The following is a 65245-nucleotide window of genomic DNA, read 5'->3' as shown; positions in this document are numbered from 1 at the left end:
ACTACGACTCCGAGGCACCCCACCCTGCGTTCCAGACTTCAAGTCGACAGCGCAAAGCGTCCACGGTCTCCAAAGCCGCTGCCTGCCAGGCTGCTGCTCCTCAAGCTGAGACAAAACGTCATTTCGCAATGGAAGAAGACAAACTGCGGATTTGGATCTCAATCCAAAGACTTGTCCTGAACTCTCTTCATTTTTTGGCTTCGCCAAATCTATTTGCCCATCAGACCCCAGCCCAAGCTAGGAGAGAGTATCCGAAATCTCTCTTACTCCCTCCCACGACTCTTCTGTTCCCACACTGGAGGAGGAACCCCCAGAGTTCCCACCATCCTTGGTCGGTCAGGACAGAAATGTTTACTGTTACTGTTTGTTTTTAGTTGCTGGTTTACAACTCGCTATGTAGACCAGGCTGGCTTCGAACTCACAGAGATCCTCCTGTCTCTGCTTCCTGAGTGCTGGGATTAAAAGCATGTGCCACATTTTATCCTCCCATTTACAACAACAATAGATGGGCGTGGTGGCGCACACCTTTAATCCCAGCACTCGCGAAGCAGAAGCAGGTGGATCCCTGTGAGCTCGAGGCCAGCCCGGTCTACAAAGTGAGTCCAGGACAGCAAAGGCTAACACAAAGAGACCCTGTCTCCCGAAAATTAAAATAATAATGATAATAGTAATAGTAGTAGTAGTAGTAGTAGTAGTAGTAGTAATAATAATAATAATAATAATAATAATGTCCAGAAGTTGCAGTAGCCCCTGCCCTACCTCAGTCTCTGTTCTCTGTTTTGTGTGTGTGTGTATGTGTACGTGTGTGTGTCTGTGTATGTGTGTGTGTCTGTGTGTGTGTCTGTGTGTGTGTGTGTTCTCAGCTACCAACTCCCAACCACTGTCTGGAAACATTAAATGATAACAGCAGAAACATTGTATAAGTTACAAATAACTTTGTATTTTGTTGTTCTTTTTTTTCCTTTTTCCATTGGGGGGGTAGTTTCGAGACAGGGTTTCTCTGTGTAACAGCTCTGGCTGTCCTGGAACTCACTTTTTAGTCCAGGCTGGCCTTGAACTCATGGAGATCCGCCTGCCTCTGCCTCCCAAGTGCTGGGACTAAAGGCATGGCCCACCACCACCTGGCAGTGTTTTGGTTTTTTGAGACAGGGTTTCTCTGTGTTATCTTAGCTGTCCTGAGCTCGCTTTGTAGACTTTGTACACCAGGCTGGCCTCAAACTCACCGTGATCTATCTATCTGCCTGTGTCTGCCTCTCAAATGCTGGGATTAAAGGCTTGCACCACCACACCCAGCTATAAATAACTTTCAATGCTGTATATTATTAGAATAATTTTACTTTACTGTTAAAAAAAATCTTACTTTTAGGGGCTGGAGAGATGGCTCAGAGGTTAAGAGCACTGGCTCCTCTTTCAAAGGTCCTGAGTTCAATTCCCAGCAACCACATGGTGGCCCACAGGCATCTGTAATGAGATCTGGTGCCCTCTTCTGGTACACAGGCATACTTGCAGACAGAACACTATATATAATTTTAAAAATCTTTTGTATTGTGCCTAATTTATAAATTAAAGCTTATCACACACACACACACACACACACACACACACACACACACACACACACACATATATATATATATAGAGAGAGAGAGAGAGAGAGAGAATCACAGTAGCTGTGTTTTTGTGTGACTTTTGAGGCTGCGGCCCTGGTTGGGACTGCACTGGGGGAGTGGCTGCATTCAGGGCTGTAGCACTGTGAGACTGCTGTGCTGGCTTCTGCTTCATGGAGGGGGAGCAGCAGCAGCACTGGGGGGATCTGTTGCAGGCAGGGTAGGTGGGGCAGGACTGCCGCTGCACTTACCTGTGGAATCTGCTGAATGTCAGCTCAGCACCAGGAAAGCTGTTTCAATCCCTGCTCTATGCACAATGTCCATTTTAGCTTATGCAATGTGTCGGTAAATCTTGGGGTCACTATGTCAGTCTAAAATTGTCTTTGTTTTGTTTCAATTTTGGAGAAAGGGTTTCTCTGTGTAGCCTTGGCTGTCCTGAACTCGCTTTTAGACCAGGCTGGCCTTGAACTCACATTGACTTGACTGCCTCTGGCTACCTGAGTGCTGGGATTATAGGCATTGACCACTGTGTCCAGCTTGCTTTTCTTTTCTTTCCTTCTTTTTTTTTTTTTTTTTTTTTTTGAGACAAGGTTTCTCTGTGTAGCCCTGGCTGTCCTGGACTCCCTTTGTAGATGTAGACCAGGCTGGCCTTGAACTCACAGCGATCTGCCTGCCTCTGCCTCCTGAGTGCTGGGATTATAGGCATGTGCCAGGACTCCCAGCTCCTCTTTTCTTTTCTTTTTTCTTTCTTTCTTTTTTTTTTTTTTCAGACAGGGTGTTTCTGTGTAACAGTCCTGGCTGTCCTGGACTTGCTTTTATAGTCCAGGCTGGCCTCAAACTCACAGTGATCTGCCTGCCTCTACCTCCTGAGTACTGGGATTAAAGGTGTGAGCCACCATGGCTGGCGCCCAGCTTGTTTTTCAAATTTAAAATAAATAGATGTTTTTAAAAAATTCTTAAATGTCACTGCATCGCCCGGGCAGTAGTCCCTCAGGGTTTTTGATGAGGAAGGTTTAAAGTGTATGAACAGGAGTGTAAACAGGAACAGTTACACAGGCCTGAGATTCCAGCACTGAGAAAGGCAGAGGTAGGCGTGTCACTGTAAGTTTGAGGTCAGCCTGGTCTACAAAGTGAGTCCAGGACAGCCAGAGCTACACAGAGAAACCATATCTCAGGAGGAAAAAAAAAGTGTGAAGTCCTCAGAAAGGCTCATTATTAATTTGTTTTTATATTTATTTTTTATACTCATCTCTATCAATGTAACCCATTTTTGTTAATTTCTTCAAAACTCTTTTATTTTGTGTGTATGGGTGGGTAAAAGTGAGTGCTTAAAGAGGTGAGGAGAGGGCATCAAACTCCTGGAACTGCCAGCCAGGCGTGGGTGGCGCACACCTGTAATCCCAGCACTCGGGAGGCAGAGGCAGGCAGATCGCTGTGAGTTCGAGGCCAGCCTGGTCTGCAAAGTGAGTCCAGGACAGCCAAGCCTCCACAGAGAAAGCCTGTCTCAAAAAAAACAAAAAACAAAAACAAACAAACTATATAAACCTTTTAAAATCATGGCCAGCAATCGGGTGAAAGGGAAGGAGGCTCCTAATTTTCAAGCCTTTTTTTTTTTCTCCTTTGCTCTCCTGAAAGTTCCAGATATACACCTAAAGTGAAATAAAAGGAAGTTTCCTTACATTCAAGCTTTTCCCTTCTTCACTCCAAATCTTCCGTCTCAGCTCGCTCTCACAAGAGTTTCTAATGTGCACCTAAAGGGAATTTTCTCCCTAGCCTGCTAACTTTGTCTTCTGCCCACATGTACGCTCTAGTCTCCTGCCAGACTTCCTACATCCGGGCAGATGCTCCAGTCCAACCTCAGATCGTGCCAGCTGGACCTGCATCGCCCCCCCTAGCCACAGACGATCGCAGACCCTGGACAGCAAACACCATACCCTGCTCTTCTCGGACTTGGCCAACATTTCAGCCTTTTAACCCCACTGTCAGCAGGAAGCAGTCAAAGACATTGATTTCTTCACCCTTCATCCATTTACAAAAGGCTGAAACGATGTCCTCCAGACCTGGGATGAAAGGCTCCAGGTTTTCCCAGCACTCCCCAGTCCCGGTCTGCTGCAGGACATGGCTGACATAGCCTGCCCTCTACTTTGAACTCTCCCGGACAGAACACTTCCTTTCCCTTCACCCTATGATCTGGACATTTTGTTGCTCTTGCTGTTCTCTCTCTCTTCTTCTTCTTCTTCTCTCTCTCTTTCTCTCCTTCTTCTTCTTCTTCTTCTTCTTCTTCTTCTTTTCTCTCTCTCTCTCTCTCTCTCTCTCTCTCTCTCTCTCTCTCCCTCCCTCCTTACATAGCAGTCAAGAGCTGCTTCCAATGAACCTACATTTATATAAAACCTATCTTACATGAAAAGCAATCCAATGTCCTCATTTAAAAGCTTTTATTTTATTTTATTTTATTCATTTTTTGATTATAGTGAAAGGGAGGAATGGTAGCATACTGCCCCAAGTCTGCCTAGCAACATATGACGCCATTACCTGCGTGCCACAAGGTAGACCAGCTGCCTAGGATATAAAAAGGGCAACTCGCCTCATCTCTCTCTTGCTCTTCTCTTTTCTCTTCCTCTCTTTCTGTCTCTGTCTCTCTATCTCTCTTATTCTCTTTGTCTGTCTGTCTCATTCTCTCTCTCCCCTTGGGGTGCCCTTCCCACTTCCCTGCTTTCTCATGCTCATAATAAACTCCTTATCATACCTGTTGTCTGGCGCCTTATCACCTTTTTTGTTTGTTTGTTTTTGTTGAGGCAAGTTCTCTCTGTGTAGCCTTGGCTGTCCTGGACTCACTTTGTAGACCAGGCTGGCCTCAAACTCACAGCGATCCACCTGCGTCTGCCTCCTGACTGCTGGGATTAAAGGCGTGCGACTATGGGGAAGAGCTACAGGCAGGTGACACACCACAGGGTCCCCTGCGAGCAGGCGAGGCAGAGGGGAGCAGCGATTCCGTGGATGGAGAAGTCACTGACTGCTTCCTGGAAACTCTGGCCACAGGGTCCTGAGAGCCTGAAGACACCGTGAAGGCGGCTGACAGCATGGCTGGTCCGCAGCACAGACAGCGCTCAGCCCACAGCAGCAGTGGCGCAGGAAGACCCGGCACAGGCTCGCGCTTAATCTGTTCACAGCCCCCTGTCCATTGCTGCAGCTACCCACCCTCTGTTCTCTCTCCTCCTCCTCCTTCCTGTGCCTCGCTCTTCTCCGTCTGCTACCTGCCGCCCCCTCCTCCTTTCTTTCCCCTCCCCCTTCTTATTATCCTCCTCCTCCTCCTCCTCTTCCTCCAGCTGGAAAAGCAGAAATTCCACCCAACCTGAACGCTGTGCTCTGGTGGCGGACAACCCGTTCCCAGGCTTTCCGTTGCTCTTCAGGGACTGTGGCCGGGAAGGGTCTGGTCTCAGCCTCCCTGTTCAGCTTCCTTCATCTCACTCAAGATCCAGTGTGGTCAGTTTCAGAACTGCCCACCTCAGAGCTTGACTCCCTGCTGAGGGCAGTGCCGAGGTTTGTAAAGCTGCTTCTGGAAAACTGGCCAGTCTAAACACTCACGTCCTTTGCAACCAAACAATTCAACTCTTAGGATCCGACTTCACAGGAGAGAACACCACCAGCAGCTTTACTCAAAATGGTGCAAATCTGGATTTTTTTTTTTTTTTTTTTGGTTTTTCGAGACAGGGTTTCTCTGTGTAGCCCTGACTATCCTAGACTCACTTTGTAGACCAGGCTGGCCTCGAACTCACAGCGATCCGCTTGCCTCTGCCTCCCGAGTGCTGGGATTAAAGGCGTGCGCCACAACGCCCGGCTCGCAAATCTGGAAATACGTGGTATTTCTATTGTCAGAAGAAAGGATTGATAAATTTATCCAATGAAATACTATGCAGCAGTGAAAAATAACATGACTCCAAAATACACTAGCATGGTGATGGCCCTAAGCATTGTGTGGAGAAATTCATTCACTAAATGCAAAGGAGAGGCTGAGCATGGTGGTGCAGGCCTTTAATCTGGCATGCAGGAGGCAGGGGCAAGCACACCTCTGTCAGCCTGATCTACATAGTGAGTTCCTGTTCAGCCAGGACTATACAGCAAGACTCGGCCTCAAAACTAAACCAAAGCAACCACCACCAGAAACTGAAAGCTGAGAGTGGTGGCGGCTTGTGCCAATAATTCTAGCCCTTGGGAAGCTGAAACAGGAGGATTGTCTCATGTCTGAAGCTGGCCTGGGCTGCCACATACCTCCTCCTCCTCCTCTTTTTCTTCTTCATCTTCTTCTTCTTCTTTGAGACAGGGTTTCTCTGTGTAACAAAGCCTGTCTGTCCTGAAACTAGCTCTGCAGACCCGGTTGGTTTTGAATTCACAGAGATCTGCCTGCCTCTGCCTTCCAAGTGCTGGGATTAAAGGTATGAGCCATCACTACCCGGCTGCTGCCTGAATCAAATTGTCTGATCTCTAAAGGCGTTTGGATTTGGAGCCCAGCCTTATATAAAAAGTCTCACAAACTACAGTTTGTTGTGTTTTCCCAAGGTGTTAAATTTTCCCATTTCAAATCCTGGATAACTGGAGATAGGATAGTATTTAATTGTCTCCCAAATTAAAAATTAATGTTGCATTTCTACATAAAAACAAAATTCATTCTTGAATGATTTTTTTTGTTGTTTTTCCTTTTTTCTTTTTTTGTAATTTTTAAAAAAAGATTTACTATGTATACAGTGCTCTGCCTGCATGTACACCTGCAAGGTAGATTAGGGCATCAGATCACATTATAGATGGATGTGAGCCACCATGTGGTTGTTGGGAATTGAACTCATGACTTTTGGAAGAGCAGGTGGAGCTCTTAGCCGCTGAGCCATCTCTCCAGCCCCCCTCTTTTTGTAACTTTTATTTAATTAATTTATTCAGATTACAGCTTTCTTTCTTTCTTTTCTTTTCTTTTTTTTATTTTTATTTTTCGAGACAGGGTTTCTCTGTGTAGCCTTGGCTGTCCTGGACTCACTTTGTAGACCAGGCTGGCCTTGCACTCACAGAGATCCGCCTGCCTCTGCCTCCCGTGTGCTGGGATTAAAGGCGTGCGCCACCACTGCCCGGCTCTCTTGAATGATTTTTTTTAACGAGCTGACCTGTGGAAAGAAAGGCTTGTGAGGGGCTGGAGCATGGAGAAGCATTGACCAAGGCTGGGAGACTTCACTGCTGGAAGACTTTGTCACTGCAGCTCTACCTCTCTCTTGTCACCTAAAGTGGAAAACTGCTGCCCCCTACTGCCTACTGCTCCCTCCCCCCCCCCCCGCCCCCCTCTGCCCGTCTCAGTCTCTCTTTTCTCTGCGAGGGTTGGGGGCTGGTGGTCCCTGAGATGTGCAAGGCAGGCTTGTGCTGTCCCGCTTTTACAGACCAGGAAACTGGGGCTAGTCACAGTCATAAGGGCTATGTGCAAAACGGAACTGCAAAGCCAGACTCTGACTCCCCAAGCTGGTCCAGTGAACTCATCAAACACGTGAGGAAGGAAAGTCTTTGGTTCTTAGGTGAGATGGCAGCATACACAAGGCTGGGCATTCTCAAGAAAACCAGCAAGCAGCTGCACTTTCAGTGAGAAGAAATGTGCACTTCAAACACGGAAGCGCTGGCGCCCAAACAATATCCAGTAACGAGGAGGTGACACTTGAATTGAGTTTTGAGGGTTCAATAGAGGCTGTCAGCAGGCAATGTGATAATCCCTAGTCCCGGTTAGGGCTGGCATCAATTCTGTGACAATAGTTTGGGGGAATCCGAACAAGGTGAAAATTTGCCATACCATGTGCATAGATCTTCTTTATTTCTTTTTTTTGGAACTAGACTATAGACGGTTGCGAGCCACCATGTGAGCTCTAAGACTCGAACTCGGGTCCTCTGGAAAAGCACACAGCGTTTCGAGCCTTTCCGCCAGCCCTCGTCCACGTGATCCTTAATTTGAACGACGAAAGGCAGGAGCCAAAGAGTTTTTGGCTCTTCGGGGCCGCCGTCCAGCCTCAGGCTCGGCCTTGTCCCTCCGCGGCCGCCGTGAGCCCGTTACGTGGCAGCTGTCGACGCCCGCCAATCAGCGGCGCCCGCATCAGCCCCCCACGGGAGGCGCAGCCGGAAGGGGCGGAGCTTGAAGCGGCGGCGGCTGAGGCGGCAGCGGTGGCGGCGGCGGCTCCGGAGGCCGCAGTCCGCGCGTCCCGGCTTCGGCCCCGTGCCGCACCATGGTGACGCTCGCAGAGCTGCTGGTGCTGCTGGCCGCGCTGCTGGCCACGGCCTCGGGCTACTTTGTCAGCATCGACGCGCACGCCGAGGAGTGCTTCTTCGAGCGGGTCACCTCGGGCACCAAGATGGGCCTCATCTTCGAGGTGGCGGAGGGCGGCTTCCTGGACATCGACGTGGAGGTGCGGGCACGGTGCCCGCCGTCGGGGGCGGCGTCCGCGATCCGCGAGGCCCCGCGGGGGTTGGCGGGGCCCCGGGTCGGACGCGGGGCCCGCGCGGGACAGCGCTCGCCAGGGCGTGGGGACCGGGGAGGGGCCTCCCTCGCCGCCGCCCGTCGCGCAGCCCCCCGACGGGCCCTGCCCTCGCCGCTCGGAAAGCGCTCGTCTTTCCGAGCGGCTTCGGGCTCCGCTCGGAACTTGGGCGCGGACTCGGCCTCTCTCTCTCTCTCTCTCTTTCTCCCTTGGCTTTGTCCCGCCGCGGCCGCGTGTCGGCTCTGGCGGGAGCGGCTCCGGAGTCGTTTCCTCCTCGGTCCTCAAGGGCTCGCGCGGGCGGCGTGTGGCGCGGAAACAAAACTTTGGAAAAAGTAGATCGGAAGCTGCGGAGCGGCGCCGAGGCAGAAGGAGGGTTGGCTCTGGCGCTGGCAGAAACCAGATTTAACTTCCTACCCGCTGCCTTACGCAAGCGGCCAGATGTGCCCCGCGAGAGATGCACTGGGAGGCGGGGGTGTCACTCATCTTAGCGGGGCTTTCAGCGACGTGTTTAGAAAACAGTTACTTATCTGGAGAATTAAAAATGGCATGCCGAGGTTTTTGAGACAGAGTTGCGTTATGTAGATCGCTGGCATCGAACTCACCTGCCACTGCCTTCTAAAGGATAGGATGAAGGCTGTGGACCGTCGAGTCCTGACAGTTTGCTGCATTAAAAAAAAAAAAAAGAGGCCGAATACAATAATAGTCTTAGTTTGATTGCTAGTGTTTCTGACTGGTGTGAAAAGCTGAGCAAAACTTGGGTATAAGTGAGACCCTGAAGTTTGGAGGCGGCTTGGATTAGCCAAGACCCTAGAAAAAGATGAGCTCTTCCTGTTTCTCAAGTTTTGCAGGTGAGTGGAGATGGCTCAACAGTTATGAGTACTTGGCGCTTCCAGAGGCCTGGAGTTCAGTGTAGGGGTTCAACACAAGGTGTGGCTGCAGCCCCAGGATGGTGGATACCCACTTTTGGCACCTACGTGATTGTACACATACAACCTTCAAGGGGGAGCTTTGACCGCTTGGCTGCTGGTTTGTAGTCCCTGCTTGGCAATTTGGCCTCCTAATTTCCAACCTGGTGCAGTTCTCTCAGCCTTAACAGACGTGTCAGATAAATTACATCCCTCTGTGGTTTGACAGTGGTCACAAAAACTTCTAAACGTGTTTTATAAGAATACTCATTTGGACTAGGTTGTGGTGGCGCAGGCCTTTAATCCCAGCACTGGGGAGGAAGAGGCAGGTGGATCTCTGTGAGTTTGAAGCCAGCCTGGTCTACAAAAGGGAGTCCAGGACAGCCAAGGCTATTAACACAGAGAAACCCTGTCTCTCAAAAAAAAAAAAAAAAAATTGCTCATTTTGGTGGGGTGATATGGGGCACACCTTTATTTTTTGAATAGTTGATAAATTATATTTATATAGTAAATATTAACAGTCAACACAAATCGAAAACCAGTTCCCAGCCTTGGGAACAAGAAACAGCTGGTGATTTCCTCCAGGGTGTTCGTAAGGAAGGACATGTCGCAGGCAGCATGTGTGCAACACACATGGCAGTGGCCAGTGGCTTCATGTTTGCAGGGGTAACGTGTGGGAGATGGCCTGTGGCAGGAGGAAGCCCAGTGGTCTTGGGCTCGGGCCTCAGAAGGGCTCTGGTCTTCTGAAGGAGAGTCACTGGCTTGGCGCACACCTTTAATCCCAGCATTCAAGCCAAGCAGCTGGACCAGTAATGAGACCCTATCAGAAGGAAGATAAATAAAATTAATCATTTTTGAAAGATTTCTTCCTGGGTTGTGGATTTGGCCTTGTCAGTTTTTGTTGAAGACATGAAGATATTTGGAGACCATGCATACAGTTGTCTGGTTTCTGTTTCTGAGAGGGTTACATTTCCCTTGGACAGATACTACCTAAAGGTATTAGGTGCTTTAGGGAAGGAACCATTGAGTCTACTCTTGTTTAAATAGCAGAATTAGTGCCCAAGGTGTTTGCTATGGCTCCCTACAGAGGACCTAGCTAAGTTTCAGTTGTGTGGATTGTTTTCTTGCTGAAGGATGCTGCTTAGGATCCTAAGTATTGGTTCTCTCTCTCCTGCCTCCAGATCACAGGACCAGATAATAAAGGAATCTACAAAGGAGACCGAGAGTCCAGCGGGAAGTACACGTTCGCAGCCCACATGGATGGGACATACAAGTTCTGCTTTAGTAATAGGATGTCCACCATGACTCCAAAGATAGTAATGTTCACCATTGACATTGGGGAGGCTCCCAAAGGACAAGACATGGAGACAGAAGGTGAGATGTCACTTTCAACAGAACTCAGTTCACTTCATGTCGCCCACCCATCTGAGTACAGTGGGTGCGGTATTTTAAATTTCCCTTTCCAGATTCATTCCCTTTCCTTAAAAACAAAATTCCTGTTAAAGTGGATATAACCTGTAATTAGCTAGTTTTTGGAAGTTACTGTTTGTTTTCAGTGATCTTGGTTGTCCCTTCTTAAAGCTATGGAGTCACTGTGCTCCTATAAACCTCTAGGCTCTGTGCATCTGGGTTCTGTTAACTTACTAATCCTGGGTCCACATACACCTGTTTCCAAATGCAGATGCGCTAGCTTAGCTAAAATTGTCCTTCTGTTTGCACCTTACACTTCTCTCTAGGTGGTGGAGACTCCTGGGACGGTATGTGGTGGTTTTGTTTCTGTTTGACAGTATCTTTTTCTGGTTTAGCATCCTTTTGTTTCTTGATATCTAATTTCTCTAACTTCAGTTTGCTGGCATGAGAGTGGTTTTTTTCCCCCTTCTTAAACCTCCCTTCAAGTAATTAGATTATTTTTGGTAAATTTGAAGGTTTGGTTACAGTAGGTATTGGAACACCATGACTGACATTTTTATTTGAGTTTGCTTAAAATGAATGCTCTACTAACTGCACAAGAAAGTGTTGTTAGACACTAGGCCTCCTTACTGCTAATGTTTCTAGTGGGAAGTTTGGTTAGGTTTAAAATACTGTGTGAGAGTTTTGCAAAGCTCCTGGTGAGACGTTTGCTGTGTCCTAGTGTTCACACACACTATTTGTTACCTCTATTATTATTACTATTACTACTACTACTACTATTATTATTATTATTATTTTGTGGTAGTGCTGTGGATTGGACATACAACTTTGTGTATGGGAGGCAAGCACAGAAACACTGAGCTGCATCCCCATGATTTTAATGTGTTTTTCAAATTTTTGAGATAGGACCTCACAAAGTTGCCTGTACTGGGCTTTCCTTGTGATCTTTGTTGCCTCAGGTCTCCCAAGTAACTGGGGCTGCAGGTCTGTACCAGGTCTGCCCTCTGGCTGGTTCTGGAAAATCTGCTTTATTGGACCAGCAGCCAGCAGTCCTCTTTTTTTTTTTTTTAAATAAAAAAAAAAAAAAGCTCCTTTGCCAAGCTGGGCGCGGTGGCCTTTAATCCCAGCACTTGGAAGAGACTGGTGGATTGCTTTAAGTAGGAAGCCAGCCTGGTCTACAAAAGCCTAGGACAGCCAAGGCTACACAGAGAAACCCTGTCTTGAAAAAGCAAAAAACCAAAAACTCTTTTGCCACAGCACACATTAGCATTTGTGCTGGCAGCTGTTGACCACATTCCACAGTATTTGCTTATGGCACTTATGAGTACCCACACAGGGAAGTGGAGGTGTTTTTTTTTTTTTTTTCTGTTTTGTTTTTGTTTTTTTTTTCAAGACAGGGTTTCTCTGCGTAGCTTTGGCTACTCATTTTGTAGACTAGGCTGGCCTCAAACTCACAGTCATCCACCTGCCTCTGCCTCCCAAGTGCTGTGATTAAAGGCGTGCGCCACCATGCCTGGTTGAGGCGGAGGTTTTATGTGGTTTTGAAGTCTTTAAATTTCAGATTTTTTTATTTTTTAAAGACATACTTATTATATATACAGTGTTCTGCCTGCATGTACACCTGCAGGCCAGAAGAGGACATCAGATCACATTACAGATGGTTGTGAGCCACCATGTGGTTGCTGGGAATTGAACTCAGGACCTCTGGAAGAGCAGACGGTGCTCTTAACCACTGAGCCATCTCTCCAGCCCTAAATTTAAGATTTTTATTAAATTCCTGTGCTTGTTTTTCAGGGCTGTTTACAATGCTGAGCTTGCCTAATCCTTAGTGAGGAAAAATTCAGAGTTTTGAAGGACTTGGTATTTGTTCCCTCTAAAAACTGGTCCTATTGACATGGCAGAAGGTGATGGTTGATAAGTTGGGTAGTGAGCTTCTGCTTAGGCCTTTAGCCGCCCAGGTTCTCCCTTCGCTCAGTGGTGGCACCTGTTAGGTTGTGCCTGGTCTAAAGCAACAATTTCCAAGTGGGTCAGTTTTTGCCTTTTGAGACATTTTTTTCTGTGGTGGAGGTGCCATTCCTAAGAAGCCCTGCATGGAAACTTGGACGCAGTGCATGGCTTCCAGAGTGAGGCGGCTGACGGCTGACTCCTCCTTCTGGTTCAGCCCAGTCAGCATAGAGCATTGAGAACTGAGGATTACTGGGAGTCTCATCTGAGGCTGCATCCTGGGCACGGGGGAGGCAGCTGCCGCCTCCTGGGATTCCTCCATGCTCTGTGTGCCTGTTCCTGAGCTGCACTGAATGCAGTACTGTCTGGGCGCATATTCTGCAGAACAGCTCCCTGCCCACTGCTTAATGAGGCTGGCCTCAGACTTACAGACATCCACCTGCCTCCTGTGTGCTGGCATTAAATGTGCTGCCACAGCTGGGCGTGGTCTACAGATGAGTGCTGGACAGTAGGGCTCTATAGAGAAACCCTGTCATGGCAGACCCCGGTTTGAGAGGAATCTTGGGGTGAGTGAGATGTTTCTGTGGGTCAAGGCGCTTGTTGCCTGGTCTGAGGCCCTGAGTCAGGTCCCTGCAACTCACATGGTGGAGAGACCTGCTGAAGGCTTTCTCTGACCTCCGTGTGCCCCTACTCTGGAGTAAAAGGAGGCCCTCGGGCATGTCTGCTTGTGTGTGCTGCCGAGCTTGGGGTTTACACACTGGAGCAGTGGGTGGCTGGCTTATTTTTTCCTGAATTAAGTTTTCTGCTTGGCTTTGTACATTTAAAAGCCTGTTTTTGTGCTAAGTTAACATCTGAGTTACATGATTCTTTTTATTTTTTATTTTTTGGTTTTTTGAGACAGGGTCTCTCTGTGTAGCCTTGGCCGTCCTGGACTCACTTTGTAGACCAGGCTGGTCTCGAACTCAACAGCGATCTGCCTACCTCTGCCTCCCGAGTGCTGGGATTAAAGGCATGCGCCACCACGCCCGGCTTTTGAGTTACATGATTCTTAAAGTAGGTTTTCAGTTTAGTTTAAAACTTGTAGTCTGGACAGATGGCTCAGTGGTTAAGAGCACTGGATGCTCTTCCAAAGGTCCTGAGCTCAATTCCCAGCAACCACATGGTGGCTCACAACATCTATAATGTGATCTCATGCCCTCTTCTGGACTGCAGGGGTACAAGCAGGTAGACCACTGTAGATATAATAAATAAATAAATCTTAAAAAAGAAGAAAAACTTACTTGTATATTAGTGGTTGTGTAGTTTGTTTGCTTTTGAGATAGGATCTGAGGAAGCACAGACTGTAGCAGAGGATGACCTTGAAATTCTGGTACTCCTGGCCTCAGCAGGGAAGCCCTGGCAGGTGGCTCTGCTTAGTGAGTTCTAGGAAACTAGAAGAGAGAGAGAGAAAATAGCCAAACCCTGTCTCACCAACAACAAAAAGAAATGTTGGTCCTTTTTCCTCCCTGAATGTTTTGATTCTATTGTGTGCCACCATACCCAGTCTATATGGGAGAAGAGAAACCAGGGCTGCCTTTGAGCTGGGCAAGCTCTGCCCGCTGAACCACACTCCTAGTCTGCTTTTTAAATCCCCCCCCACCCCCCCAGACAGGGTTTCTCTGTAGCCTTGGCCATCCTGGACTCACTTTATAGACCAGGCTGGCCTCGAACTCACAGCGATCTGCCTGCCTCTGCCTCCCGAGTGCTGGGATTAAAGGCGTGCGCCACCACGCCCAGCTTGCTTTAAAAATTTTTTAATTTAATTTTTAAAAAAGATTTATTTATTTGTTGTTATGTATACAGTGTTCCGCCCGCATATACACCTGTGTGCCAGAAGAGGGCATAAGATCACATTACAGATGGCTGTGAGCCACCATGTGGTTGCTGGGAATTGAACTCAGGACCTCTGGAAGAGCAGCCAGTGCTCTTAACCTCTGAGCCATCTCTCCAGCCCTTGTTTGGCTTTTATGTATATTTGCTCTGTGCTGCTTTTTAAATATTTTTTAATTTTTTGTCATTAGTAGTCATTGAAATGGAGGAACTCCTTGGGGTACTTGTTCTCCAGTTAGTAAGCATTGTATAGTCTGTTCCCTACTCTTAGAGTAGGTCCTCTGCTGGGAATGGACTTTTAAAGATGCTCTGATAAGTGTAGCCCCAGCACTCAGGAGGGAGAGGCAGAGGCAGGCAGATCTTTGTGAGTTCAATGCTAACCAGGACAGCATAGGCCTTGCCTAAAAAAAAAAAGAAAAGCTCTGAAAGCCAGGTCTGGTGGTCTATGTGATGGTCCCTTGGGGATGGAGGGTCAGGAGTTGAAGTCTGGCCTTGGCTCTCTTGTGAGCTTGAAGCCAGGCTGGGCTACATGAGAAGGTGTCTCAACATCAGCAGAGCCAACAGAACAGCTCTTGAGGATTGAAATGTCATTAGTGGTTCACATTGTTGCTGAGCTCTCTCTAAAACTAGCTGTTTTTGTGTGTCTGAGGGATTCTCTGAGGAACATTTTATTTAACAAGTATTTATCAAAAAGAGGTGACTCAGTGTGTGCTGATGTATCTCCCAATCCTCCACAGCTCATCAGAACAAGCTAGAAGAAATGATTAATGAGCTGGCCGTGGCAATGACAGCCGTGAAGCACGAGCAGGAATACATGGAAGTCCGGGAGAGAATACACAGAGCCAGTAAGTTACTGAGGCAGCGTGGGAGTCACAGGGTCTCCTCATGCTGGTAGCTCCTTGTGTGGAAGTTTGCAACTGTACCATAGCAAGACTCTGACTTCAGAGACTTGTCATAAGCTTGTTTAGTGTGAAACATCATGTCTGCGCATGGTGTTTTTGTTTGTTGGCTTGTTTTTTTGGAACAAGTTGTCTATGGCCGTGGCTGTGCTGGAACTCACTCTTTAGACTAAGCTGGCCTCAAACTCAAGAGAGCTACCTCCTCTGCCTCCTGGGGGTTAGAGGTAAGGTGTGTGCCACCATGCCCTGCGAGCACAAGCCGTTTAAGAGTTTCCAGGCTTTTTAGACTTACTTGTTCTTATTGTATGAGTGTTTGCTGTATCTGTGTCAGTGCGCCATGTGTGTTGAGTGCCCACACAGACTAGAGGAGAGTCCCCTGGAACTCGAGTGACCCATGCTTGGGAGCAGCCATGTGCTGCTGGGAACTGAACCCAGTCCTCTGCAGCAAATGCTACCAACTGCTCATTCATTCTCTAGCTCAAGAGTGTTTACATCTGTTGTTGTTTTTAAGTTTGTGATTAGGGCTGGCAAAAAAGGGGAAGTGGGTGAAGCTCCTGCCACCAAGTATGACTTGAGTTGGAACCGACATGGTGGAAGAAGAGAATGGATTCCGCATTGTTGTTGTAGTTGTTTTCTTTTATTATTATACAGTATTCTGCCCAAATGTGTGCCTACACACCAGAAGAGGGCACCAGATCTCATTATAGTGAGCTACCATGTGGTTGCTGGGAATTGAATTCAGGACCTTTGGAAGATCAGACAGTGCTCTTAATCACTGAGCCATCTTGCCAGCCTTTGTTGTTCTCTTTTGAGACAGGATTCCTGCAATTTGTCCTTTGACTTCTACATATTGCACATACAATAAATCAGTATTTTAAACTTTTTCCTTTATGATCAACTAAAGAATAAGCTATTTTTTTAAACCAGAAAATGCTGTAAGATGCAAGTTAAATTACTTTTAAGTCACATATCAGAAATCTTTCTATCAGCACTCAGTGTCATGGGCAGATGTGTGGCCTTGTTTTTAACAGGAAAGCCTACCCAAGAGAGTGGAACGCTGTCGAGTTGCTCAGTCAGTGAATAAGGTGCTTGCCACCAACAGTGATCACACATGCATGCACGTGCGCACACACAAAGAGTGAAGGAGAGACAGACAGACAGATGCTACTTACCTACAAAGATATAAATGTGCCATGTGTGGTGGCATACGCCTTTAATCCCATCACTCGGGAGACAGGCAGGGGGATCGCTGTGAGTTTGATGCCAGCCTAGTCTACAAAGCGAGTCCACGACAGCCAAGGCTACACAGAGACCCTGTCTCAAAAAATAAACAGACAAACAAAACAACAAAAAATATATATAAATGTTTGTTTCCCCTGCATGTATGCATGCCACATGTGTGCCTGGTGCTTATGAAGGTCAGAAGTCCTTATATCCCCTGGAAACAGAGATATGGCTGTTAACTACTGTGTGGGGCTGGGAACACAACCCAGATCCTCTGGAAGAGCAGCAAGTGCCTCTTAGTCACTGAGTCATTCTTCAGCTCCCACCTTTATTTTTATGTACTTAATTTATTTTTGTGGCGAAGTCCCTCTATAACCCTGGCTGTCCTAGAAGTCACTCCCTACACAGCACTGGCTTCAAACTCAGAGAACCACCTTCTTTGCCTCCAGAGTGCTGCTCCACCACCAGACTCCCTCCTCAACTTATTTATTTATTTATTTATAGTTTTTCGAGACAGGGTTTCTCTGTGTAGCCTTGGCTGTCCTGGACTCACTTTGTAGACCAGGCTGGCCTCGAACTCACAGCGATCCACCTGGCTTCTGCTGGGATTAAAGGCGTGTGCCACCATGCCGAGTTCCCTCCTCTCTTTAAAACAGAAGCTTTATTTATGTGTCTGTGTGCTTGATTATACACCTCCTATGTGCCATTGTCCTTTGAGGCCAGAAGGCCTCAGATCACTTAGAGCCAGTTATAGGTGGTTGTGACCTGCCCAGGTTCTCTGGAAGAGCGGTGAGCATTCTGAACCACTGTGTCATCTTTCCAGCCCCCTTTCCAGGCCTTTGAAACTTAGTTTTGTTTTTTTGTTTTGTTTTGTTTTTGTTTTTTTGAGATAGGGTTTCTCTGTGTAACAGCTCTAGCTGTCCTGGAACTTGCTCTGTAGACCAGGCTGGCCTCGAACTCACAGAGACCCACCTGCCTCTGTCTTCCAAGTGCTGGGATTAAAAGTGTACATCACCATACTCTGCTGAAACTTAGTTTTATAGTTGATACTTTGAATATCCACCCAATCATTCCCTTTGCTGACACAATCCTAAAGTGATAGTCATTTGCAGCCTTGGGAGAGAATTCCATTGCTAGGCCTGCAGCGGAAGTCAGCTGCTTTTGGTTTACGTAGCTATTATTTTAGAAGAATGCTAATAATTTTTTTACTCATTGAGTGATTGGTGGCCCAGTAATTATTATAAATCTAGTTTGGTTTTTGCTTTTGTTTTGTTTGAGACGGGGTTTCTCTGTGTAGCCTTGGCTGTCTTGGACCAGCCTGAGGTTAGTCTCAAATTCGGAGAAACCTACCTGCCTCTGCCTCTTGAGTGCAGAGATGAACAGCGTGTGCCCCTACTGCCAGTCTGCCCTGCAACCTATGGATCCTCTACTGTAGCTTCCTGAGTGTAGGAATTACAGGATGGGCCAGCATGCCCGGTTTTCAAGGTCAGTTTTAAGGTTATGAATCTGTGGGTCTGGGACTGAGTGTCTATCAGCTCCGGGTGCTGTTACAGACGTGATGAGAACTCCTGTACCCCAACTGTGGGATTGATGTTCAACTTTGTCTGTTTGCCTCCACAGTCAACGACAACACAAACAGCAGAGTGGTCCTTTGGTCCTTCTTCGAAGCTCTTGTTCTAGTTGCCATGACATTGGGACAGATCTACTACCTGAAGAGATTTTTTGAAGTCCGGAGGGTTGTTTAAAAGGCCTTTTCCTGTTGATCCCAAACATGATTTACTTGTTTACCAAACACCTTGGTCATAATAATGTCATTAGTTTATACATTTTTATTTTCTGAATGTTCATGACTTACGTTTCTTTGTGATTAGTAGGTGTTGGGGAAAGCCTGTTTAGGAAAATTAGAGTGAAAATTTGACATTTGATTGGCCTATAATTCTTACTTGAATGCTGCCCCATTATACAGGTCCTTCCAAGAGTTCAGAGGCTGCAGTGATGTCTAGGGTTATAGTCTTTATTATGTTTTCACCTGCGGTTTTTATAATAAAATGCAGTCTGTCCAGGGAATAGCTCATAGCCTCGAAATACCTTGTTAACTGGCTGCATTCTAGGAGGCCCTCAGCTGTGGTCCATCATCAGAGGTTCCTTGTGTTGAGCCATTACAGTAACAGTGATCTGAATCTTGACCCTTCTGGCCCTGCCTGAGGGCAGAGCAACCTGACCGGGCACGTTACCAGGGTGGGCACTCAGACTTTCCCTTGAGTTTGCTTTAAGCTAAAGATCCATCCCAACACCTCCCTCTAAATTTTTATATTGAATTTTAGATCTGAATCACCTTTATTTGAATTGACAAAAACAGTTTCCACAGATGTCTGTGGAAGCCAGTTTCCCAGGTGTTGGAGCAGACTGTGGCCCTTCTGTGCTGAATAGTTTGTCAATTGTCGGCACTTACGAAGAGCAAATTCGCTCACGTGCAAGCCTGTACTTCTCACGCCAAAGGCTTAAGCCTTTTGGATTGCTTGCAGTGATAGGCAGCCAATGTTGTCTTTCTAGTCAGTGGCCTTTGGGCTCTGGTCTTTGGTGTCAGCACTAGGGTTTTGTTTGTCCTCTGGGATCTTTCTTTTTTTGGCACATGTCAGTTTTGTTTATATAAAATGAAGAGACTCTGATGATGGGTTTAATGAAAGGCGCTCTGCTTTTGGTGTGGGCGGTCCAGGTTTATGTGGTGACTGATGTCTGTTAGTGACCTGGATATTTTATTTTCCTTTTTGGATCTTGCAAGGGGAAAACTCCAAGTAACAAGTTTTATAAATTTAATTTAAATTTGTTACAGGTTTTCATGTTCAGGACAAATAATTTTTCAACCTTGGATGATACCTTTGCAACAGTTTGTTGGTAAGGTGATTTTTCACCATAGGGCAGCTGTTGCATGCCAATATTTTTTTTGTGTGTGTGTAAAACCACTTCAGAATTGAATTAAAAGATGTAAATTTAAAATTGGTTGTGTATCTAATATGCCCCAGGTTCAGTAAATAAACAATTCTTTTTAAAAACAGTAAGCATTCTGTGGTTTATATTAATGCTGGTTTACTTATAAAGCTTTAAGCACAGACTTTCTGTTTCTTCAAATGAGATATGCCATGTTTGTGAACAGGTATGCTATGTCATTTTAATTTCTGAAAACAAGAGTAGTGAACAAGAATAGCATTTTAAGCGAGGTGTGGCTTAATACCTGCACTTGGGAGGCTGAGACAGATTTATCTCTTCGTTTGAGGCCAGCCTCGTCTACAAAGTGAGTTCGAGGACATTCAGGGCTACATAGGGAGATCTGTCTAAAAAGACAAAAACAAATCTCACCAAAACCATAAAAAGTAGCCTCTGTGTGTGTGTGTGTGTGTGTGTTTTAAACATTTTAAGGCCTTTGGGGTGGACGAAATCACATTTGAATTATTTGTACTTTACCAGGTAGTTTGTGGATGTGGGGAAAAGGCTCGAGGGAGATGAATTGAGTCACAGAGCTGCTAATAAGCCAGGGATACCAATAATCAACTACTGTGTCCTGTAAGGCCCTGTCTGCTGCCCAACTCTGTACATGGCCTGCCCTATCAATGCCTCAAAGCTGTCATTAGCCTTCGAACAATTGTTAAATAAACAGAAAAGATTTCAAATTAAGCAAAGTAGTAAATAGGTGCCTTTCTCGGGCTGACCCGAGACTGCACTTTATCGTACTTGCTGAACCTTTTTGAGGATGCAGTGAGGACTTTCTGCTTATTCGTGCCACGAGTTTGGCATCTTTATGCACGCGGGAAACAGAAAACAAAAGCCCCCATCTAGTTGTGAACCTACTGGATGCACACGCTAAAAAGTTTGTTGGGGGAACGTAAGCAGGCGGTCTGCTGTTTAGATTGTGGTCACTGAGAAGAGAACTCCATTGGCTGAAGGGCCCTTGGAGAAAGCCTTTAACAGCTGCTAGCACGCCGGCAGGTGAGCAGTCTCAACTTGCTCAAAGAAAACTAGGCTGGCCAAGTGACTTGCGCTTGGCCCCGACTTCCAGATAGTCACGCACCCTTCGTGCGCACCAGCGGTGGGACCCCAGCCTCTTTTGCTGGTGTTTGGGACCCAGGTGTGACTTCCTTCGCCCCACGGTCCTCCGCCGGAATTGGGCACTTTGGGCCCGCCCTCCGGAACGTCGTCGCTGGGGCGCGGTTTTCCGCGGTGTGATGGACCAGCCGGAACCGGAAGTGCTCTCTGGTGCTCCTCCCGTGGCTTTCCTGGCGGCCGCAACTCTGGAGACCCGAAAACGCGGCATGGAGCACGTGACGGAGGGTGCGTGGGAGTCGCTGCAGGTTCCGCTGCATCCTCGGGTGCTGGGAGCACTGCACGAGTTGGGTTTCCCGCACATGACGCCAGTGCAGGTATCAGGCCAGCGGGGACGCGACGCTGAGCGGTCAGTGCCCGAGTGCAGCCTCGGGCACCAGGGAGAGCCGCATGGGGCCGTGCTACGCCTTCAGAACCTCAGACTTGGTAGTGCCGGGCGGGTTCACGGTACCCTCGCCGGAGTCTCACAGCTTCTTCGTGCTTGCTCTAGCTGGGACTTGGGACACTGTCCTTTCCGCCTGCGAAACGATGACAGTCACTTTTTTTTTCTTAGCATTGTGGGGATTAAGTAAATTCAGGTTGGTACCCAGTGACTGTTACCTGTTGTTGTTACGCGGGGAAAGAGAGTCTCCGCGGCTCAGTTTATCAAAAAGCAAGCAAGCATAAACCTGAAACCAGTTGTTAAGGACCTGGTATGTACCGGCTGTCATCTAGGCTCTGGGAACTTGCCGCTTGTGGTGCCTACTCACGGGCCCCGTTCTCTAGAGCAGGTGTTAGAATACGAACCCTAGGAACGAGGGAATTTAGCTCTTGTTGAGTCTTACGGTGGACAGTGAAGGAGCAGGCAGGCCTCTGGGGAGTTGTCATTATTCTGAGACCTGAATTCAGGAAGAGGGCGGGGGGGGGGGGGGGAAAGCTAATTCCCACAGAGAGAAATCCCAGTGGGAATGGCCTTGGGGCTTCTGGTAAATCCAGTGCTTCCAGGGACTGGAGAGATTTGAGGTTGAGAGCACTTGCTGCTCTTGTAGAAAACCAGGGCTGAGTTCCCAGCACCCACATTGGATACATCATCACTGCTTAAAACTCCCAAATCTAAGCCGGGCAGTGGTGGTGCACGCTTTTAATCCCAGCATTTGGGAGGCATTGTCAGACGGATTGCTGTGAGTTCAAGGCCAGCCTCGTCTGCAGGGTGAGCCCAGGACAGAGAAACCTTGTCTCGAAAAACCAAAACCAAAGAAAAAAAGATAAAAAAGGGCCGGGTGGTGATGGTGCATGCCTTTAATCCCAGCACTCGGGAGGCAGAGGCAGGCGGATCGCTGTGAGTTCGAGGCCAGCCTGGTCTACAAAGTGAGTCCAGGACGGCCAAGGCTACCCAGAGAAACCTTTTCTTGAAAAACCAAAAAAAGAAAAAAAAAAAAAAAAGAAAGAAAGAAAAAGAAAAATCAAAATCAAAACCAAAAGAAAACAAACAAACAAAAAACCCCAAATAAACCAAAAAACACCTAAATCTGGGAGATCCAACACTCTTCTTGTCTCTTGCATACCTCCATGCATGTAGGAAACGTGCAGACAAGGAGGCACATACACATAAACAAAAATAAGTTAAAAAAACAAAAACAAAACAAAACAAAAACCTCAGTGCTTCCAGGTCTTCAGTTCAGAAAAGAGCAATGGGAGTGCCAGGACTTGAATCCAGGACCCCTGACATACTTGTCTTTATAGACAGCTCATGATGTTTTTCTTTGTTGGTTGGTTTTTAGACAAGAGTTTCACTAAGTTACCCTGGCTAACCTACATGTGCCACCACACCTGGCTGTAACTTGTCACGTTTAACGCAACCCTTTGTGGAGACTGGTATACTCAGGCTCCCCTTGGGGTGGGGTCCATGGGGAGTTGAGTCACCCATGGTGTTCCTAGGACCTGGATCTGTGCCATTTGGTTGTAGGATTATTTAACCATCCTTTGTGATCTCTCTCTGCAGTCTGCCACCATCCCTCTGTTTATGAAAAACAAGGATGTCGCTGCGGAAGCTGTGAGTATCCCATGCAGTACAGCCTGTCCCACGTTCTCTTAGCCACATGGGAAGTGAGTCAAAAGCTCTGTCCTTCTGCAGGTCACAGGCAGTGGGAAAACCCTGGCTTTCGTCATCCCCATTTTGGAGATTCTTCTGCGAAGGGAGGAGAAGCTAAAGAAAAGTCAGGTGAGGTGGGCTGCCTGGCTGTCCCTGGGGACAGGAGGATCGGGGCTGAGGAGGAGGCTGGGTAAGCTTCAGTCCAGCCTCGTGTGGTATCTGATGAGACCCCCCCTTTTTTTTTGTGGCTTTTGTTGGTGATTTTATTTTTGTTTTGGTTGTGATTTTTCGAGACAGAGCTTCTCTGTGTAGCCTTGGCTGTCCTGGAACTCACTCTGTAGACCAGGCTGGCCTTGAACTCACAGAGATCCTCTTGCCTCTGCCTCTTGAGTGCTGGGATTAAAGGTGTGCGCCACCACGCCCAGCAGTGATTTTGGAATAAAGATGCCTTCAGGTGGGGGCCAGCACATAGGGCAGGGGTCTGAAGAGATGGCTCATTGAATACGCGCACTTGTTCGTACAGACGGCCTGGAGGTGGCTCCCAGGACCTACATGGGGGCCTAGAACCTTCTATACCTAATCGTAGGGAATCTGGGGTCCTCTTCTGGCCTGTAGTACACAGGATGTGTATCCATTTGGAGACAAAACACACACACATAAATTTTAAAAAAAGAAAGGAAGGCCTCCAGCATTGCTGGGCGTAGTGTTGGATGCCGTTAGGTCCAGTCCTGGGAGGCAGAGGCAGGTGAATTTGAAGCCAGTTCTAAGAAATGTGGGAAATACGCAGGCGGAGGGACTAGAACCAGCCGCGCTAGGGTCACACAGTGAGGGCTGTGGAAAAACCCCATGACCAGGGCAAGCCAGAGAAGGGAGGGTTGATTTGGGCTTTTGTTCTGTGTGGATGAGTTCCTGATCATCACAGTTGGCAGCAGGCTGGCATGGGGACTGGAGGGGCAAGCTATCACCTCACGTCTCATTCTTAAACAGGAAACAGAGCAACCTGGGAATGGTGAGAGTCTAACTCTCAAAGCCTGCTCCTGCAGGCTTCCTCAGCAAGGCCACACCCCCTGACCCTACCCAAACAGCGCCACCAACTGGGGAAAGTGTGCAAATGCCTGAGACTATTTAGGGCATCTCATTCAAACTACTGTACCCTGTCTCAATTCTGTTAATAAATAAATGCCCCTGGCCCAGTGCTGATGTGCTGTTTCTGGTGTCCCTAAACACACACCATGACATGCAGGGGAAATACAGGACAGGTGACACGTCCTTCAGGCCTGAGCTGCAGCAGTGCTGGTGGTAATGGGCTCACAGTGAGCTGTGACAATGACATCAGGCTTTCACTTGTCACTTGTTGATTGTTTTCAAATATTTTATCTTATTTAATTTATTATGTGTATGGATGTTTTGCCTGCATGTATGTCTGCACCACATGTGTGCCTGGTGCCCATAGAGGCCGGGAGAGGCCGTCAGATTCTCTGAAGCTGAGTCGCAGGTGGCGTGACAGCCATGTGGGTGGTGGGGACTGAACCCTCAGAGAAGTGGCTAGAGCCGCTGCTGAGCCGCCCCTGCGGCCATATTGATTATTTTTTTTTTTATTTTGTCATGTTCATAGTAGACAAGTGCTCAACCACTGAGCTGCCCATAATAGCTCTTGATTTGGTAACTGTGCCCTGAGACTCCCGTGAGGAGGGAGGGCGCCGGGCCAATGTGATCCACCCTGGGGCCCGCGTGCTGCTGACCCTGCGGTTCCCCGTGTGGACAGGTAGGAGCCATCGTCATCACCCCCACTCGGGAGCTGGCCATTCAGATTGATGAGGTCCTGGCGCACTTCACAAAGCACTTCCCGCAGTTCAGGTGACTGGATGGAGGGCCCTTGAGGTGGCGCTTGCGGCGGTGGGTGCCGGGGATCCCTGTCGGCCTGGCTTATTTTTCCTGACTTGCTCCAAGTCCCATTTCTTGTTTCAGCCAGATTTTGTGGATTGGAGGCCGGAACCCTGGAGAAGATGTGGAGAGGTTCAAGCAGCACGGGTGAGTCGTTGACTACCGGCTCCTGTCCTGTGCTCATAGGCAGTGCGCTCGGGGACACCAGAGGGCATTTTCTCCCTGCCCACCTCTCGGTTCCCTTGGCCCTGTGGACACTTGATGGGCTCGGGTTACCTTGGGGGGCAGGGCAGGCGTGCAGACACCTGGCTGTAAACACCTGCTGCCCCTGGTGCTCATCTTTTGCTGAGTCTTGTCTGGCAGGACTGGCTCCTGCCGCTCGGTCGGGAACATTTCAGAGGGTGATCTGCCTATGCAGATACATGTTAGAGGCAGCCACTTTGCAGGGACATCTCCCCTCAGCCTGCTGATCTAGCTCCCTCCTCTCCCGCCTGTCCCCCTCCTCCCTTCCTTCCCACCCCCCTCTCTTCTCTTCTCTCTCCTCCCCTTCTTTTCTTCCCTCTTCCCTCTGTCTCCCCCTCCCTCCTTTCCTGTTTCTTGTATCTGGGACTTGAACCCTGGCCCTCATGTGTACTAGCCAAGTGCTCTGCGGCTGAGCTCCCCTTGCCCCTGGCTACTTCCCTCCTACAGATGTGTTCCCTGATGTGGTGTGCAGCTTCCGGTCGGAGGTTGGCCTGAGTTAGTTGGGTGGCCCAGGTGGTGTCTGTTGCGTGTCTCTGCTGTTGTAGACACATGCAGAGATAGTACACAGTAGGAATCCAGGGTGTGGCTGTGTGCCGACGGCGTGCTTACTGACACAGGTGGCCAGCGAGGCCTGTGGGCTGGAGCTCGCCCACTCTGCACCCCATTCTCTCTCCTGCCCTTGCTGCTCCCACCCTGCAGCCGTCATTCTCTCTCCCTGGGATTTAGGTGGGTTTGCAGGCTGGTGGCTTGGTATTTCGGTACTAGTCATCCATGTTTCTGAGATCCAGAGCACACTGGCAAATGGGAACTTTCTTTCCAAAGCGGGAACATCATTGTGGCAACCCCAGGCCGTCTGGAGGACATGTTTCGGAGGAAGGCTGAGGGTCTGGACCTGGCCAGCTGTGTGAAGAGCTTGGATGTCCTGGTGCTGGATGAGGCCGACAGACTTCTCGATATGGGCTTTGAGGCCAGGTACTAGAATGTGGACTTGGCGGAGGTGGCAGAGCCTGGTGGGGTGCACTGCGACTTCCGCATTGCCTCACACCTGAGGGTGGTTGTTATCGTTTGCATTAGCATGTCAAACCGTAGGCGGCTTGACCCTTCACGGTCTGTCACAGTTTAATTCCAGTTCTTTTTCCGCCCGCCTCTGCCCCCTAGTGCTGGGACTAAAGGCATGCATCACCACACGCGGCCAGGTCTTTTATTTGTATGAAGTTTGAGTTAAAGTGTCATTCTGTCCCCTGGGCTAGCTTTGACCTCAGGAGTACAGATACAGGCCTCCATGCCTGGCTAGGTCAGGTGTTTCTGTTTTTGGTTTTCTGAAAGTATGTTTTTCTTCATGGTTTCTCTGATCTGGGCAAGTTGTTCAATAAACAGTCTTTTGGGTATTATTCATGTATGTAGCTTGTCGTGTAGTTCATGTGGATTATTATAGGCTTATGTTAGTCGGAAAGTCTCTCCCAAAGGTGTGAAAAAGGAACAGGAGTTATAATGTTTTTATCTGTCAGTGGTGTGACCCTTAAATATCTTTTTTTAAAAAAAGATTTATTTATTTATTATTATGTATACAGTGCTCTACTTTTGTATACACCTGCAGGCCAGAAGAGGGCAGCAGATCACACTGTAGATGGTTGTGAGCCACCATGTGGTTGCTAGGAATTGAACTCAGGACCTCTGGGAGAGCAGACAGTGCTCTTAACCTCTGAGCCATCTCTCCAGCCTGACCCTTAAATATCTTGATGGCTTCTCCCAGGGCCTTTTTCTCATGGAGCTGGTTTTTCCAGCGCTACAAGCCCAGGGCCCTCCCACACGTGTGGCCATTACTGAATGCTATCCCTAGCCATCTGGTCTTTTAATATTTGATTTGTTTCGTGCACAGGCTATTCTAGAAGTTAACTACAAAGCCTAGGTTGGCTTTGGACTCAGCAGTTATCTTGCCTTGGCCTCCCTCCCTCTGCACCCAGCTCCTGCTCTTTTTAATGCATGTGCATATGTGTGTGTGCACTCGTTTGCAGCATAAACACAATCCTGGACTTTCTGCCAAAGCAGAGGAGAACAGGCCTTTTCTCAGCCACACAGACACAGGAAGTGGAGAACCTGGTGCGAGCAGGCCTCCGGAACCCTGTCCGAATCTCTGTAAAGGAAAAGGGTGTGGCAGCCAGTAGCACCCAGAAGACCCCATCCCGCCTGGAGAACCACTACATGGTGAGCACAGGGCTTTCGAGCACCTGTTCTCAGGCTGCTGGGCCTGATGGCGCACCTGTACCTGCTCAGCTGTCCCACTGGAGCACACATAAATGCATGTTACACAGGATGCCCTCAAGTTCCTGTCCTGAGTGGGCTCGGCTTTGTCCCTCATAGACTGTTTATGGTGGGCCATGATAGCACCTCGGGCCCTGGGATAGTAAACTAACCCACACCTGTTCGGGGTGTGAAGAGCCAGTAAACTTTGTCCATACTGAGATGGCCGCTGTGTCAGTCACCTAGAGGACTATTAGAAATGTCTGAGCACAAGAACCTCTGGGTTTGTTGGTTGGTTGGTTTGGTTTGGTTTTTTGAGACAGGGTTTCTCTGTGTAGCCTTGACTGTCCTAGACTTGCTTTGTAGACCAGGCTGCCCTTGAACTTACAGAGATCTACCTGGCTCTGCCTCCCAAGTGCTGGGATTAAAGATGTGTGCCACCACGCCCAGCAAGAACTTCTTTTAAATTTAAAAATATTCTATCTATCTTTGCCTATATTGTGTGTGTGTGTGTGTGTGTGTGTGTGTGTGTGTGTGTGTGTGTGTGTATGCATATATGTATCTGTGTACCATGTGCATACCTGGTGCCTACAAAGACCAGCCAAGTGTATCTGATGATCCCCTGGATCCTGCAGTTACAGATGGTTGTAAGCTACAATGTGACTGCGGGGAATTGAACTGGATCCTCTGGAAGAGCAGCAAGTGCTCTTAACCACTGAGCCATATCTCCAGCCCATAATAATCTTTAAAAAGTTAATTTTTGACTGGGCATGGTGGTTCACACCTTTATTCACTGAAACCAGAAGGCTCTTCTCTGTGAGTCGGAGGCCATCCTGGTCTATGTAGCAAGTTCCAGGCCAATCAGGGCTTCATAGAGAGTCCAAGTCTCAAAGAGTTTTACTTTGTCTTATTATTTTGTTTGTTTTGAGATAGGCTGGCATCTAAACCCCACTATGTATCTGAGGTGGCCTTGAGCTCCTTATCCTCTGTCTCATACATCCTGGGTTATAGACCTGACTACCATGCCCACAAAACAGACTTCTAACCTTCAGTGTTAGTTTTGTTAAAATCCAGGGAAAGTGTCACACGACTGAATGTTTCTGGGTAGGGCCTGAACAGAGCACTTCACTGTTAGGGGGATGAAGCCTGTGTCCCCGAACCCGTTGGGATCAGCACATACTCATTTCTCTGCTTGCCTTGGGTGGCGCTTCCGAATCTGGCTCCAGATTCCAGCTTGGAGGTAATGATGTTGTCGGTTTCTCTCTGGCCCACTGACAGCTGGGACAGAGTTGCTGCTCCCGCAGCTGGCCTTGGCCTGGCTGGCTGCAGGGTCTTGGGAGCAGTTGCCTTAGACAGTAGTGCTCCCCAGTTACATAACTTAAACTGAACACTGGCGGCGGCATGTGATCAAGCTTCTTTGAGCCAGGCTGGCTGACGGATGTCTGTCCTGTTCCCTGAGCCGGGCAGACTGATGGATAACATGTCCAAAGTCTGTCTTGCTCTGGAGGAATGAGATGCCTCAGACTTTCAGGGCGGGGCCAGTGGAATGGCTCAGTGGGTGAACAACTTGATTTCAAGGTGGGGTACAACATGGCAGACTCAGAGCTGACCCCTGCAAGCTACCCACCAACCTCTGTGCATGTGTACCCTCCAAACAAGTCAGCATAATGAAACAAATAGACAAAGGCTGTGCTGGGTGTGCTATTGCACACTTGTAATCCTAGTCCTTGGGGAGGAGGCACGAGGACCTGGAGTCCAGGCCAGTGTTTGCTACAAGAGTTTGAGACCGCCGGGCAGTGGTGGCGCACGCCTTTAATTCCAGCACTCAGGAGGCAGAGGCAGGTGGATCTCTGTAATAAGGTCAAGGCCAGCCTGATCTACAAAGTGAGTCCAGGAAAGCCAAGGCTACATAGAGAAACCCTGTCTTGAAAAACAAAAAACAAAAAAAATTTAAAAAAGGAAAGAAAAAAAGAGTTTGAGACCAGTTTGGGCTGTGTGAGAACTTGTCTCCAGATAGGAGTCAGGGGATTGAAAGTGAACAGGTATGAGGATTACTTCATTTTTCAAATCTCTGATTTTTTCCCCCATGTAGATATGTAAGGCAGATGAGAAATTCAACCAGCTGGTCCATTTTCTTCGGAGCCATCAGCAGGAAAAGCACCTGGTCTTCTTCAGGTAGTCCCCAGGCTGCGGCTGGGAGGGCGGGCACAGGGCGCAGGGGAGGCGCTCGGCTGTGTGAGGCTGAGGCCTGGAGGCTCCTCTGCTCACCCTGCGTTCTGCGGCTCACACCGCTGCCATCCCAAGCAGCAGTCCCGCCTTCGCTGTATGGCTCAGCGATGTCAAGGGGGATGTTTCTGCACCTGTCTCTATCGTGCCTTTCTTCTTGAGCCCTCTTGGAGCTTCCAGGTGACCACTCTCTGTACGGCCTGTCACATCTACACTGAGGTGGAGAGGGCAAGAGCCGCTCCTGTCATTCAGACTGCTCTTCCAGGCTGATGGCTGCTCTGAGAAGCAGGTCACACCCATGTTGGAAGCAGGTTGCTCACTTAGCGTGCTTGTCCTGTTGTCACAGGCAAGATAGGAACATTGGCCTTTTTTGGTGAGCTTGAGTTTGTTTGTTTGTTCTATTTTAGGCAGGGATTCACTGTAGCCCAGGCTAGCCTGGAACCTGCTATGTAGACCAGGATGGTCTCGAACTTGGAGACCCACATGTTTCTGCTGGGAGGAAGGCTGTATGCCAGCACTTCCAGGTGCCTTGGCTTTTTCCTCTCTCCCTCCAGCTAATTTGTTTTGACTTTTTTGTTCATTTGTTTATTTGGTTTTTGAAGACAGGGTCTCTCTGTGTAGCCTTGGCTGTCCTGAACTTGCTTTGTAGACCAGGCTGGCCTTGAACTCACAGTGATCCGCCTGTCTCTGCCTCCCAAGTGCTGGGATTAAAGGCGTGCGCCACCACACCACACCTGGCCTATTTTGACTTTTGTACAAAAGGGTTTGTGTACAAAGAAATGAATCCAAGTGGGTGCCAGGCTTGACTACTGCTGTAATCTCATCGCTCAGGAGGCTGAGCAGAAAGATAGGAGGTTTGGAGGCCGACTGGCTCTATAGCAAGGCTCTCTCACAGAAGATAGCAGGTGCACATGACACAACAGCGAAGGCTTTGCACGGTGTCATCCTTGTAAGACAGATGGACATGTGCTCATGTCTTCTGTCACACTCACTAGTTTGCTCAGATGCTGCCTGAGACCACTGACATCCAAGCCTGTCAGATTGCTTTAGGAGCTGGTTGTGACTCAGTGGTGTATAAAACACCAACCACTTCGCTGTAACCTCTTGTGATGTGTGGTGGCAGTGAAGAACCTGCTAGTGGCCTCAGCTGAGGTGGAGGTGCTCAGAGAGCCCCAAGCTCAACAGGCACTGTGCAGCGGGTGTCCTGGAGGAGGCTGGGTGGCCGCTGGTGTGTGTGTCAGGCCTCTTTCTGCGTGTGCCACTTGCTTGTGCTGCAGAAGGATGCCAGTCATCTCAGGGCCAAAGGGCAAAGCTGAGTGTGGAGGCTCAAGAGGCTGAGGCAGGAGGCTGAGCCCTTTAATCCCAGCACTTGGGAGGCAGAGGCAGGCGGATTGCTGTGTCCTGGCTGTGGCTCATGAGCTGTCTCCATGGGTCATGTCTTATTTTGGATCACCCTACTGTTCCCTGCTTTTGTCTGTGGTTAACTCGGTCCTGAGTCGCAGATTCCTGGGAGAGAGAACTTGCTCGGTCAAGTGGTACGATTGGCTGAGCCTTTGGGGATGGGGCTGATGTGAGATGGTGGAGTGTGAAGTCCTCCACAGGAAGAGTGCGGGGAAGTCTGCAGACTGTTTTCTGTCTAAGCCACTGTCACGTTTGTTCTGATGGCATCATTGCAGAAGTAGATCCTGCTTGCTCAGCACCCCCGCTTTTCTTTTAAATTTATTTTTTGCCTGTATGAGGGTGCCAGCCCCCTGGAACTGGAGTTATCAGCAGCTGGGAGCTGCCATGTGTGTGCTGGGAGTTGAGCCCAGGTCCTCGGGAAGAGCAGCCAGTGCCATCTCTCCAGCCCCTGCTGGCCAGTTCTAGACAGCAGACTCTCCTGTTAGCAAGTCTGCACTCACTGTCCCGAGAGGGCCTGACTGCATCCACCCGTCTGCATCCTTCCCCAGCCTCAGGACCAGGCGGCCAGTGACTGAGTGCGTTCTCTCCCCTGCACAGCACGTGTGCGTGTGTGGAGTACTACGGAAAGGCGCTGGAGTCTCTGCTGAAGAAAGTGAAGATCTTGTGCATCCACGGCAAGATGAAGTACAGACGCAATAAGATCTTCATGGAGTTTCGCAAGCTGCAGAGGTGAGTCAGGTGGCCGTCCTTGGCGGCGGCGGCTGTCTGGTTTTCCTAAGCATTGCACGGCTGCAAGGGCACAGCGACACCATGCTGTTGTCCCCAAGTCACTGAGTGAAGATGATTCTTGTTTTCTAGTGGCTGCTGAGGCTGGCTCTCTACAGTTTCATTGCTTGAGTAGAAATACATGAATTAAAAAAATTAAGCTGGGCGTGGTGGTGCACGCCTTTAATCCCAGCACTCAGGAGGCAGAGGCAGGCGGATCACTGTGAGTTCAAGGCCAGTCTGGTCTACACAGTGAGTCCAGCACAGCCAGGACTACACAGAGACCCCCCCGTCTTGAAAAAAAAATTAAAGCCAGATGTGGCAGTGTATGAGTGTAACTCCAGCACTTGGAAAGTTGAGACGGAAATGCAAGTTCAAGGCTGCCCTCCGACTAGAGAGGGTGCCAGAGGACTTCGTCTCAAAATCAGGAGAAGGTCTAAATGTGGGCCTGGGCTGCAGCGCTGGTACAAGCTAGACAGAGGCCTTGTGTTATCTCCCCCACTTCCCTGTGCGTGTGTGTTACATACACTGCGCGTGTGTGTTATATACACTGTGCGTGTGTGTTACATACACTGCGAAGCAGGGCCACCTGCGTGTGTAGGTGTATGCCTGTGAGTGCAGGTGCCCAGCAGAAATAAAAATATTACACTAGAAAATATAGCTCTCTCTGTCAGGAACTGCAGAGCCCTGTGCTGCTGTCACTGGGGTAGGTGCACTGCAGGTGACGGAGAAGGGCTGGCCTTGCTCACAGTGCTGCTTTCTCATTCCTAGTGGGATCCTGGTGTGCACTGACGTGATGGCCCGGGGCATCGATATTCCCGAAGTCAACTGGGTTTTGCAGTACGACCCTCCCAGCAATGCCAGGTGTGCAGGGTGTTTGTTGGTTCCTGTGTCCTGGGATTGGGCTGAGCGCAATGAACACTCAGTGACATTTCAGATATTTTAATATAACTGGGTTTTTGTTTGCTTTGAGACAAGAGTCTCACGTAGCCAGAGATGATCCTGAACTTGTGATGGACCTGCCTTCACCTCTTGGGGGTGGTGGTGGTGGTGGGGTGGTTACAGGCATGCACTGCACATCAGGCGTGAAGTTTTGAAATCCAGCCCTCTACCAGCTGGATTAGACTGCAGAAGGCGGCAAATGGCCGGAAGCTTTTGATATGTTAACTGTGGTGTGTTGTAGCAGTCCCCTTCACACAGATGTGGTGCCTCCCTCTTGTAATCTGGTATATTCATGAGGCTGAGTTTAGGATGGTATTCATGAGTTTAGTAACCTGGGCTGCTGAGGTGAGTCACTGTCTACAAAGGGTGTGTGGAGAGGGAGAAATGAGAAGAAAACTCCACTACTCAAAGTTCATGCAGAACTGCAAATTACAGAATTTTTTTAAACTTTTTTTTTTAAGAAAGCTTTATTATTTATACACTATTCTGCCTGTGTGTGTGTGTGCCTGCCTGCCAGAAGAGGGCACCAGATCTCATTATACATGGCTATGAACCACCATGTGGCTGCTGGGAATTGAACTTAGGACCTTTGGTAGAACAGCCACTGCTCTTAACCTCTAAGCCATCTCTCCAGCACCCCAGAATTTTTTTCCTCCTGAAATAGGGTTTCTCTGTAGATCAGGTTGGCCCCCGACTCATTAAGATCCGCCTGCCTCTGCCTCCGGAGTGCTGGGATCAAAGGTGTATACCACCACCACCTGGCTAAATACCAGAATATAGAAAAAAGCAACAGAGTACACTTAAGAAAACTATGTATCTCCATCAAAGTGAGTGGACACTCCTCACATTCTTATTTATTTTTGGCCTTTTTATTTCTTTAAATTTATGTATCAGATCTTGGAGTAATAGACAGTTGTGAGTGGGTACTGAGATCTGAACCAAGGTCCTCCGGAAGAGCCGTCAGTGCTTTAACCACTGAACCATATTTCTAGCCCCTTATTTTTAGTTTTTCAAGACAGAGTTTCTCTGTGTAGCCCTGGCTGTCCTGGAACTCCCTATATAGACCTCTGCCTCATAAGCGCTGGGACTAAAGGTATGCGCCACCACACCTGGTTTTCCTCACACACTTCTGAGTGCCAGAGTTCCACTCAACTTCCCAGGGCTGCCTTTTCTGACATCTGCCATTCCAGGGCATCTTTTCTTGATGTCTTTCATTGTTTCTCCCTTTTCTGTCATCCTGCTGTGTGACCTGAGGAAGCCCAACTTTGGTCGGTGTCCTCAGAACCACTAGCCTGTCCCTCACAGTCATGTCTAGGATGCTTCTTTGCATCTCTTCTGTGCTCATCCGCTGGTGATCCAGTGAGCCCTGAGCTGTGTGGCCTGTGCCTCTGTGCAGTGCTGTGTAGTGCAGCAGCTGCTGGCTGAAGCCCGCCGATGCCCACTGTCACCCCTGGGGTACCGCCCCACCCTGTTCCCCCAGCGCTTTCGTGCATCGCTGTGGACGCACAGCCCGCATCGGCCACGGTGGCAGTGCTCTGGTGTTCCTGCTACCCATGGAGGAGGCATACATCAACTTCCTGGCCATCAACCAGAAAGTACGTAGCACACTGGCCTGGTAGCTGCTGGTCAGAAACTGAGGGAGGGAGGGGCTGCAGACTCACCTAGGCTGGCTGGGGTGGCATCAGCCTGCAGCATAACTTGGGAACACCACCTATTGCTGCCCTTACTCAGTAGGACTGTTATGTCCTTGGGCTGGATTTGGGCCCTGGCTCTTGGTGCACTGTGCTTTCTATCCTTGGTTTATTATATCTGGGGGACACCGAGGTGGAGGGACTGCAGGGATGGTAAGGTGGTGGTCTCGTTTAGTGTCCCCTGCAGGAGATGAGCCTCCAGAGAAACACAGCAGATCTTTTGCCAAAGCTCCGGGCCATGGCCCTGGCTGACAGAGCAGTGTTCGAGAAGGGCATGAAAGCCTTTGTGTCCTTTGTGCAAGCCTACGCAAAGCACGAGTGCAGCCTCATCTTCAGGCTGAAGGGTGAGCCAGCCAGCACTCCGTCTTCTCTAACGGGTTCCTTTCTTTTTTCTTTCCTTTTTTTTGTTTTTTTGGAGACAGGGTGTTTTCTGTAGCCCTGGCTAGTCCCTGCTGTGTAGACCAGGCTAGCCTCAAACTCAGAGAGCTCCTTACCTCTGCATACGAAGAGCTGGGATTAAAGCTGGGTACCACTGTGCCTGGCATAATCATGTTCCTTCTGAATTGAGGCTTTGGTGTCAGGGTTGTGTTGTCTCAGTGAAACATGTGGCATGCTAGTAGTGTACTAAACCTTCCAAGAAATACTTTAAAAAGGAAAAAAAGTCCTGAGTAGGTGCAAAATAAACTGCCATTTCCACCTTTGAAAATAATGTTGCTTAAAAAAATTATAATTAAAGTGAATTTAGTACTTTTTTTAAAAATCTTCCCAAGCCAGGGCTTCTCTGTGTAGCCTTGGCTGTCCTGGATTTTTATATCAGGCTGGCCTTGAACTCACAGATCTACCTGCCTCTGCCTGAGGCCTGCACCACCACTGCCTGGCTTAGTATATCATTTAGTTAGGAGACACAGTTGAGAACTCCTGCACCCTGACTGGTGTCTTTCAGTGCTGACTGAGTCCTTATCTACTAGATCTTGACTTTGCTGGGCTTGCTCGAGGCTTTGCCTTGCTAAGGATGCCCAGGATGCCAGAACTGCGGGGGAAGCAGTTTCCAGACTTTGTGCCTGTGGACATCGACACCGACATGATTCCATTTAAAGATAAAATTAGAGAAAAACAGAGGCAGAAACTTTTGGAGCAGAAAAGAAAAGAGAGAACAGAAAATGAAGGGAGAAGGAAATTCATCAAAAATAAAGCTTGGTCAAAGCAGAAAGCGAAAAAGGAAAGGAAGAAGAAGATGAATGCGAAAAGGAAAAGGGACGAGGTAAAGTGTGACCATTACTCCCTGAGCTCCCCCTCCTGGCCATGCACTGGGAAAGCACCTAATGTGCATGAGAACAGCAAGGTGGGCTGAGCTGTGTAGACACCCGTATTAGCATTCTCCCACTCACTCCTGCGGCCCATGGGTGGGGCTGTGAGCTGACCCTGCCGCTCTCTAGAGCCACGGCTGACGGGCATGTGTTGTTTCTTTTGCACTCAGGGCTCTGATGTTGATGACGAGGACATGGAGGAACTCCTCAATGATACGAGGCTCTTGAAAAAATTTAAAAAAGGTAAAATCACAGAGGAAGAATTTGAGAAGGGGTTGTTGACAAGTGCCAAGAAAACAGTTCAGCTGACAGACTCAGGGGTCTCAGACTCGGAAGAAGACAGTTGACCTCAGAACCTCGGGTGGAGGCCACCTTACAGCTGGCCCCACACTCCTCTTCCTGGAAGACTTGTCTGTCCAGACTGGGAGAAACCAAAGGATGGCACACTCATGAGCACCACATCCCTACAGTCTCACAGAAGTGTGTTTAGGTTTTTGAGTGTAAATAACATGCCAGTATTAATTTTGATTAATTGTGCTTTTTCTGGGGTGGTTTTTGTGCTTTATTACAGACTTAAAAATGTGTGTGTAATATATATACTTTTTAAAAAAAATTCTTACTTTCTTAAAAAAGATAATGAAGTACACTTGATTTTGGGCTGTGTATAATTTAAGTCTTATTCTGTCACTTGACCTTCCCTTGCTTCCTCCCACCCAACATGTAGCACTTTTTGCAGCCCTGCCAAGCAGAGCACCCATGGAGGCAAAGGGAGTAAACTATACAGTCCAGGAGGTCTCATCCTGATCCTCCTGCTGGAGTCACAGGCTGGTGCCACCACACCAAGACTGGGGCTGAGAACATTTTAGAGTGGATTGTGGTGGTGTTTTATTGGCAAATATCTGAAAGCCATGGCAGGATTCCTATCCCGAGAACATGCTATTTCTGGTGTCCTGGCCAGTCTCTCCTTGTACTGAAGCAATACCATATCCAAATTGTTCATAGAATTTATTTGAAAAGATCCTGATTTCTTCCCACATGGGACCTGAACATGTTCAAAGTAAACAGGGTTTCTTCTCTTTGTAGCCCCTGGCTGGCCTGCAACTCACTCTGCACACCAGGCTGGCCTCGAGCTCAGAGAGCTCCACCTGCATCTGCCTCCCAAGCGCTGGGACTGAAGGTGTGTGCCTCAAGTTTAGATTTTTTTGTAAGCAGTGCCATGTGAATGGCTCCTGCATTGGTATGCTTCCTGTCTGGCTTGATCCTGCTGAGGGGCTGGAGCCCTGAGGGCCAGATGCACTCCTGTCTTGTGCGTGTCCAGTCTTGTGAGGTGCCCGCACTGTGTGAAGGTTGTTTGTATTATTCAACTGTTAATTCTCCAAGAGCTGGGTACTGGTTGGAGTTTCCTATTGTCCTTTTTATGGCTCATAGTTGAAGTACCAATGGAGGCTAGAACTTCTGGGCAGAAGACAGGGACTCTGGGAGAAGAATTGAGGGGCTAGTGGGATTTGCCAACAAGACAGGGAAAGTGCCCGGACAGAGAGAGAGGTAACGAGCTAGCTGGTAGGTAGCCTAGGCTATACAAAGAATGAGTCAGTCTCTGTGTCACTATTCATCTGCTGGCAGGTCCAAGAAAGTCCGGCAATATGTGTCCTCAGCAGCTGCCACTGCATCCCGTTCACCGATGCGGAGCAGCCTGGAGAGCAGGAGAGGAGAGGTCCCTGCTTGTGTGCCGTCTTTCCTCAGCTTTGCAGCCAGTTGTCTAACTTGTACTTCTGGGACAGTGAGTTTCTGAAAACCATAAGGATGCTTCCACTTGGCTCTAGAACTGGGAACAGGCTTCAGGTGTGACAGATAAAAGGATCCTTGAGGACTTCGGATGCAAACCCTTAGCATACAGATCGGAAGGCCTGATGCCGTTTGGCCTCTGGCTGGCTGGAGTGCAGAGCTGCTCACCTTGCACAGCCACACATACACACACACACCTGCAGGCAGGACGGGGCTGCTCACAGGTACAGCTTGATGAGCTCATCGCTTACAGCAGATGGCGTCAGCACACCGAGGTCTGTAAACAGCAGGGTGATCAAGGATGGGGAGGTGTAGTCGACCCACGGGTGTTCCTCTTTGAGGTCTTGCCCAGTCTGCAAAGACTTGAGAGTGTCTGCCTTGTACTGAGGAGACAAGAACTTGTATTAGTTGGCTTGGCCTCCTACCCAGGTTCTGCACTGCTGAGGTCCTGGCTTGAGCTCTCAGGTCAGGAAACTGCTGTGCAGCAGGCTGGCAGGGACAACATCCCAGCCCACAGACAGCGAGCGAGCAAGGGAGCAAGAGCCCACAATGAAGTGCCTGGCTAAGGTCACATGGTTTGTAAAAGCAGAGGCAGGAGTGAAGACAACAGTTGATTCCAAGGCTGGGTTGCCACCAGCTGCTTCTCCCAGCAGAGATCTTGCTCACAAGTGTGCCCAGGTCCGACCACCAGTGTCTTTGTACCCTGACACTGGAGGAAACGGCAATTTTCTGGAACGTTACTGTTTGAGGGTAGCGTCACAGACCTTACTAAATGTGTAAAGCTTACCTTGAACTTATCCGGGACGTCTTGCTGGTTGAGCGGGAACATCCGCACAAACTTGAAGCTTTCTGCTACCACGTAGAAGGGCTTGTTCTGGGCTTTGGCACACACAGCCATCTGGTTGGTCCCGATCTGAGAAGTCAGGGAAAATGGAAGATGAGCTCGCAGGGCTCACAGAAGCAGAAGCAGCGTGCCTGCGTTTCAGCACGGCAATCCAGGGCCTGCTCGCTCTCTTAGCTAGATGTTTACTTTATGTATATGAGTGCTCTGTCCATGTACACCTGCAGGCCAGAAGAGGGCATCAGGTCCCATTATAGATGGTTGTGTCTCAAACCACAGATCCAAACAAAAGCATCTACTGTATATACATATAAATGACAAAATGCACAAAGGTCAGCCTCCAAAGAGGAAATCTGCCAGTCTAGCTTATGCTGCAGGGGCTTCTGGGAACAGTGCGACACAACCTACCTTGTTAATAATCCCTCCATTCTCAACCACTCCTTCAGCACCAACTATGACAAGATCCACCTTCTCCATGATATAGCTGAGGAAATGGAAAAAGGAAAAGCTTTCTGTCCGGGCTTTTCTTGTCTCCAGTTAATATCTGATGATGGCAAGTGACTCCACCAATGCCTTTCTCAGAAGAGCTTTTGCGATACACAGTTGCCCTGGCACTGTTACCAGTTACCTTGTCACGGGCATTCAAACTTGAGACAGTCTTAGTACGTAGCCTTGGTTGGCCTGGTATTCACTGTGTAAATCAGGTTGGCCTGGAATTCAGAGATTTGCCTGCCTTTGCCTCCCAGTACAGGTATAATAGGTGTCACAGTTTGTTTTATTTTATTTTATGTGCATTGTATGTCTACAGGTGTCAGATTTTGGAGTTACAGACAGTATGAGCTGCCATGTGGGTGCTGGGAATTGAACCCGGGTCCTCTGGAAGAACAGTCAGTGATCCCAACTGCTGAGCCATCTCTGCAGCCCAACCCAGTTTAATTTTTTGTTTGTTGTTTTGAGACAGGGTCTCTGTGTAGCTTGGCTGTCCTGGACTCACTTTGTAGCCCAGGCTGGCCTTGTACTCACAGCAATTCGCATGCCTCTGCCTCCCGAGTGCTAGGATTAAATGCGTGCGCCACCACGCCTGGCTCACAGTTTACTTTTTAATAAAGTAAGACCTGCTGAAGAGGCTTGTGGCACATGCCTTTAATCCTAGCACTCGGGAAGCAGAGGCAGGTGAATTGATGTGAGATCGAGGCCAGCCTGATCTATAAAGCAAATCCAGGACAGCCAGAATTGCACCAAACCACCCCCCCCCCCAAAAAAAAAAAGAACTGCTGAAGATGCTTATCTTAGAAACCTCTAACCACCTACTTTTTTTTAAAGATTTATTTTTTATTATATATAGTGTTTTGCCTGCATGTACACCTGCACACCAGAAGACGGTACCAGATCTCATTATAGATGATTGTGAGCATCATGTGGTTGCTGGGAATTGAACTCAGGACCTTTGGAAGTGGAGGCAGTGCTCTTAACCTCTGAGCCATCTCTCCAGGTACCCCCAACCACCTTCTTTATAATGAGCTTTCGTTCCAAGGGTTCTTTAGCGATAAATAGCGATGACCCATCTGGGACAAAGCTCCCAGCATGTCATGGAACAGCCATGTCTGAGGACAGAGTACGCTGACTACGTAACTGCTGACCGTAGCTTGACCTTTGCCTTTTACTCTGAAAACATGAGCAGCTCATGCCAGCAACCCATGGCACTCTGAGGTAGGACAGTGAGTTCCAGCCAGTCTGGGCTACAAGGACCTGTCTCAGAAACAAGACCCTGTAAACTAATGTACAGGAACACAGGCCCACCGCCAACCTTGCAGTCTGTGTCCTGCACTCTCAAGACCTTTGTGATAACCCTGCTGCTGCAGGGCAGGTGACTACTCTAAGGGAGAGATGCTACCCAGGCAGATTAAAAAAAAAAAAAGATTTATTTATTATGTATACAGTAATCTGCCTGTGTGTACGCCTGCAGGCCAGAAGAGGACACCAGATCACATTATAGATGGCTGTGAGCCACCATGTGGTTGCTGGGAATTAACTCAGGACCTTTGGAATAGCCGCCAGTGCTCTTAACCTCTGCGCCGTCTCTCCAGCCCTCTACCCAAGCAGATTTTATGGACAGGATTCAAACTCTGATTAGGAAACCCAGTGTGGAGCCAGCAATTGAGGTGCAGAGGGAGAGCCATACTCACCCAACAGCAGCATCCAGTACCACAGTGACAGGGACGTTGAGGTGGCAGAGGGCTTTGGCCATTTTCTTACTGGAGGTGACATGAAAACATTAGATAAAGCCCAAGGAGGCCCCACAGTGACACATGATGAACTTGACTTAGACAGAGATGTCCTGTCACCTCAGCGGCTTAAGGCGCATATCCTGACTCGGGACAAAGGAAATGAGAACCAAAAGTTTTTAATTTTTTTATTTTATTTTTAACAGTTAGTTGTTTTGTTTTGTTTTTTTTTTTTTTTTTTTGAGACAGGGTTTCTCTGTGTAGTCTTGGCTGTCCTGGACTCACTTTGTAGACCAGGCTGGCCTCAAACTCACAGCAATCTGCCTGCCTCTGCTTCCCAAGTGCTGGGGTTAAAGTCGTGGGCTACCACGCCCAGCTATGTTTAGTCGTTTTTAATTTTATGTGAATAGGTGCTTTGCCTGCATGTACGTCTGTGCACTGTAATCATGGCCTGGTGCCTGCAGAGGCTAGAATAGAGCATTGAATCACCTGAAAATTACAGATGGATGTAAGCCACCATTTGGCTGCTAGAAATTGAACCCAGATCTTTCCAGCTTTAAGAACTGAGGTGTATTTTGTTTGTTGTTTTTTGTTGTTGTTTTGTTTTTTCAAGACAAGCTTTGTCTATGTAGCCTTGGCTGCCCCGGAACTCACTCCATAGACCAGGCTGGCCTTGAACTCAGACATCTGTCTGCTTCTACCTCCCAAATGCTGGGATTAAAGGCATGCACCACCATCACCAAACAAGAACTGAGGTTTTTTTTTTTTTAAACTATAGATCTGAGGGCTCGAGAGATGGCTGAATGGTTAAGAGCACTGGCTGCTCTTCCAAAGGTCCTGAGTTCAACTCCTAGCACCCAGTGGCTCACAACTGTCTGTAACTCCAGTTCCAGGGGATCTGACATCTTTACACAGATATACATACAGGCAAACCTTTTAGGACAGCCAAGATAACACAGAAGAAACGCTGTCTTCAAAAATCAACAAAACCCAAAACCTACAGAGTTGGAGGAAGAGCTTCAGAGTGCCTGACTAGCATGTGCAAAGCAGGATCCAGTTCCCAGCACTACAGAGAAAACAAAACAAAAGCTATACTCTTAAGGAGTCTAGGAACCAGGACACTTGTCATCCACCATCCTGCTGCTCTGATGTAACTACCGAAAGAAAACCCTGAAAACTACACAGGCTGTGCTGGGCCCCTCCAAACCCACAGTGACTTCCCTCCCAAGGTAGGGGACAGTCATGGACGTGTCCAAGGTAAGGCTGACTCACTGGTCGGTGGCGAGATACTTGCCCGGACAAATCAGGCTGAGACTCCGTGATATACACACTGAACCGTTTCTTGGCTGCCACGGCTTCTTCCAGGACCCTCAGGACGACTCTGGAGTAGGCATGGGTCAAAATTCTCTGTGGAACAAAAAAACCCCATCAGAGAGAGGGACAAGCTGCCAGCCAGCCATTGCTGGCCTGCCTGCTGCCTCACCCTGCCTGCTGCCTCGTGCCCGGCAAGTAAAGCTCCAGCATGCTACAGAGCCCCGAGGATGGGAAGGGGATTCTGACAGTACACTAAGCTCCGGCTCACTGAGCAGTTCCACAGTTCTGCCCGAGGAGGAGGCATGGGTCTCCCCAGCAGAGCCCAAGGGCACAGAAGCCAGGGTATCTGGAGGCCTGGGAGACTTCACAAGTTGGCTTCCTTGAGCCGGGCGTGGTGGCGCACGCCTTTAATCCCAGCACTCGGGAGGCAGAGGCAGGCGGATCTCTGTGAGTTCGAGGCCAGCCTGATCTACAAAGCGAGTCCAGGATGGCCAAGGCTACACAGAGAGACCCTGTCTCGAAAAACCAAAAAACAAAACAAAAAAACCAAAAAACAAAACGAGTTGGCTTCCCTGTGGATAAGACATAGCTTGCACACTTGGCCTGTCAGGAAAAGTAAATAATACAGTGACCCGATGAGGTCACTGGCAATAGAAGACCAAGGGAAACTGAGCCCTGGGTGCCTTTTCTGTCACATGCTCCACCTGTTGCAGATCCACCTCATTTCTCTGGAAGGGGAAAAATCTAGTGACTAGATACAAACTTAGCTAATAAGTTTTCAACAGTGGGGTAAAATAAAGCCGTCTGTGGTGTGGACAATGACTTGTGGACTTGTGGCCTGTGCACTAAGAATGCAGAGGACTAATAAGGTGAGGTGGTGGACATGGCTCTCAGAACTGCCCACTAGACTCTCGGGTGGGCAGGCCTCAGCTTGGACCTGAGGAGTTTGCATTTAACAAGGCCCTGGTTGACCCTCCCACAGCTTCAAGATCTAGCAGCTCTGCTTTTAACCAAGCTGCAGGGTTAGGGGCCAGCTGCTGTGAGCGGTGAGGGTGAGAAAGCCACAGCACAGCCACTCCGTGGGATGTGGAGAGGAGGAGCATGACCTTGCCTCCACAGGCCCAGGTCTGTGACCCTGCCATTTACATGACCGCCATGTAGTTAATTGCATATGTGAGAGGTGGGAAGCGCAGTAAAGCTGAGGGCAAGATCTAAGAGCAGGATGCCAGTAAATACAGGCATGGTCTGTGCAGCCAGGGTGGCGGAGGCTATGCTAATGGCACAGGAAGCATGAACGCTCCATCACCTGGTGGAGGGGACAGGCTGTAGGCTGGCTGAACCAGCCAGTTCCCACTTAACTAGGGACAGGTCGCAGCTGTAAAGAGGACCGCTCCACCCAGTGCCAACGCTGGCTCAGTGATGCTTGACAGTCACTATGGTAACAGCTGGTCCGGGCAGACTCACTTTAGAGAACTTTGACCCCAATCATAGAAATCCCTAGAAGAGGTGAAGTGGCTTACTGGGTAAAGGCGCTTGTCACCAAGCCACACTGTGGCCAGAACCAAGTCTGACCTCCACATGCTCACTGTGGTCCCCAGGCATGGCCACACAGACACATAATAAAACACAAATGTGAGTAAAGCAGCTCCCTAAGAGGCTATGGGCGTTGTTCAGTGGTAGAGCGTGTTTGGCCTGCTGAGGCCCTTGCTTTCATCTCCAGCCCCACGAAAAAGACAAGTGCTTATTACCTCAGGACCAACTCATGCTGGCCCCATGCTCTTCTCCCAGGTCACAACGATGGGTCTCTAGTGACTGTGTTTACAGAACGCTGACTGCACACAGCATCTCACTGGCCCCTCACTCGCCCTGCGGGGGAGCTGCTGGCAGTAGGTGACAGAGCCAGGCTCTCTGGCCCAGCAGGGTGACTCAAAGGCCTGATTCTAGCAGTGCACAAGAGGAGCCTACTCACCGCCCCGTCTTTGATAAAAGTGTGGCACAAATTGGCAATTTTGTTCCTCGACAGGGATATTCTCCTGAGGAAAAGCTCTCCTCTCTCAATCATGATCTTCTTACATTTGGAGTAATCCTGGGAAGGAAAGGGCAGAAGGCAGGCGGGAAGGTGGCGCCTGTAAAGCTAACAGCGCCTGTAGGTAAACAGGCGGGGAGGGCTCTGCAGGGAGGGCGGCGCTTACAGAGTACTCCAGGGAGGTGAGGCTGATGAAACGAAGGAAGAGCTCCCCGCCAGAGGACACGGCCACCGAGGAGTCCACACCACACAGGGTCTCTATGGCATTGGTGAGATTTGCTCTCAGGCCCTGGATCGTCTCTCCTGCAATGACCAAGTGAGGACTGTGAGGTTCATTTAGCGTCACGGCCCTTGCTGGTTTGCAGTTCGTCCACCTTTTTTTTTTTTTTTTTTAAGATTTTTTAATTTTGTATACAATGTTTTGTCTGCATGTACACCTGCAAGCCAGAAGAGGGCACAAGATGTCATTATAGATGGTTGTGAACCACCATGCGGTTGCTGGGAATTGAACTCAGGACCTTTGGAAGAACAGTCAGTGCTCTTAACCTCTGAGCCATCTCTCCAGCCCCAGCTCGTCCACTCTGTCAGAGACTACTGGCTGCATCTCTGTGCCAGCCACTGGGAGATGCTCTGCTCTCATGGAGCAGCAGACAAGCACGGAGACAAACAGAGGAGTCACGACTGTAACAGGGACAGGAAGAGGCAGGACGATGAACAAGGTCCAGCTACCTTACAGGGCTGGCCTTTTGGATTACAGGCCATTTAAACCGAGACTTGAATTGGAAAGGACCCAGACACATGGAGATCTGTGACGACAGCTTCTGTGAGATGTCAGTGACACAAAGGCTCAAGGTGGGGACACACTTGGTATGATGTGATGGCTCAATGGACGAAAACACTTTGAGGTGCAAGCCTGGTGACCTGAGTAAAAAGGAAGCAACTCCTGAAGCTGTCCTCTAGCAGCCAGAGGCTCACTGTGGCATGTGCATACCCAAACTCACGCACACACTAATAATAAAATAGAAATTAAAAATCAAAGAGGCCAGCAGGGCCAGGCTGATGCATCTGAGGTAATCAACAGTATGGCAGGTTAGCGGTGCACTAGGATGACATGCAAGGCCATGTTAGAGAAACCGTGCTCTTAGTCACTCCGTGAGAAGGGAAAAGCACCATTATTAGTTTGTATGTACAAGAGATCACATTATACCCAAATTTTTAAGATGTATAATACTCATTTGGTAGATCCCAATGAATAATAGTAATAATAATACCTGCAATTATTCTGGAACATTCTGCACAGCATCTGCACAGAATCTAGGACAAGCTAGGAGCTTGGGTACTCATCTATAAAGCTAAATAATTGCTGTAATTTAAACCTTTTGGCTAAGGCTGCATTGTTGACGCTTGAGTCCAGGTCGTTTGGTAGGTGGAAGGGAAGGCTTTAGGTGATCACTTGAGGGCTCCCTCCAGGCTGACAGGCCTGTCATGGACACACAGGCTGGGCCTGAGACTGTAGGCACCTCTGCATGTCCCCCTGCCCACCTTCCTAAAAGTCATCTGAAGAGACTTTCCTATGGCCCAGATAGTTCATACCTTTATCTCTCTTCAAGTACTCCAGCAAAGTCTGGATGGCAGCCACCGCGGAAGCCATGTTTGGGTCTCCTTTCACCTGAGACTTAAAGTATTCAATTATCTCTAGAAAGAGAAGACCAAACAAACAAAAAAAAAATGGGTCATCAAACCAACTTAGCAAGATGAGGCCAGAGAGCTTGGTAACAACTGCTGCCCTTCAGAATAAGAAGCAAATGAGGCCCGGGCGTGGTGGCGCATGTCTTTAATCCAAGCACTTGGGAGGCAGAGGCAGGCGGATCTCTGTGAGTTCAAGGCCAGCCTGGTCTACAAAGCGAGTCCAGGACAGCCAAGGCTACACAGAGAGACCCTGTCTCGAAAGACAAAAACAAAACAACGAAAAAGAAGCAAATGCATTTTAAAAAGCAGCTTTTAAAGTTAAAGGGAACAGCACTACAGACAATACCTCCTTACGTGTTGGCAGGAACACACCTCTTTCATATTTTAAAAAAGCTATTGGTGGCAAAGCATAGAATTTAGGGGCTGAGACCAGAGGCTAGTGGTCTGGAGAATCCTCTTATCCAGTTTGTCAATTTCACCTGCAGCCTTTTGAGTAATCTATACCAATAAGCTAAGTCATGTGCCCAAAATAAATGTATATATGTATACAGTTCACTCATTTAAAACATTTTGCTCCAGCCGGGTGTGGTGACATACTCCTTTAATCCCAGCACTAGGGAGGCAGAGGCAGGCGGATCTCTGTGAGTTCCAGGCCAGCCTGGTCTACAAAGAAGAGTCTAGGACAGTCAGGGCTGTTACACAGAGAAACTCTGTCTCGAAAATCCTAAAAAAAAGAACAACAAACAAAAACATTCTTAACTTAGGAGACAGAGGCAGGCGGATCTCTGAGTTCGAGGCCAGACTGGGTGACAAAGCGGGTCCAGGACAGCCAGGGCTGTTACACAGAGAAACCCTATCTCGAAAAACCAACCAACCAACAAACGTTCTGATAACCATAGAGGAAGAGCAAACCAAAAATGCCTTTTAAGGAGGGGCAAGGCGTCTTCCTACTGCGCACCGGGGACCCCCGGGCTCCGAGAGCCAGCTTTTCGGGTCGTAAAGGGCTTAAGCCACTTTGAGAGCGTCCGAGGGGCCCAGACCAAGGATGCAAGGGCAGTGACAGAAGGAAGAGGCTCGAGGCCGGACAACGTGTCCCGGAGCTCAGGCTGCCCGCGCGAGGCTGGGGACCCATATATTCAAGATGCCCCGGCCACACACTCACCATGGTTCTCCATGGCTTCCTCGCGACTGGCCCAGCAAACCACGGGCTGACAGTGGGTCGCACGTCTCATGTATCACTTCCGTCGCCGCGCGGTTGGCGTTACGTCACTCATCACCGCCGGAAGTTAACTGCGCATTGGACTGTGGGCGGCTCTTCACCGAGGCATAGGGGCGTCATGGCCGCGGACGGTGAGGGTGGCGCGGGCCGGAACTCGGAGCCGGGCTGGGAGGGACACGTTTGGTCTTTAGAGGAGCAACCGGTGTAGTCGTTCATTCAGCCAGGAATTTTGTTTTTGAGACAGGATCTCACGTAGAATTCGCTGTGATGTCAAGGATGGCCTTGAGCTCTGGATCTTTCAGGCTCCTGTAGATTGCTGGAATGACAGGCGTGCACGATCAAGCTCGATTCTGTGTGGTGTTCGGATCGTTGTGCAGGCTTAGTAGGCATTCTACCAATTGGGCCACAAGCCCAGCTCTAATTAATTTTTTTATTCAACCTCTCCTCCCTTAGCTTTCCGAGATTTGGTATTACAGACATTAGCATGCCCAATGTGTCGTTTAGTAAATTCTGGGAGACCCCCCACCCCCGTGCAGTAAACATTTTCTTTCCTCCCTCCCTCCCTCCCTCCCTCCCTCCCTCCCTCCCTCTTTCTTTCTTTCTTTCTTTCTTTCTTTCTTTCTTTCTTTCTTTCTTTCTCTTTTGAGACAGGGTTTCTTTGTGTAACCTTGGCTGTCCTGGACTCACTTTGTAGGCTGGTCTGGAACTCACAACAATCCGCCTGCCTCTGCCTCCCTGAGTGTTGGGATTACAAATGTGCGGCACTTTGCCCAGCTGTACTCGACCTTTTCTAAACTGAGGAGTACAGCACAGAACTGGACACAGGGAAGTTTTGGGTGTATTGTGGCTTAAGGTTGAGAGAGGCAGTTGGGAAGTAAAGTCAATTTCTGGGCTGTGAAGACAAATGTAGCCGGGCGTGGTGGCACAAGCCTTTAATCCCAGCACTCGGGAGGCACTGTGAGTTCGAGGCCAGCTTGGTTCTACAAAGCGAGTCCAGGATAGCCAACACTAAACAGAGAAACCCTGTATTGAAAAACCAAAAAAAAAAAAAAAAAAAAAAAAAAAAGACAAATTTTTAGCAGCTAAGTTCAGGAGGACTGTTTTTCATTAAGAGTCCAGGAAAGATGGAGCTATTAGAACTATGACGTGAGCATTATGAAGTTCGCTTTAAGTACAAACATCCTGGGAGGTTAATCCTAGAGGCTCTTATTCATACATTAAACTCCTAGTTAAAACGTTTTATTTTGTTGTTCAAGACAGGGTTTTTCTGTTATAGCCTTGGCGGTCCTGGACTCACTTTGTAGACCACAGTCCCGCCTGCCTCTGCCTCCCCCCATGCTGGGATTAAAGGCGTGTGCCACCACACCTGGCTTAGTTACAGATTTGAAATTACGTTTCTCCCTTAAGATTGTTGTAAGTATTTATTGATTGTGTGTGGGAGTCAGATCTTTTATTCATTGTGTAGGTCTTGGAGGTTTAACTTGGGTCATAAGACTTGGGGCAGCAAGTGCCTTTACTAGCTGAACTTTCTCACTGGGCCAGAGTTATTGACTTGATTGAGAACATTAGAAGCATCACGTTGGCTACTGTGTGGAAAATGGATTGTGGGGAGCAAGAGGAGTTAGGGAGGTTCACTCAGCAGCTCTGTCTGTTACACGCTTATGAAAGAGGCAGGCCAGGCACTGCTTGTCAACTAAAGAGGCAGAGGCTCAAGGGACTTAGTAGGGACATGGCATGAGCATGTTTCTGACAGGCAACAACACATTGTTTTCTTTCTTTTCTCTTTTTCTTTTTTTGGTTTTTTGAGACAGGGTTTCTCTGTGTAGCCTTGGCTGTCTTAGACTTGCTTTGTAGATCATGCTGGCCTTGAACTCACAGTGAATCACCTGCCTCTGCCTCCTGAGTGCTGGGATTATTTATTTTTAAAGATTTATTTATGTATACAATGTTCTGCTGGCATGTGTGCCTGCAGGCCAGAAGAGGGCACCAGATCTCATTATAGGTGGTTGTGAGCCACCATGTGGTTACTGGGAATTGAACTCAGGACCTTGGGAAGAGCAGGCAGTGTTCTTAACCTCTGAGCCATCTCTCCAGCCCAAGTGCTGGGATCATTAAAGGCGTGCCCCACCACCACCCAGCCCACATTGTCTTCTATCTCAAGCTTCTTGGTGCTAGCAAGGAAGGAAGAGGAAGTAGGATTTGGTTCTGCAGATGCCAGAGGTGGGGGATGATGCTGATGAAGGAGCTGGGGCTGTGGGCAGGAAGTAGGAGGCGTTCAGTTGGGCACCACCTTGTGCTGTTGCGTGAGCCTGCAGGTTTTCATGGCTGGGCGGGCACTGCCAGGATTGCTTTGTCCAAGTGAAGGCTCTTGGCTGTGTGTGGTGCCAGGTGCCTGTAATCCCAGATGCTCAAGAGGTGGGAGGTTACCAAGTTCAAGGCCATCTTAAAGGGTCATGGTTCCTAGAGTGGTGACTCTGTTTAAGAACACTAGCAGAGGACCCATGTTCAGTCTAACATCCACACAGAGGCAGAACCAGTCACAGGATATGGCGCCATCTTCTGACCTCTGAGGGCACTGCATGAATGTGGTACTCACACACAGCCCCAGTCAAAGCACACCTGCATATAAAACAAATCTTTTTTTTTTTTTTTTTAAATAAGAAAGTGCTAAAGATGTAGTTTGGTGACAGAGCCCTTTCTTAGCATGTACACATTCCTGTGTTCAGACTCCAGCACCAGATTGAATTAAGTCATAGCTGGTCCGAGTTCTTCAGTGTGGGTGTGTGTTGAATGTTTACCCTACTCGGCCTGTTTAGTTGTGTCTGTCAGTTTGCATAGTGGCTTAATACCTTCCCGTGGTAAAAGTTGGTTCCTGGGCTGGGAACGAAGCACTATAATAGAGTCCTTGTCTGACCTTCACAGACCCCAGCACTGACTGTGGTACAGCTAGCACTTGGGAGGTAGAGGCCAGCGGATCAGAAGTTTGATAGTATCCTTAGCTTCATAAGGAGTTTGAAGCCAGCCTGGGCAATATAAATAATATGTAAATAAATAAATAAAACGAAGATTCTTAATCATAACTGGCTTGCCTCTTGTATGATGGATCATTCTGGGACTAGCTTTGAATTTACAGAAATCCATCTGCCTGTGCTTTCCAAGAGCTGGGATTAAGGACAATACACCATCATTCCCAGCAATTAAAATTAAAAAGGTTTTCCCCCTTTAACATTCAGTGTGTGTGTTACTGGGCAGGTTTGTTGAGTCAGGTCTCACCTAACCATGTACATCCCAGGAATCAAACTCAGCTCACCAGGCTTGGCTATAGGTGCCTTCACCTAGTAAGCTGTCACTGTCCCTTCCTTGCTTCTCTTTCTTTCTTTCTTTTAAGATTTATTATGTATACAGTGCTCTGCCTGAAGAGGGCATCAGATCACATTATAGATGGTTGTGAGCCATCAGGTAGTTGCTGGGAATTGAACTCAGGATCCCCGGAAGAGCAATCAGTGCTCTTAACCACTGAGCCATCTCTCCAAAGCCCCATTGTTTTTCTCTTTTAAAATGAGATACTGGGTCTCAAACTCAGGGCTTCCCCGGTACTAGGCAAGCCCCTCATTCAGCTGTGTCCTCAGCCCTGTGAGCTAATCTTCAAGGGAACTTGGCCTTCTCTGTGACCTCAAGATGGATCCAAGGATGCTAACCTTGAGAAGGCCTGGAGCTGATGAGTCGGTTCGTCGCGAGTGTTAACTTTACTTGGGTCCCGTGAGGCTGACATTTGAACATGTTGCTCTTCCTCCTGTTTGTAGAAGACGAGTTGAACCTTCTGGTTATCGTAGTTGACACCAACCCGATTTGGTGGGGAAAGCAAGCATTAAAAGGATCTCAGGTAAGGTGGCCCCTTGTCATCAGTTGTAAGTCTGTGTCCCGCCCACTCTCCCCCAACCCCCAACGGCACTGTCAGTCTTTATAAGCTGGGTGTGGTGGCCTTTGTCCAATCGGGGCACTCAGGAGGAGACGGCAGAGCCATCCCTGAGGTCAGGCTCATCTTCCGCCAGTCTGAGCTAGAGACTGTCAGAAAAGCAAAGCTGTCACCTCAGAAAAGCCAGTTACACCGCACAGACCAGGAGGTTGCCCCAGAACTGGCCCCACGGTTCCTTCTTGGACTGTGTCTTTCAGCACACGACATCCTCACACCTGTTGACGGTCACTCCTGCCTCCTTCCCACATGCGCAGGCAGCTGTTGATTGCCTCCTGTCTGTGTTGCCTTTTCTAAACAGCTCACACGTCCATCGTGTAGGTATGGGGCTGGCATAGTGTGCCACAGCACGAGTGCAGAGGTCTGTGAACAGCTGTTGGGTGTCTGTTGTTTGAGTCGACCATATGGACCCTGAGAGCTCAGGTCATCAGGCTTGGTGGGAAGCACCTATAACCACTGAGCCATCCTGCCCAACTTTGGCATTTTGAGACAGGCTGGTTTTTTTTTTTTTAACATTTACTTTTTGTTTGTAGGTGTGTGTGGGTGTTCGCATGCTTTGGCGGTCTGGAATTGATACACTCCTTTTGCTAAGTGTGTCCCAGTCATTAAAGTGCCTTTGTTTGTTGAGCCATCCCATTGTTTAGTTTTAATTTTTGATGGCACATAGTTTATCTGAAAAAAAAAAAAGCAAGATTGTACTTTTATTCTTTTTCTGCCTTTTCTTTTGATTTTTTGAGACAGGGTTTCTCTGTGTCCTGAGCATGCTTTGTAGACCAGGCTGGCCTTGAACTCACAGAGATCCACCTGCTTCTGTTTCCTGAGTGCTGGGATTGAAGGCGTGCACCACTGCATCCTGTCTTTTTTTTGCTTTTTCAACAAGGGATCTCAGGCATCCCAGGCTGACCTGGAACGTGCTGAACAGCCTGAGGATGACCTTGAACTTCTTTCTGGTCAGGCTGCCTCTGTCTCCTAAGTTCAGGTCTTACAGGTTTGCACATGTGGCCCCCACCTTGCTAGTATTTGAGAAAGAGTATCCTAATCTGTAAACGGCTCTGTGTCAGTCAAGTCGGGAAGGCCTCTCAGGCCCTGTTCTTCTGGTTGTAGGAGGTGAATTGTTGTGCCAGATGGCAGCAACTGTCTGCACATAGTGGCACATATCATGACATGGGGTGGCAGAGACAGGTGAATTGTTGGACACCTGTTGCTACTCAGTGAGCCCAGACCACCCAGGGCCACGTAGGAAGACCCTCCTTAAACTCACCACAGTGTATAAGTAAATAAAGCTAAGTCATAAAGAATTGCTCTTTCTGTGACGTCTTCCTGCATGTAGTTGTGTGTGGAGCTGACGTGTTTCTCTCATGTTTGTCAGTTCACTTTATCCAAGTGCATGGATGCTGTGATGGTGCTGGCCAATTCCCACCTGTTCATGAACCGCTCCAACCAGCTGGCTGTGATAGCCAGTCACATCCAGGAAAGGTAGGGCCTGCACTCTGCCACCGGGGCTGCTTCTCAGTTCTTAGGCAGTTTCACGCAGGTGTACAGTGCACGCTGGTTACTCAGAGGGCTCTTTCCCTTACCCTGTCAGTCGGTTCTTATACCCGGGGAAGAACGGCAGACTTGGAGACTTCTTCGGAGACCCTGGCAACCCCGTTCCTGACTATAATCCCTCTGGGAGTAAAGACGGGAAATATGAGCTGTTGACAGCCGCGAACGAGGTGATCACTGAGGAGATCAAAGATCTGATGACCAAAAGTAAGAGCCTGGCTGTTGTCACAGCTGTCTCACTGTAGTGGTAATTGTATGGTTTTAAAATGTAAGTTTTTTTAATTAATTCTTTGAGAGTTTTGTACATGCATATGATTTTTTTTAATGATATTCACCAACCTCAGTCTTCCTCCTAACTCCTAGATCCATCCCTACCTCTTTTCCTCTCCCAACTTTGTGTCCTTCTGAAAAAAAATCTGGCTGTGGTTGTAAAGGCCTTTAATCCCACACTCAGGAGGCAGAGGCAGAGGCAGAGGCAGGCGGGATCTCTGTGAATTCCAGGCCAGCCTGGTCACAAAGTGAGTCCAGGACAGCCAGGACTACACATAGAGAAACCCTGTAAATAAACCAAAGTAAATAAATAAAATAAGAATTTCAACCAGCCTGTCATGGTGGCACACACTTGCCATCTCAACACTAGGGAGGTGAAGACAGGATGATTACTGCAAGTGAGCTTAGCTGGGGCCAGGACAACCAAGTGAGGCCCATTCTTAGACTGTTCCAGGACAGTCAGGGCCATACAGAGAGAGCCTGTCTCAAAACAAATGAAGGGGGGCTGGAGGGATGGCTCAGTGGTTAAGAGCATTACCTGCTCTTTCAGAGGACCCGGGTTCAATTCCCAGCACCCACATGGCAGCTCACAACTGTCTGTAATTCCAGGCATAGTTCTGGAGCAGTAGCTGAGAACTTACATCTCATCCAAAAGCACAGAGCAGAGGGAGAGCTGACTGGGAATGGCACGAGCTTTTGAAACCTCAAAGCCCGCCCCAGTGACACACCTCCTTCAACAAGGCCACGCCTCCTAGTCCTTCCCAGACAGTTCCACCAACAGGGGTTGGTTTGTATGAGCTGTGGCAGCCGGTCTCATCCAAACCATCACACTCTCCGGCTGTCGTCTTAGAAATGAAAAGCGCCTTTCCCAGCTCCAGGCTCTACTTTCCCTGTAGCCCGCATGGCTTTCAGCCTTTAATCTGCAGCGGTCACCTGGAGGGAAAAGGAACTCTAGTGACTGGAAGGGGTTGGCAGTGACCCAGGGCTGGGAGGGACGTGCGGGCCTATGGTTTCACAATTAGCGTGGTGATGGGCACACAGCTGCAAATGCATAAAAAGTAACCGTGCTCTGGGCATGGAGCGATGGATGGCTCAGCGGTGAAGAGCACCTGCTGCTGTTGCAGAGGACCCAAGCTGGACCCACAGCAGCCATGTAGGGGGACGCAACAGCTGCTCTCTCTCCAGCTCCAGGAGATCCAGGATTCTCTTTGGGCTTCTGTGGACATCATGTACGCTTGTGTATACACCCATAGACATACACATAAATTTTAAAAAAGAGAGAGAGAGAGTTCCAAAGGAGTATTTTTTTTTTTAAAGCAGAATTTCCCTGGGTCACCCCCCAGCTGGCTTGGAGCTTGCTGTGTAGACCAAGCTGGCCTTATACTCACAGATCTGCCTGCCTCTGTCCCCAGCAATGGCGGGATTAAAGGTGGAGGCCATCATGCCTGGCTCTATTTTAACCATTTTTGAGTGTACAGCTCAGTAGTGTTTGGTGTGAACACATTTTCAGGGCCACTCCATGTCCTTTATTTTATTTTTTCCTTTTTTAAATTGATTTAATCTACTTATGTATATGGATGTTTTGGCAGTGTGCATGCCTGGTTCTTGTGGAAGACAGAAGAGGGCATCAGATCCCCTAGAGCTGGAGATTACAGATGGTTGTGAGCTACCATGTGGGTGCTAGGCCTTGAACCCAGGTCCTCTGCTCTTTTTTCTTTTGGTTTTTGAGACAGGGTTTCTCTGTGTAGCCCTGGCTGTCCTGGACTTACTTTGTAGACCAGGCTGGCTTCGAACTCCACCTGCCTCTGCCTCCCGAGTGCTGGGATTAAAGCCGTGAGCCACCATTGCCCAGCCGCAGTCAGTGCTCTTAACCACTGAGTCATTTCTCCAATCTCTCTTTGTCCTAGAGATTTTGAGAAGAGGCATAGAGTTGCTTGCTTGTATTTACTGATTACAAGTTTCTGTGTTCTAAGATTCACTTTGAGCTGGGGTGGAAGGGGGCTGTGAGGAGAGGGCGGTGCACTCCTTTAATCCCAGCAGGCAGATCTCTATGAGTTGGAGGCCAGCCCAGTTAACAGAGCGAGTCCAGGACAGCCAAGGCTACACAGAGAAACCCTGTCTCAAAAAAATGGAAAAAAAAGAAAAGATCCACTTCGAACATGTTGTCTTTTGATTCTCTCATGAATACTTGAGTTTTAAAATGACTTCATTTGACTTATAATTCCCCTTTTGTGCTCCATAACATTGACAGGTGACATAAAAGGCCAACAAACAGAGACACTTCTGGCAGGATCCCTCGCCAAAGCCCTTTGCTGTATCCTTGTGCTCGTGTGCTCCACAGCAGTGTTCTGTGCTGAAGGTGTTTATGTGGTGGCTCTCCTTGCTCTGCAGCCATAATGTGCAGTAACTCCGCTGACCCCTGGGTATTCCTGCGAACATCATCTGAAAAGCCTGGTGCTGCTTCCAGGGAGGTCTTGCTTGGTTTCTTTTCGGTGTTTTGTTTGTCGTATGTATGAATGTTTTGCCTGTGTGTTTCTCTGTGTACTGTGTAGTGCCGTATGGGTACCTGGTACTTATGGCATCAGATCCCCTGGAATCAGTGTTATATACAGGTAGTTGTGAACCACCATATGGGTGCTGGGAACTGAGCTTGGGTCCTCTGCAAGAGCAGCCAGTGCTGTGAAGTGCTGAGCCATCTCTCCAGCTGCTGTGAAGTGCTGAGTCATCATCTCTCCAGCTGCTGTGAAGTGCTGAGTCATCATCTCTCCAGCTGCTGTAAAGTGCTGAGTCATCATCTCTCCAGCTGCTGTGAAGTGCTGAGCCATCTCTCCAGCTGCTGTGAAGTGCTGAGTCATCATCTCTCCAGCTGCTGTGAAGTGCTGAGTCATCTCCAGCTGCTGTGAAGTGCTGAACCATCTCTCCAGCTGCTGTGAAGTGCTGAGTCATCATCTCTCCAGCTGCTGTGAAGTGCTGAGTGATCATCTCTCCAGCTGCTGTGAAGTGCTGAGTGATCATCTCTCCAGCTGCTGTGAAGTGCTGAGTCATCTCTCCAGCTGCTGTGAAGTGCTGAGTCATCTCCACCTGCTGTGAAGTGCTGAACCATCTCTCCAGCTGCTGTGAAGTGCTGAGCCATCTCTCCAGCTGCTGTGAAGTGCTGAGCCATCTCTCCAGCTGCTGTGAAGTGCTGAGCCATCTCTCCAGCTGCTGTGAAGTGCTGAGTCATCTCTCCAGCTGCTGTGAAGTGCTGAGCCATCTCTCCAGCTGCTGTGAAGTGCTGAGTCATCTCTCCAGGTGCTGTGAAGTGCTGAGCCATCTCTCCAGCTGCTGTGAAGTGCTGAAGTGCTGAGCCATCTCTCCGGCTGCTGTGAAGTGCTGAGCCATCTCTCCAGCTGCTGTGAAGTGCTGAGTCATCTCTCCAGCTGCTGTGAAGTGCTGAGCCATCTCTCCAGCTGCTGTGAAGTGCTGAGTCATCTCTCCAGCTGCTGTGAAGTGCTGAGCCATCTCTCCAGCTGCTGTGAAGTGCTGAGCCTTCTCTCCAGCTGCTGTGAAGTGCTGACCCATCATCTCTCCAGCTGCTGTGAAGTGCTGAGCCATCTCTAGCTGCTGTGAAGTGCTGAGCCATCTCTCCAGCTGCTGTGAAGTGCTGACCCATCATCTCTCCAGCTGCTGTGAAGTGCTGAGCCATCTCTAGCTGCTGTGAAGTGCTGAGCCATCTCTCCAGCTGCTGTGAAGTGCTGAGTCATCTCTCCAGCTGCTGTGAAGTGCTGAGCCATCATCTCTCCAGCTGCTGTAAAGTGCTGAGCCATCTCTCCAACTGCTGTGAGGTGCTGAGCCATCTCTCCAGCTGTTGTGAAGTGCTGAGTCATCTCTCCAGCTGCTGTGAAGTGCTGAGCCATCTCTAGCTGCTGTGAAGTGCTGAGTCATCTCTCCAGCTGCTGTGAAGTGCTGAGCCATCTTTCCAGCTGCTGTGAAGTGCTGAGTCATCTCTCCAGCTGCTGTGAAGTGCTGAGCCATCTCTCCAGCTGCTGTGAAGTGCTGAGCCATCTCTAGCTGCTGTGAAGTGCTGAGTCATCTCTCCAGCTGCTGTGAAGTGCTGAGCCATCTCTAGCTGCTGTGAAGTGCTGAGCCATCTCTCCAGCTGCTGTAAAGTGCTGAGCCATCTCTCCAACTGCTGTGAAGTGCTGAGCCATCTCTCCAGCTGTTGTGAAGTGCTGAGTCATCTCTCCAGTTGCTATGAAGTGCTGAGTCATCTCTCCAGCTGCTGTGAAGTGCTGAGCCATCTCTCCAGCTGCTGTGAAGTGCTGAGCCATCTCTCTAGCTGCTGTGAAGTGCTGAGCCATCTCTAGCTGCTGTGAAGTGCTGAGTCATCTCTCCAGCTGCTGTGAAGTGCTGAGCCATCTCTCCAGCTGCTGCGAAGTGCTGAGCCATCTCTCTAGCTGCTGTGAAGTGCTGAGCCATCTCTAGCTGCTGTGAAGTGCTGAGTCATCTCTCCAGCTGCTGTGAAGTGCTGAGCCATCTCTAGCTGCTGTGAAGTGCTGAGCCATCTCTAGCTGCTGTGAAGTGCTGAGCCATCATCTCTCCAGCTGTTGTGAAGTGCTGAGTCATCTCTCCAGCTGTTGTGAAGTGCTGAGTCATCTCTCCAGCTGCTGTGAAGTGCTGAGTCATCTCTCCAGCTGCTGTGAAGTGCTGAGCCATCTCTCCAGCTGCTGTGAAGTGCTGAGCCATCTCTCCAGCTGCTGTGAAATGCTGAGCCATCTCTCCAGCTGCTGTGAAGTGCTGAGCCATCTCTCCAGCTGCTGTGAAGTGCTGAGCCATCTCTCCAGCTGCTGTGAAGTGCTGAGTCATCTCTCCAGCTGCTGTGAAGTGCTGAGTCATCTCTCCAGCTGCTGTGAAGTGCTGAGCCATCTCTCCAGCTGCTGTGAAGTGCTGAGCCATCTCTCCAGCTGCTGTGAAGTGCTGAGCCATCTCTCCAGCTGCTGTGAAGTGCTGAGCCATCTCTCCAGCTGCTGTGAAGTGCTGAGCCATCTCTCCAGCTGCTGTGAAGTGCTGAGCCATCTCTCCAGCTGCTGTGAAGTGCTGAGTCATCTCTCCAGCTGCTGTGAAGTGCTGAGCCATCTTTCCAGCTGCTGTGAAGTGCTGAGTCATCTCTCCAGCTGCTGTGAAGTGCTGAGTCATCTCTCCAGTCCCTGATCTTGCTTCTTCCTCCGATGGCCTGGTGCTGACTTGGCTCTTATTCCATCACAAGAAAACTTCAGTACTGAGTTTAAAAGCTATTGACTAACCCTGCAGCTTAATTAACAAGTGGCACTCTGTGTAGGTGAGCAGGTGACCTGACCTGCCTCATAGGGTAACCAGATAGTCCCTGGCACCCCATTTCATGTGTCATGGGCTCTCCACCTTGCCTTTGTTAAATGTCTTTGAATAGTATTGAGTGTTGTGCACATCCTTGTGTTTTTATCCAGTTAGCCTGATCTTCTTTGTATAGTTTTCCAATTCATTATGTCATTGATTGGGCTTGTTGGGGTGTGTGTGGCCCTAGTATACTGCCTAGGATGGTGGCTGCTGCTGCCTCCAATTGTGGTCCTCACAGGCAGAGAGAATCCTCTCCCCTGTGAATTCAGAATGGGTAACTGAACCCAGCCCGCCCACATGGCTGACATGGCAGGTGATGGGAGAGGCTGGCTTAAGTCTGAAGGCCTGTTTTCCTGCTACTCCACATGCTTATGGAACATATTTTATATTCCTTAATGTTAATGACTCCAGACATTCACAGGGTGAACAAGACAGTGAAAGGTAAGAGCTATTCCTTCACAGCTATCACCTTGTTGATTTTACTGCTGCATGCTTGGTGGGTAGCTGAGGATTGCTGAGCACTCAGGCAGAGGCAGGCAGAGCTCTGAGGTCATGGCTAGCTGGTCTGCAGAGCAAGTTCCAGGCCAGCCAGGGCTGCATGGTGAGACCTGACTTAATATAAAATAAAAAGTGTGCCAGGCTTGGGGGTGCACACCTTTAATCTCAGCACTCGGGAGACAGAACCAGGTAAATCTCTGTGAGTTCAAGGCCAGCCTAGTCTACAAAGTGAGTCCAGGACAGTCAAGGCTACACAGAGAAACCATGCCTCAAACACGCGTGCGCGCGCGCACACACACACACACACACACCAGGGGCTGGAGAGATGGATCAGAGGTTATGAGCACTGATTACTCTTCCAGGGGTCCTGAGTTCGATTCCCAGCATGGTGGCTTATAACCATCTACAATGAGATCTGGTGCCCTCTCCTGGCTTGTAAACATAGATGCAGGCAGAACATTGTGTATATAATAAATAAATAATATAAAAAATAAAATAAAAAACAAACAAAAAACAAAAGTGCTTAGAAAACCACATGCTTTTTAAGCTACCTTGTTTGTTAAGTTATAATCTGTTTTTATCTCTTTATAGATAATCAGGAGATGAAATCCAGGATATTGGTAAGATCACACACAACTCACACACAACTGCAGACAGCTGAAAGACGTGGGAATGAATCCAGGCATGGTGTCACATGCACTTAATTCCAGCCTGGGGGAGGGAGATGCAGGCTGATGTCTGAGTTCAAGGACAATGTAATCTATGGAGCTAGTTCCCGGCCAGCCAGGGGCTCGGGCCAGCGAGGTGGTTCTGTTGGTAAAGGTGCCTGGTGCCAAGCCTGAAGACTTGACTTCAGTCCCCAGGACCCAGATGGTCCTACCAACCAGAAGTTGTTCCCTGGCCTCCCAGTACACACTGATACTCTGGACAGATGCCGTCAGTCTAACAAGGAGCAGGGAAGCTCTGTGGGGTCTCACACCTGAGGGGTTTAGTGCTGTTTAGGAAGGGGGGCTAGAGAGGTGGCATTGTGTGTGGCCTGCAGTGCGGCCTGGGCGGTCCTTGAGGTCTGACCACTGTGTTTGCAGGTGATCAAGGCTGCGGAGGACAGTGCACTGCAGTACATGAACTTCATGAACGTCATCTTCGCCGCTCAGAAGCAGGTGAGGCATAGGCCTTCCTAGTTCCTGGAAGAAATGATCAGAGGCCAGGTGTGGTGGTGCCGCCTTTATGAGTTTGAGGCCAGCCAGGTATATATGGAGTCCCACGACAGCCCTGGGACTACACTGAGAGATCCTGTCTCAAAAACAAACAAAAAGTGATCATTGTCACAGCAGTGTTCTGAGCTGTGATTAGTGGGCTGGGGACTTAGGATCCACACTGGCACTTGTCATTTTGCTGTTTAGAGGACTGGGCAGTGTTCTCAGAACTATGCACTCAAAGTTGGTTTTGCATTGGGTGTCAACTTGTGAGCTCCCTGTAGCCCACATAGGCCTTGTAATGTAATGTGTATGTTTTGCAAATAACTGAGATGTTCAGATAACCAGACGTAACATCTTTGTTCTCTGATTTTTTAACAAAAATCTGTCTGTTTTGCCTGAATGTGTATATATGTGCAACGTGTGCAGTCCTGGTGCCTGCCGAGGCTGGGAAAGGATGTCGGATCCTGTGGAACTAGGGTTGCGGATGGTTGTGGGCCGTGAGGGTTACAGATAGGTGCCAGGGATTGAGCCTGGGTCTGCTGGGAGAGCAGCCAGTGCCCTTACCCACTGAGAGCAGCCAGTGCCCTTACCCACTGAGAGCAGCCAGTGCCCTTACCCACTGAGAGCAGCCAGTGCCCTTACCCACTGAGAGCAGCCAGTGCCCTTACCCACTGAGAGCAGCCAGTGCCCTTACCCACTGAGAGCAGCCAGTGCCCTTACCCACTGAGCCTTCTCTCCAGCCACCTTGTCTAAACCTTCATCCCTAACAAACAGCACCACTAGAGCCCTGAGTCCTCCTCAGCATGGAGAGTGTGGTAGTGGGACGGGGCCAGGCTCTGGAGGCAGGACTTAGGACCTGTCTCAGATGCTTCTGGTGCCAAATGCCTCAGTGTCCACCTCGCAGCATCACTACATGCTAAAGGGCCTGTTTTAGGACTAGAGTCTTGCTGGACAAATAGGGCATATCTGTACCAACACTAGGGAGGCAGAGGTAGGAGGGTTACCACACGTTCCATGCCAGTCTCGTTACACAGTTGAGAGTCTCGCACATCCGAGACAGCTGTAACCATTGCTGTAACGTTTTAAAATGCTTCTTTCAGAATATTCTCATTGATGCCTGCGTCCTTGACACAGATTCAGGGCTCCTCCAGCAGGTGAGTCTCCAGTGCGTGCGTGGCAGTGGCCAGGCTTTTGGATAGGAGCATTCTGTGTATTGAGCACTTGTGGGGATGGTCACACGTTTGCCAGGCATGCTGGCACAGACCGGTAGTCCCAGCAGTCAGGAAGCTGAGGCAGGAGGATCATGAGATTTGAGGGCAGCCTGGGCTACAGAGTGAGACTCTGCAGAGACAGAGGGAGAATATGAGAGTGTCTCGGTTATACAGAGTTTAATGTATAATTAAAATGGGTTTTATATGTCCTGATTTGTTTTGAGACAGGGTCTCACTGGACCTAGAACTCACAGAGATCTGCCTGCTTCCGCCTCCCTAGTGTGTGCTGCTGAGCCTCCCCACCCGCTTAAATGCAGCTTCTAGGAACATGTAAATTCTGTACATTGCCCCATGGGTGTCTGGGGCACTGGCGGGTGTGGCTCTTTGGGGAGGCGGTAGAGCTCACTCCAGCCCGGCTGGTTTTAGATTCCTGGCTGCTCTCCTGCTTCAGATGTTGCTTTGAGCAGAAGTTTGAAACTGAATGACGAGGAAGTGTGGAGGGACCCACACCCCAGATAATCAGCAGGCTGTGGATGACGACCGTCTGCTTCTGGGCCAGTGAGATGGCTCAGTGCCTGAGGTGCCTGTCACCAAAGCTGACGGCCTAAGCCCCTTTCCTGGGCCCCATATGCTGCAAAGAAAGAGCCAAGTCCCGCAACTTTTCTCTGCTCTCTGTGTGCTGTGGCACGCACGCGTGCCCAGAAATAGGAAATGTAAAGAAAACACTCAACAGTCCTTCCCCATTCAGAAATTCCTTAAAAACTTACACCCTTGAAGATCAGTCAGTCAGCTAAAGGTCAGAGTCGGGGTGCTGGGCTTGTCTGTTGCTTAGGCTCAACTTGACAGTAGGCATTTGGTATTCTTTTTTTTTTTTTTTTTTTTTTAATACATAAGAATGTATTGCTTTTTGTTTTTTTAGAATTTTTTTAGGGATACCTAAGAAGTAAATACACTTGCATGTATTTAAAATCTAGACTCCCACCCCGTGAGAATGAAGAGACAGCATAGGAATTGCCGTGTGGGTGCCATGTGACAGTCCCCTGCTTGTGTGGTGTGTAATGCTCAGAGGGTCACTGCTGCCTTCAGTTCGTCCTAGGGACACCAGTGTTTTCTGTACGCACACTGTTGCAGTTCCTGGTGCATTTCAGTAGCAGGCTTTCAAGGAAGCTACAATCTGTAGCTGCCCATTTCAGCTCTCAGGGTGTCCCCCAACTCAGAGTCTCAACTCTGATTGAAAGCTGGCTCTGTACCCTGTCCCTCACTGTGACCCCTTGGGTCCAGTGCAGCCTCTCCTGAGGCCCAGGCAGGCAATTCTGCAGTACGCATGGCATCTCCTCTTGGGCACCTCAAGTCTCCGCGTGCAGAACAGAGCTTTCCCTGTACAGTGCTTTCTCCCAAACTCTGAGCCCCATCTCTGTGGCCACTGGGCAGGTCAATCTGGCTTTTCCCCTTTTCTCTTCCTCTCCTTCCTTATTGCTAGGATCTGGTTGAATCTGTCTTCGTCACAGGCCCTGAGTCCCATCTAATAACGGCTCTCAGCACACGTACCTCCACCAGCCAGGCCAGTCATCGTGGGAGTTAGAAAGCTCACACCATAAACGAGGCCATGGTACCCCCTTCCTGAACTACCTCGCCTCCCACTCCCCACCCCTAGCATCCGAGCACACTTTGGTTGATAGCCAAGTCCTTGCTGTGGCCTTCTGTTCACCCCATGTCTTCTGTTTTCATCCTGGGACCCCTCTTGACTCCTGGGTGTTGCCTGGGACCACAGTTAACCGGGGCTGCTTTGGACAAATGCCTTGGTCTGCTGGGGCTCAGCTCTGGCCTTCCCTCCTTGTCCCTGCTTCTCCTTCCCCGTCACCTCACCTGCTTCTCCTTCCCCGTCACCCCACCTGCTTCCCCTTCCCCGTCACCCCACCTGCTTGTCATGGGACTTATAAACCACATCATCAGTTTTGCACCCTGAAGCCTGATGTGCCCCCTTTCTCTCTTAAAACTAGCAAGGAAACTTTATTTAAGGCAAAGCTTTGGGAAGCTCAGAATCCGCTGCGCGCTAGTGTGTGTAGCATGGACAGTGATGAGCACACGGACGGACCTCATACACTGACTTTATAGACCTGTCGAGCCCCACCCCACCCCCGCCATGAGCCCCACTCCTCTGGGAACGTCCAGCTGCTGCTTTGGCAGTGACTCCTCTGTCTTGCAGGCTTGTGACATCACAGGGGGACTGTACCTGAAGGTGCCTCAGATGCCTTCTCTCCTGCAGTACTTACTGGTGAGTTAGCAGCAGCAGCGCCCACCACCTCGAGCACCCCAGGGCAGGGATTGCTGGGAGAGTAAATGGTGCTTCAGAGTTCGCAGGCTGGGGAGGTGGACTCTCTGGACTCTGAAGGTTGTTTACAAATGTTACTTATGACTGTATAACACAGCGTGGAGGGAGTTGGGCCGACAACATGGCTCAGTGAGTCACGGTGCTTGCTGCCAAGCCTGATGACCTGAGTTCAATCCCCAGGACTCACGTGGTGGAAGGAGAGACCCTTCTGACTACCACATGTGCTGTAGCACGTATGTGCACACACACATACAAGCACACAAAACAAACCAAAAAAAAATAAATAAATAAATATGGAGTGAAAAAAATGAATCTTAGTAGACTTGGAAGGAACTTATTTTTACTATTTTGTGTATGTGGGTGGGTGCACGCTTGCCACTGAGTGCGTGCGGAGGTCAGAGGACAACTGGCCGTAGTCAGTTCTCTCCTTCTGCCATGTGGGTCCCGAGAATGAGACTTGGTGGCAAGTACCTTTCCCACTGAGCCATCTCACTGGCTGAAGGAAAGTCTGACTTAGCATTCTCCTCAGTGCTGAGCGGCCAAGACTGCTGTCTTTGTCTGGTTTTCCTCCCAGGATGTAATTAAAGGTCCCCTGCTTGTCCTTTCTTTCTGCTTTTTTTTTTTTTTTTAAACAGTGGGTTTTTCTTCCGGATCAAGATCAGCGCTCTCAGCTAATCCTTCCACCCCCGATCCACGTGGACTACAGGGCTGCCTGCTTCTGTCACCGAAGTCTCATTGAGATCGGCTATGTCTGCTCCGTGTGTCTGTCCAGTAAGCTCATGTGGACTTTGTCTTACTGTCTGTGTTGGGGTGGGGGGTGGGGGTGGGGCAAAAGTGGCCTGTGGTGTTTTCAAGTCCAGTTATTTCCTTGTGTTTTTGTTTTTTTTAACAGTTTTCTGCAATTTCAGCCCCATCTGCACCACGTGCGAGTGAGTGTGTTCACAGGTGCGGGTGGGAGTGGGCTCCTGTGAGCTGCAGAGCCCTGAGCAGGTGTTTCCTGTCTATCCTTCCAGGACGGCCTTTAAGATCTCCCTCCCTCCTGTACTGAAGGCCAAGAAGAAGAAGCAGAAGGTGTCCCAGTGATGAGCCATGGAAGCTCCTCTCTCACCTCAGGCAGACTCCCATGGGGAACACGGAGGAATTCTTCAAAACTCGGCTCTTGGCCTGTGCTTCTAGGGTGTGGAGCCGAAGTGGACTCCAAACCTCTGGTTTTATCCGGAAAGGGGGACAGGCACAGAGTTAGGGCATTTTGTTTGTAATTTGTAGCAGTTGCTTGGCAGAAGCTAGCTGCTGCTGTCTCGTTTGTGGTCTCTTTGGTCCTTGGTGCTGGGTTTTGAACCCCAGCCCTGCCTTGCATGTGCCAGGCCAGCACTCCACCACCGTGTCAGCTCATCATGATGGATTCTGGGTCTTTCAAGATGGGCAGTGTGTGAAGTTGGAACGCTGCTCAGGAAGGTGTCCAGCATTGGGTCATTGTATCAGGCGTGACAGAGCATCTTAGTTGGACAAGTGCTACATGCCTGGAGTCCTGACCTTGGGAGGCTGAGACAGCAAGGACTGGGGTTCAGATCCTGCCTGGGATATGTAGAAGAGCCCGTCTTTTTAGAAAAGAACATTTTACTTCAAATAAATTGTTTTCTTTATTAACTGTATTCAAATGTAATCTGACCTAAAGGTGCACACCTTCAATCCCAGCACTCAGGGAGCAGAGGCAGGTGGATCTCTGAGGCTAGCCTGGGCTACACAGTGCCAGTTCTAGGCCAGCCTGGGCTACACAGTAAGTTCACACCAACCAGGCCTCCATCTTGCCACTTTGTTTATATCAAAACAAAACAAAACACTGAAAAATAGTAACATTGGTATTGGAGAACTGTTGAACACTAGACATGTAAGTGAGTTCAATAGAAACATTTGTAATTTCAACAATAAAGATCCTATTTTAAGTATTTTTCTAAATATTTGCATTGAGTAGTTTTTCTTGAAATTACTAAAAGCGGCCAGAAAGTGGTGGCACACACTAATCTCAGCACTCTAGAGGCAGAGGCAGGTAGATCTCTGAGTTGGAGGCCAGCCTGGTACACAGTGCCAGTTCTAGGACAGCCAGGGCTACACATAACCCTTCTCAAAAACCGAAAAAAGAAAAAAATATGCTACTCAAAGCCTTTTCTGTTTGTTTTTGAGACAGGTTTCTCTGTGTAGCTTTGGCTGGCCTAGAACTTGCTTTGAGGATCACAAACTCACAGAGATGCACCTGCCTCTGTCTCATGAGTGCTGGAAGTAAAGGGGTGTGCCACCAACACCAACATCCAGCTACTAAGAGCTTTCTTAAGGCCCCGGAGAGGAGGCTCAGTGCGTCAGAGCACTGGCTGCTCTTCCATAGGAAGGTTCAATTCCCAGCACCCACACAGCATCTCAACTGTCCCTAACCCCAGTTCTAGGAGGTGGCGTGCCCTCTTCTGCCCTCCACAGGCACTGGGTACCAACAAGGCGCAGAGAGACGCTCGCCCGCATGCATAAACAACTATACACATAAACTAAAAATAGA

The 65245-nt window shown here is 49.0% G+C and overlaps 4 protein-coding genes and 1 long non-coding RNA gene across 6 annotated transcripts; 3 read left to right on the top strand and 2 right to left on the bottom strand.

Annotated features, from left to right (window-relative positions):
* Positions 1-7742: 7742 nt before the first annotated feature.
* Positions 7743-19407, top strand: TMED2 (transmembrane p24 trafficking protein 2). The gene is made up of 4 exons (XM_084762057.1): positions 7743-8032; positions 10188-10380; positions 14967-15074; positions 17973-19407. The coding sequence occupies exons 1-4, from the start codon at positions 7853-7855 to the stop codon at positions 18095-18097; spliced, it is 606 nt and encodes a 201-aa protein (XP_084618183.1). The 5' UTR covers positions 7743-7852; the 3' UTR covers positions 18098-19407.
* On the bottom strand, positions 8647-14958 carry LOC311586150. The gene is made up of 2 exons (XR_014775463.1): positions 13641-14958; positions 8647-9826 (listed from the first exon to the last, which is right to left on the bottom strand). It is a non-coding gene; the product is annotated as an uncharacterized lncRNA (long non-coding RNA).
* A 1153-nt stretch (positions 19408-20560) lies between the features above and the next one.
* DDX55 (DEAD-box helicase 55) lies at positions 20561-35753 on the top strand. Of its 2 annotated transcripts, none has more exons than XM_084762024.1 (14): positions 20561-20767; positions 22432-22482; positions 22564-22650; positions 24287-24378; positions 24490-24552; positions 25471-25620; positions 26664-26853; positions 28982-29064; positions 31114-31245; positions 32053-32145; positions 33704-33818; positions 34090-34258; positions 34883-35175; positions 35392-35753. In XM_084762024.1, exons 1-14 carry the CDS (start codon positions 20573-20575, stop codon positions 35566-35568), a joined length of 1890 nt encoding a protein of 629 aa, XP_084618150.1. In that variant the 5' UTR covers positions 20561-20572; the 3' UTR covers positions 35569-35753. The 2 variants fall into 2 exon arrangements, with proteins under 2 accessions (XP_084618150.1, XP_084618151.1); XM_084762025.1 differs by lacking the exon at positions 20561-20767 and adding an exon at positions 20791-21028.
* A 458-nt stretch (positions 35754-36211) lies between these two features.
* Positions 36212-46392, bottom strand: EIF2B1 (eukaryotic translation initiation factor 2B subunit alpha). Its single transcript, XM_084762040.1, has 9 exons — positions 46264-46392; positions 45006-45107; positions 43579-43715; positions 43356-43472; positions 41363-41479; positions 40034-40098; positions 38256-38331; positions 37794-37919; positions 36212-37389 (listed from the first exon to the last, which is right to left on the bottom strand). The coding sequence occupies exons 1-9, from the start codon at positions 46331-46333 to the stop codon at positions 37225-37227; spliced, it is 975 nt and encodes a 324-aa protein (XP_084618166.1). The 5' UTR covers positions 46334-46392; the 3' UTR covers positions 36212-37224.
* On the top strand, positions 46374-64656 carry GTF2H3 (general transcription factor IIH subunit 3). The gene is made up of 13 exons (XM_084762041.1): positions 46374-46451; positions 50124-50203; positions 51663-51769; positions 51879-52045; positions 54360-54422; positions 57872-57901; positions 58550-58578; positions 59044-59118; positions 60258-60311; positions 62575-62643; positions 63336-63471; positions 63593-63629; positions 63714-64656. The coding sequence occupies exons 1-13, from the start codon at positions 46439-46441 to the stop codon at positions 63781-63783; spliced, it is 930 nt and encodes a 309-aa protein (XP_084618167.1). The 5' UTR covers positions 46374-46438; the 3' UTR covers positions 63784-64656.
* Positions 64657-65245: the final 589 nt, after the last annotated feature.

This window comes from Acomys minous (assembly GCF_964271855.1).
Source record: "Acomys minous genome assembly, chromosome: 16".
Classification (NCBI taxonomy): domain Eukaryota; kingdom Metazoa; phylum Chordata; class Mammalia; order Rodentia; family Muridae; genus Acomys; species Acomys minous.
This window is presented reverse-complemented; position numbering and strand designations above follow the sequence as displayed.

What these genes read in the sequence shown, in the direction of transcription:
- GTF2H3 (XM_084762041.1), top strand. An exon ending in AAGCATTAAAAGGATCTCAG is followed by an intron (nt 50,204 to 51,662) that starts GTAAGGTGGCCC and finishes CATGTTTGTCAG; the next exon opens with TTCACTTTATCCAAGTGCAT. An exon ending in TCTTCGCCGCTCAGAAGCAG is followed by an intron (nt 59,119 to 60,257) that starts GTGAGGCATAGG and finishes TGCTTCTTTCAG; the next exon opens with AATATTCTCATTGATGCCTG.
- DDX55 (XM_084762024.1), top strand. Translation starts at nt 20,573, where the DNA reads ATGGACCAGCCGGAACCGGAAGTGCTCTCTGGTGCTCCTCCCGTGGCT. An exon ending in GAGTTTCGCAAGCTGCAGAG is followed by an intron (nt 31,246 to 32,052) that starts GTGAGTCAGGTG and finishes TCTCATTCCTAG; the next exon opens with TGGGATCCTGGTGTGCACTG. An exon ending in GACCCTCCCAGCAATGCCAG is followed by an intron (nt 32,146 to 33,703) that starts GTGTGCAGGGTG and finishes CTGTTCCCCCAG; the next exon opens with CGCTTTCGTGCATCGCTGTG.
- TMED2 (XM_084762057.1), top strand. Translation starts at nt 7,853, where the DNA reads ATGGTGACGCTCGCAGAGCTGCTGGTGCTGCTGGCCGCGCTGCTGGCC. An exon ending in TCCTGGACATCGACGTGGAG is followed by an intron (nt 8,033 to 10,187) that starts GTGCGGGCACGG and finishes TCCTGCCTCCAG; the next exon opens with ATCACAGGACCAGATAATAA. An exon ending in ACAAGACATGGAGACAGAAG is followed by an intron (nt 10,381 to 14,966) that starts GTGAGATGTCAC and finishes AATCCTCCACAG; the next exon opens with CTCATCAGAACAAGCTAGAA.
- EIF2B1 (XM_084762040.1), bottom strand. Translation starts at nt 46,333, where the DNA reads ATGAGACGTGCGACCCACTGTCAGCCCGTGGTTTGCTGGGCCAGTCGC. An exon ending in GTACTTGAAGAGAGATAAAG is followed by an intron (nt 43,716 to 45,005) that starts GTATGAACTATC and finishes TGGTCATTGCAG; the next exon opens with GAGAGACGATCCAGGGCCTG. An exon ending in ACGTCCCGGATAAGTTCAAG is followed by an intron (nt 37,390 to 37,793) that starts GTAAGCTTTACA and finishes TTGTCTCCTCAG; the next exon opens with TACAAGGCAGACACTCTCAA.